The 71912-nt window shown below is 43.1% G+C and overlaps 2 protein-coding genes and 1 pseudogene across 2 annotated transcripts; all 3 read right to left on the bottom strand.

Moving 5' to 3' along the window:
• Nucleotides 1–12615: 12615 nt before the first annotated feature.
• On the bottom strand, nt 12616–21304 carry LOC133072818 (pregnancy-associated glycoprotein 1-like). Its single transcript, XM_061166357.1, has 9 exons — nt 21252–21304; nt 20040–20190; nt 18949–19066; nt 18731–18849; nt 17343–17536; nt 16313–16426; nt 14650–14791; nt 14464–14562; nt 12616–12765 (listed from the first exon to the last, which is right to left on the bottom strand). Exons 1-9 carry the CDS (start codon nt 21302–21304, stop codon nt 12616–12618), a joined length of 1140 nt encoding a protein of 379 aa, XP_061022340.1.
• Nucleotides 21305–40348: 19044 nt separating this feature from the next.
• LOC133067924 (low molecular weight phosphotyrosine protein phosphatase-like) lies at nt 40349–40672 on the bottom strand. The gene has a single exon (XM_061158986.1). It carries the CDS (start codon nt 40670–40672, stop codon nt 40349–40351), a length of 324 nt encoding a protein of 107 aa, XP_061014969.1.
• Nucleotides 40673–66293: 25621 nt separating this feature from the next.
• The window catches only part of LOC133066346 (pregnancy-associated glycoprotein 1-like), an 8716-nt pseudogene continuing 3097 nt past the window's right edge, over nt 66294–71912 (bottom strand).

The raw sequence follows: 71912 nt of genomic DNA, 5'->3' as shown, positions 1-71912 counted from the left end.
AACTGGGAACAATTGTGGTCAGGTGTTTCATTTTCCTTCTCAGGAAGGAAAGTGGAAGGATTTAAATTTCCTCAGACTTTAAGCTTAGTTACTGGTCCTTCTAACAAGGACTGATATTTAAGAAGTCTACTGTCTGTTATCCAAATATTAACCTTAGAATTTAAGATTCCACTCACATCATGAGAAGTCAATACAGTAAGTTTTCATCCATTAATTATTGTTAAAGCTTAAGGTGCTAAAAAAGCCGCTGCCCCAATTACTCTTAGGCAGTGGGGCCACTCATATGAAATTATATCTAATTCTCTGCTTAGATAAGCAATAGGTTGCTGGTGAGGCCCTTGGTGTTATGTCAAAACTCACAAGACCACACCTTTTCTTTCAGTGACAAACAAATTAAATTCTGACCCTGTGGGCAAGCTCAGAGCAGGAGCTTGCATGGGGGCAATCTGAAGAACCTTAAAACCTTTTTGAGTATCTGGAGACCAAACCAATTTGTCAGTTTGGGCCTGCTGAGTTTCAGCTATAAGGTTATATAAAGGCTGGGCAAGTTTTCCATAAACCAGAATCCAAATGTGACAGTAGCCAATGATTCCCAAAAATCCTCTCAATTGTCTTAAAGTCATAGGTAGGGGATGATTTAGTATACGTTTAATTCTCTTGGGGCCTATGGCCCTAGTCCCTTCTGATATGATTAGGCCCAGATATCTAACAGATTGTTGACAAAGCTGAGCCTTTTCTCTTGATGCTTTGTAACCGCAGCCTGCCAGAAAGTTTAAGAAGTCTTCTGAAGCTCGTGAAAAAGCTTCCTCTGTCTCAGCACAGAGCAAAATATCATCTACATATTGTAACACCACCGCTTCGGAGCTATTAAAGTCTTGTAGATCCTATGAGAAACTTTGTCCAAATAAGTGAGGACTGTCACGAAATCCCTGGGGAAAAACTGTCCAGGTTAACTGAGAAGCTGGCTGTGTAGGGTCCTCAAAAGCAAATAGAAATTGACTTTCCTCTTCCAAAGGTGCTGAATAGAAGGCACCTTTCAAATCAATTACTGAGAAGTATTTGGCTTATTCAGGAATTTCAGACAATAGCATGTAAGGATTAGACACCACAGGGTGTAAAGGAACTGCAGCCTCTTTTATTATTTGTAATTCTTGAACTAGTCTCCATTTACCATTTGATTTCTTTATACCCAAAATAAGAGTGTTGCATGGACTGTTACAGGGAATTAATAGTCCCTGCTCATTTAAATTCTCAATGATGGGTTTTAACCCTTCCTAAACCTCAGATTTCAGTGGATACTGCTTCTTATGTGGAAATAAGTGTGGGTCTTTGAGCTTGACAACTACAGGAATAGCATTTTGTGCTCACAGATTTTCCATCAGCCCGTACTTTAGGATTTACATTTTGTTCAATTCAAGGGAGAGAAAGGGAAGGCTCCATATTCATGAAAACAAAGGCATGGGCCTTGCTCAGTATATCCCTCCTTAAAAGGGGCGAGGGAAACTCTGGCACAATCAGAAACTCGTGTGAAAATAGCACAGAGTCTCAGTTATAGCTTAAAGAAACACTGAAGTAATACCTTTTGGCTCATCCAGATAGTCCTATTATGGAAGCGGATCGGGAAAAAGTGGGCCAGGGGCTTCAGTAAGCATGGAGTAAGTTCCCCCAGTATCTAAAAGGAAATCAACAGATTGGCCCCTCACAGTTATTAATGCCTGGGGTTCCTCAGGTGTAATTAGGAAGGGAGCTTGTGTGGGGACTTGCAGGCACATTCAGTCCTGATTGTTTTGAGAGCTTGACCCCTGAAACCTACACCTCTGGGGGCAGTTTATCTTCCAGTGTGGTCCCTTGTGGACTGGACCTGAGGCCGGGGGTGGCTTGGATGCCTGAGTGTAATCCCGCTTGAGATGCCACGTCTTTCCACATTAATAGCAAATCCATCTCTTTTCACCTGGGTCCTTCTGTGTAATTTTCTCAGGCTGTTTAAGAACGGTTTTCATAGCCATTGCAAGGGCTTCTGCCTGTTCCTTTGTCTTTTTCTGCATTTCTTTCATTTCCTCATTTTCCCTACCATAATAGACTGTCTGAGCCAGTTGTAACAGAGTATGTAAAGACTGATTTGGTCCAAATGCCCATTTTAATAGCTTACGGTGGATATCTGGAGCTGAGTGAGTGAGAAATCTATCCTTTAAGATCACTTGTCCCTCTTCATTTTCAGGATCAATCTCAGTGAATCTGCAAAGGGCTTCTCTCAGTCTATCTAGGAATTTACCAGGAGCTTCCTTCTCCTCCTGTTCTATGTCTGCCAATTTGCCATAGTTTAAAGGCTTTGCATGTGCCTGCCTGAGTCCTTCAAGAACACATCTGACAAAATGCCTCTGATCCCATCCTCCTTTAGCTGTGTTGTAGTCCCAGTCTGGTTCTGTAGTTGGGACCACCTGATTTCCAGTGGGGAGGGCAGTTATCTCATCCTCCCTCTTCTCTACTGATTTATTACCAAACCATTCATCTCCATAAGCAATGGCTTTCCCCAAAACTCAAATCTTTGAGTCGGGAGTCAGCGTTTGTCCCAAGACATACATCACATCCTTCCAAGTAAGGTCATAAAGCAGAGTAACACCTTTAAAAGCTCTAATATATTTTTCTGGGTCCTCTAAATAGTCTCCCAGATCCTCCTAGATTTTTTGTATTTCTTGAAAAGAAAAAGGCTTATTAACTCTCATAGGCTGATTATTTCTCCTGGTGAGTGCTTCACGAAAAGGCAACAGCTTGTGTGGCTGTTCCTCAGTCTCTCTGGCTGCTCTGTGCATATGATCCCAGGGATAGATTGGAGAAACCTCCTTTTCTTTATCTCTTCATCTCCTGTCCGCCATCTCATCTAGCAAAGTAGGAGGACAGGAGGGAGCTGAAGGTTTCACACCCAAATCTATACCCTAAGGACCTAAGTCTGGCTTATTTTGCAGAGAGAAAAAGGGCAACACATATGCAACTTCTACCCATTTTCCTCGTTTCCTACAGAACTGGTCTAATTGTAAAACAGTATTATACTTAAGAGACCCTCCAACCGGTCACCATTCGCTGTCCTCCAATGGATACTATGACCATGCAGTATCACATAGGAAGACCAGGTATGTCTTCTTTAAGCCCTGGGGATCAAATATATCCCAGTTTTTCAGGATACAGTTCAAAGTAGTGAGGCTGTAATTCTTAGCTCCCATCTGTAAGACAGGAGAAAAAAGTGACCAGCACCCTCTTTCTACCAGAGGCATCCTTGCCTGCTCTAGATGGGGGGATAGACAGATTTTACACCAGAGCTTTTCTTTCCTGGTCCGACTTAATCTGTCCCTTACCGACGCAGGTGACATACTTGTCCTTTCCGGTTCTACCACCTAGACGGGATGGAGATGCACCAGGGGTAGACCTGATGGCACCCCTGACTGATGGCCAGGTCTTCACTATTAAAACCTTGCTCGCCTCTGATGCCACCTGGGGTGCAATCAGAGTAACCTTCCAGAATGCCTCCCAGGCTAAACTGCTGGGGGAAACATTTTTGTCACCTAAGTGCCTGTGCATGACACTGATAAGACTGATATGAACATAAAACAGATATTCCTTCCAAGCCTCACCACATCAATATAAGAGCCTCTTAAGCATCACCACACCAGCATAAGAGTCTACTCTGGTCCACTAGGAACCAGCATTACCAAAGGAAAAAACCCCATTGCAGTTCCAGTCTGAGTAACATTTAACTTCAGAGATGCTCTTGAAGCCAGAGCTCCATCTAGCTTCCAAACTTTCCATGCCTAGCAAGGCTAGGTGCTTCCTGACTTCCAATTCAAGTTTGGGACTGAAGTCATCGTACACAGTAATAGCATAGATCACAAGTCCCTTGACAGTCTATGATCTGACAAATTAAGTTAGTACTTCTAATTCCAAGGAGTTCTGAAATGGTCAAAGAGACTGAAAAGTTTGACCAAAAAGGATAGTTCAGTCCACATGCTTTGCCCATTTCTGGTGGGTCCCCCAAAGGAGCCACGGGTGCCTCTTTGCATTGGCAGGTCGGTATAAACCCCCAACAGGTATCTGCCATAAGCTGTGTGAAGTCGCCATGGAACCGCAGAGCAGGGCTCCACACGTACTTTGTGCAGGGTGTGTCATTCATTCACACAAGCACACCATAGAGTTAGTAAAGGAGAGCAGAAAATGTGTTCACTAGGAGAACAAGGAACTAGAGCTCCAAGCATCCTTACCTTGTCCTGAAGAATCCCCCCAAGATGAAAGGTTGTTGCTGAACCACGAAAAGACGCTGGAATTCTTGGCCTACAGAGGAGAAGAATTCAATCCGGGGCCTGAGATGAGGCTTGGTCACTCAGAGATTTTGTGTAATAAAGTTTTATTAAAGTATAAAGGAGACAGAGAAAACTACTGACATAGGCATCAGAAGGGGGCAGAAAGAGTACCCCCTTGCTAGTGTTAGCCATGGAGTTATATACTCGCTAATTATTTATTACAGTGAATGAAAATAATGTCTGGATGTTGTAAAGACCTCAATAGATCTACTGCCATAATTTACACCTTAATATATATAACAGGATTAGCTGGAAGGTTTTTTTTTTTTCCAGAGACTGTCCTCAAGCAGGATACATTATTGTTATATAATCCTAAGGAATGTACAGGGACAAAAAAAGTTTGTCATTTCTTCCTCCTTGAGAATTCCAGACACCTCTCTCCTTGGGGACCCCTGGACTTCTTATCAATCTGCCTAGGAATTGACTCTCTCAACAATATACAGCCTTTACGTACTCCTTTCTCGATTGGAACCAGTCTGTTGTTCCATGATCAGTTCTAACTGTTGCTTCTTGACCTGCATACAGATTTCTCAGAAGGCATGTAAAATGGGCTGGTATTCCAATCTCAGTAAGTTTTCCACAGTTTGTTGTGATCCACAGTAAAAGACTTTTGCATGGTCAATAAACCAGAAGTAGGTGTTTTTCTAGAATTCTCTTGCTTTTTTTATGATCCAGTGGATGTTGGTAATTTGATCCCTGGTTCCACTGCCTTTTCTAAATCCAGCTTGAACATATAGAATTTCACAGTTTATGTACTGTTGAAGACTTTCTTGGAGAAATTACTTTGGTAGCATTTGAGATGAGTGCAACTGTGTGGTAGTTGAACATTCTTTGAAATCGCCTTTCTTTGGGATTGCAATGAAAATGACCTTTCCAGTCCTGTAGCCACTGCTGAGTTTTCCAAATTTGCTGGCATATGGAGTGCAGCACTTTCACAGCATCATCTTTTAGGATTTCAAATAGCTCAACTGCAATTCCATCACCTCCACTAGCTGTGCTCGTAGTTATGCTTCTGAAGGCCCCCTTGACTTCACATTTCAGGATGTCTAGCCCTAGGTGAGTGATCACACCATCGTGGTTATCTGGGTCATTAATATCTTTTTTGTATAGTTCTTCTATATATTATTTCAACCTCTTCTTAATATATTCTGCTTCTGTTAAATCCATGCCATTTCTGGCTTTCATTGGGCCCATCTTTTCATGAAATGTTCCTTCCCTACCTCTAATTTTCTTGAGCAGATCTCTAGTTTTTCCCATTCTATTGTTTTCTTCTATTTCTTTGCACTGATCACTTAGGAAGGCTTTTTCTTAATATCTTATTGCTATTCTTTGGAACTCTACATTCACATGGGTATGTCTTTCTTTTCTCTTTTGACTTTTGCTTTTCTTCTTTCCTGAGTTATTTGTAAGGTCTGATCAGACAACAATTTTGCCTTTTTGCATTTCATTTTTTTGCTGATGGCCTTGATGTGGTATGTACAGATCAAAAAAATAAAGATAATTACATCCAGTTCCATTACTTCATGGCAAATACATGGAGAATCAATGAAAACAGTAACAGCCTTTCTTTTGCTGGGATCCAAAATCACTGCAGATAATGACTGCAGCTGTGGATAAAAAAGACACATGAACCTTGAAAAATAGCTATGAAAAACCTTGACAGCATACTAAAAAGCAGAGACATTCCTGTACAACTAAACGTCTGTATGGTCAAAGCTGTGGCTTTTTCCAGAAGTCTGGAGTGGATGTGGACCATAAATGAAGCTGAGTACCATAGAACTGATGCTTTTGAACTGTGGTGTTGGACAAGACTCTTGAGAGTCGCATGAACTGCAAGGAGATCCAACCAGTCCATCCTAAAGGAAATCAGTCCTGAATATTCTTTGTAAGGACCAATGTGAAGCTGGACCTCCAATATTTTGGCCACCTGATGGGAAGAACTGACTCATTAGAAAAGATCCTGATGCTGGGAAAGATTAAAGGCATGAGGCAAAGGGGAAGACAGGAAATGACATTGTTGGGTGGCATCATGATTGATGAACATGAGTTTGAGCAAGATGTGGGAGTCGGTGATGGACAGGGAACTCTAGCGTGCTGCATCCCATGATATAGAAAAGAGTTGGACATGACTGAGAGACTGAACTGAACTGATGTACAGAGGGCAATCAGGGAGCAGCAGAAGTCTTTGGGGAAGGAGGAAGAAACGATTCCTGGATAGCTGACAATGATGGGTCGGCAGGCTGTTTCAAGCTGGAGAAGCTGTAGGGAAGCAATTCTATGCCAGGTGGAGAGAATGGTAAGAGAAAGGCAGGGCAGCAATGCTGGGATTTCCCAGAGGACAAGATCCCTTTTCTATTAAACTTTATCACTGTTCAATTTTGTTAGATGATTGGAAATATGAGTTTTGTTTTGGAAGTGGCAGAGCAATATTCAGTGGAAGGACTGATGCTGAAGATGAAGCTCCAACACTTGGGGCATCTGATGTGAAGAGCGAGCTCTTTGGAAGAGACCTTGATGCTGGGAAAGATTGTAGGCAGAAGGAGAGGGATCAAAAAGATGAGATGGTGAGATGACATCACCGACTCAATGGACATGAGTTTGAGGAAACTCCACAAAATAATGAAAGACAGGGAAGCCTGCTCTGTTGCCATACATGTAATCACAAAGAGTGAGACATGACTTAGTAACTGAACAATCCCAATGGGAACAGAGGGTCCAGTGAAGCCTCTGGCCCTGGTAGGAGTGGAGAAAGATTTAGGTGGAAGGGGAGGCTTTCCATACTCTGGTGCATGTCCTTGAATCCAAGGCAAGGAGCACAAGATATTGAATGTGTTACCAAACATTGATTTATAAAAAAACAAGAAACTCTTTTTTGCAGGAGTGAGAGCTTTGACTGAGTGTGTGCTCTAGATTTTACTGAGAGATGTGGAAGGAAACTGGAGTGGGCTGAGTCTGCAAATTGCAGGTGACCAGCTTCTGGAGGTCGAGGCATGTGGTGTGCACTAGGTGGAAAACGAATCCAGAAAAAGTGTCCCTTCTGGAGTGTACATACTTACATATCTGTTTGTTGCAGCAGATTTCTTCAGTGGTGTTTTGGGGCAAGCAAGAAATGCACGATTAGTGGATTGCTTTTGCCAATTCCTGTGGGTGGTTAGATGAGTCAGTGTCTGGTTACTTCACTGCATGGTTGGAATCATGCTTGGGAAAGAAAACTAGATGAGGTCCACACATATTTCTTCATTAAACTGCAAGCATAGGAAGGTTTCTAAGGCAGCTGTAGGTATTTTCAACATCAGGGGCCAAATGGGGACAGTTTCATTTAACAGGCTGAGATTGGACTGTACAGGTTGCCATAGTTGTTGCTATGACAAGTAGCCATAACAGCTACTTGTTGCTATGCTGGAGATGTGGGAAACTGACAAGACACCAAAAGCCTTACAACTCTCTGTGCACTGCAATTTCAGGCTAGAAGTAGTTGACAAGGAAAGGCTGACAGGTAAGGCTATAAGGGAGTAATCTGAGCCAGTAATCATTAGCTCTTGTTGGAGCCCAGAAAACAGAAGCATCGACTCAGTCAGAGTTCTGTGCCATGGTTCAGAAATAGAGGTCATTTAGTTTGAATCAATATTTAGCCTTGGGGATGTCAGCCATAACCTCAAAAGAGAAGATTCCCTTCTCCCCGGGTGGGATGATAATTCATATTTGTTCCAGACTCAGGAACCCAGAAAGCGCTCTCAGTGCCACTTTTTCTCAGCAGGCACACATGCAATGTAGAAGGTCCAATTATCATCATGGTGCCCATCTTCCAGATGAGAAAACTGAGGTTAAGGGACTTGATCAAGTTCACACACCTATACACGTGAATCGCCAAGCAAAACCCCAGGGCAACAGTCCTCAATATGTGTGTTTTTGCTCCACACCCACTAGGAGTGGTGGGTGGTGATCTGGCAGAATGCTTAGGCAGAAGCAAGCAATATTCAGGCTTAAATTGAAGAAAGTAAGGAAAACCACTAGAACATTCAGCTATGACTCGAATCAAATCCTTATGATTATACAGTGGAGCTGAAAAATAGATTCAAGGGGGTTAGATCTGGTATCCTGAAGAACAATGGATGAAGTTTTATAACATTGTACAGGAGGTGGTCATCAAAACCATCCCCAAGAAAAAAAAAATATGAGAAGGAAAAGTGGTTGCCTGAGGAGGTCTTAAAAACAGCTGAGAAAATAAGAGAAGTTAAAGGGAAAAGATAAAGGCAAAGATATACCCAATGGAATGCAGACCTCCAGAGAAAAGCAAGGAGAGATAAGAAAGTCTTTGTAAGTGAACAGTGCAAGAATTAGAGGAAAATAATAGAATTGTAAAGAGTATAGAACTCTTCAGGAAAATTGGCGCTACCAGAGGAAAACTTCATGCAAAGATGGGCAGAATAAAGGACAGCAAAGTCAAAGACCTACTAGAAGCAGATGAGAGTAAGTGGAGGTGGCAATAATCCCAAGAGGATCTGTGCAAAAATGGTCATAAATTCGGGATAGGGATGATGGTTGGGTCACTCTTGTAAAGCCAGATATACTGGAGCATGAAGTCAAGTGGGCCTTAGGAAGCATCACTACAAACAAAGCTAGTGGAGGTGATGGAATTCCAGCTGAGCTGTTTATAACATCCTAAGTAATGAAGCTTTAAAACTGCTGCATTCAATATGCCATCAATTTGGAAAACTCAGCAGTGGCCACAGTGCAGGAAAAGGTCAGTTTTCAACCAATCCAAAAGAAAGACAATTTCAAAGAATGTTCAACCTATCATGCAATTGCGCTTATCTCACTTGCTAGCAAGGCAATGCTCGGAATCCTTCAAGCTAAGCTTCAACAGTACTTGAACCGAGAACTTCCAGATGTACAAACTGGTTTGAGGAACCAGAGATCAGATTGCCAACATCCATTGGATCATAGAGAAAGCAATGGAATCCCAGAGAATCATTTCCGTCTGCTTCACTGACTATGCTAAAGCCTTTCATTGTGTGTGTGGACCACAACAAACTGTGGAAAATTCTTAAGGAAATGTGAGTACTGCCAGGGTCCAGCCTCAGCAGGATCCAGGGGTACCCTCAGGATGAACGGTGTCAGCGAGACAGAAAGAGAGAGAGAGACACCAGACTGGGGTGTGTGCAGCAGGGTCTGGCGTTGCCTTTTTTTTTTTTTTTTTTTTTTACCATAGCTTTTATACCCTCAGTATAGTACATTTCTAAGGGGAGGTGAAAGATAAGCATACAAAGTTTAGGTTAACATTACGTCAGTTTGTCCTTTACGAAACCAGGGTGTTTTCTGCATATATATATATATATATATATATATATATATATATTTTATGAACATCTTCTTTCATAGTGGATCTTTGTACATTATCTTCTGGCCTTGGGGCCTATTAACATTTTATGACCTAGGTGAAGGCAAAGCTGTTTTCTGTACCCTATTCTTGATTGTTCTATTTTGCCTTGAGTGTAGCAGAAAACAGCAAAGTTGCAGTCCCATGGTATAGCAGGTTGCAACATAGTAGCAATACAATCCTGTTAACACAAAGGTCAGTCTTTTTGCAGAAGTTTTCAGCTAAATTTATCTTAAAAAGTTTGCCACACAAAGACTCTGCCATTCTGGTGAGGCAGCCTCTGTTTTAGCACTCTTGGTTAAAATTAAAAATTATCTTATTGTTTCTACACTAGGGCTAGACACATATTTTTCTAAATCCTTAACTATATTAACAAGGGTTTCTACTGCACAACCTCAGCACAATAACAGCAATAAAACATGATCCAATAACCACTTTAGAATTATATTTTTTGTGTTTTCTAATAGGGCTTTTTCACCCCCTGAAGGGCTCTGTGCCTATCAGGGCCTTTTGTGTGGTCAGGTTCTTTACGCAGTTCATGATTAAGGTGTTGTGAGCAGTCATGTGCATTAGTACGCATTTGCCGAACAAGCCAGAGCGCCAGCAAAAGCGTTTTAATTGAAACGTTTCCTTCATTCCTGGCCCCTTCATAGGGAACCAGCATCCAGGAGATTTATTAATTAGGGTTCTATGTTGGTCTTTATTGAGTGAAAGAGGAACAGGAGAGCTCTCGTCAGGCAACACAAAGATCCACAACAGGTCGAACAAGGACAATAGCAAGATGGGGAGGATACAGGGTTGGGTAGAGGCCGGGGTCAACCTGGAGGGTCCCTTGTAGCCTGAACAGCCTTGCATTTCAGGTCTTCTCCTCATGACCTGGTCATGGGTGGGATCGCCCATAATGGCTCCTGGCAGAGTACCAGATCACCTTACCTGTCTCCTGAACAGTCTGTATGTAGACCAAAAGTGGCAGTTAGAATCAGACACGAAACAACTGAAAGATTTAAAATTGGGAATGGAGCGTGACAAGGTGTACATTGTCACTCCCTTTATTTAACTTCTATGTAGGACACATCATTCGATATGCTGGACTACATAAATCCCAAGCTGGAATCAAGATTGCTGGGTATCAGCATCCACAGATATGAAGATGACACCACCCTAATGGCAGAAAGCAAAGAACTAAAGAGCCTCTTGATGAGGAGAGGAGATGCAAAAATTGGCTTAAATCTCAACATTCAAAAAACTATTCACAAAAAAATTCTCAACATTCATGGCATCCAGTCCCACCACTTCAAGGCATATAGATGAGGGAAATCTGTAAACAGTGGCAGATTTTATTTTCTTGGGCTCCAAAATCAGTATGGACCTTGACTGCAACCACAAAATTAAAACACACTTGCTCCTTGGAAGGAAGAAAGGGTATGAAAAACCTGGATGGAGTATTAAAAAGCAGAGATTCACTTTGCTACAGAGGTCTGTAGTGTCAAAACTATGATTTTTCCAGTAATCATGTATAGATGTGCTATCTGGACCATAAGAAAGGGTGAATGGCAATAAAATGAGCTTTTGACTGTGGTGCTTCAGAAGATTTTTGAGAGACCCTTATACAAGGAGATAAAACCAGTCAATCTGAAAGGAAATCAATTTCTGACCCCTGCTGTCTCAGCTGAGGCATCTACTGACGGCCTCCAGGTGGAAAGAACAGGTGCTTCCACTGCAAAAGTGCCTAACCATGGCAGCTCCAAGCAAAGAGTTTGTACCTCCACCCCTGGAGGAAGCTCAGAGGGCTGAAGGCTCTGTGTACCCTGGGTCCCCCGATACATGCGTTGCATTCTCCCCAGCAGCATTGGAGGCCAAGGAAGGGGCATTCTGGTCCCTGGGGGATGGGGATGCCTCAGGGATCCACTGGGGCCATCACTTACCAAATAGGACTGGCAAGGACAGAGTAGGCATATGTGGCAGACAGCTGGTGAGTGGGGTGTGGGAACAAGAGGGAACCAGCTCTGCAGGAACTACCTCACCCAAACTCCCCTGGAGGAGAAACCCAGTGATAAGATCATCTGAGATGGGACGAAGAGAGTCTATTTCATTACCCCTTAGAATTCCTCTGAATGAGGAAGTGGTGGAGTTGGTGGGTCATCACGAACACTTTCATGGCCTAGATCATCCCCCAGTCGCTATCCTTGGGGCTGCCTCTCCCCAGGTTCAGTCATGTAGTTCTGGAGGAAACAGAATCATGTGCGCTGCTGGGTCAGGGTCAATGATCATGTAAAGCCAGTCATAGGACCCCATGGTCCTGCCAGGATGGCTGATCTGGTGCTGTAGAGGTGATCTGAGGTGGGTCATTCAGAGAACACACTTGAACTCCGATATCTCCAAGCTTCTTTCCTTACTAGGTGGTGCCTTGGAGATATAAAACCCTAGGACAGGTAGCTTGGGCTCCCTCATTAGGTGTAGAAGCCTTAAGGAATAAAGTTGTCAGGCTAAGATCATCAAAAAAGAGGGAAGGGAAAGAGCGAGGTTGAGAAAGAGAGAACTGATGACTTCTGATTTCTTGGGTCCAGTCACTGAAATCTTTGTATTTGCTCTGATTCTTGTGTCCTGGATTCCCAGAATCATTTCAATGAGTCTCCCTTTTCCTTGAAGCCAGTTGGAATTGGGCTCCTCTCAATTTTGATTCAGATTTGGTTCTAGATCCTTAACTCCCAAACAGAGGCACCCATTTGTTTCAGCACCATTACGAGTGAAACCCTTCATTCTTTACTGAGAATAGGGTGTGCAGACCACCAAATACAGTTCATCAGCATCCTGGGCAGGAGTGCCCTAAGTGTGAGTGAGTGTGTGTTAGGAGTGGCCTTACTGATTGCTGAATCACTCCCAGCATTACACTGCCTGTGCCAGGCCAATCCTGTCATTTCCTCGATCAAAGACCGAGAAATACAGCCTCAGGAAGACGTCACCCAGGATCCAGGTCTCTACAGATGTACTCTCTGGATCTGCTTCAAGGTTGATATAGCAGACACCGCTAGAATCCTGGGGGAGTCAGAGACACACGTCAGTCAGCCTGAGTCCTTATCAGCGACTCCCCCCAATATCCAGACCGAGCACCGTTCTTGGTTTTATTTCCCTCTTTTGTTAAGTATCAAGTGATTTTGTGAGCTTCAGGGCATGTGAGAGTTCATCCAAAACCAAAAAGGGCCCATCCGTGTGGCTGCCATGAGGAAGGGTGTGGTGAGTGGAGGGCTGGGAATTGGGGAAACAGTGGAATGATAAACAACAAAGTCCTACTGTAGAGAGTAAGGAGCTATATTCAATATCTAGTGATAAACCACATGAAAGAGAATATGAAAAAGAATATGTATTTTTATGTGTATAACTGAGTCACACTGCTGTGAAGCAGAACTTAAGGTGACACTGAAGATCAGCCATCCTTCAATACAAATTTGAGAAAAGAACAAGAGTGGCCCCTGGTTCTCCTCACTCCCTGTTTCTTTCCTCCTGACTCCTGCTCCTTGTTTTATCTACAGAGAATGCAGGTTCTCTTCTGGCATCCCCAAAATCCAAACTTTATTAAAAAACTTTATTTTGTATTGAAATATACTTGATTAACAATATTCTGAGTTTCAGATGGACAGTAAACGGACTCAATTGTATGTATCTATGTATCCTGCTCCCAAAAATACCTCTCCCATTCAGGCTGTCATATAACTGAGTGGAATTCCCCGTGCTACACAGTAACTCATTATTGGTTATCCATCTTAAATATAGCAGTGCCCACAACACGTTTTTGAAAACTTAACTCAGGAACTCTGGGAAGCCTCCTTCTGCCCACACTCACCCTCTTTGGCCACTCCAGGCTTCATTGGGTAACTTACTCTGGTTCCCGATTCCCACTGGTCAGTCAGTAGCCCTCATCACCCCTAGTAAGTCCCCAGTGCCCCAGTGCAGAGCACCTTGGGATGCCATTTGCATGGAATCCAGTGCAGTGTTGCCTAGAACCAAGCAACCCTCCATATGGTTCCATGAGTTTGTGGTTTTAGAACTCCTGAGATTCCCTCTGTTCTTCAAAGCCTTCCTTGAGCCCATCAGCCTGCTCTGTACTCCCACAGGGGGCTGACATGAAGCCTCCACCCTGTGCCGGGGCTGAGCAGCCACTGTGCGCCCTTTATTCACCTTAGTATCCAACATCCCCACAGAGGGGTCAGGTATCCCAATTCACAAAGAGGGCACCTGGCCAGAGCAAGGGGAAGAAGCAGCCGAGATCTAGGCTGACCATGTAATTTATCATCCAAAGCAGGAAAACTTTGAGAAGGGAAGGGAGACTGTTAATTTATGATGGGACATCACACTGGGATTGTCCCCAGCCATTCACCTTGTAACCTGGCCTATTTCAGGGACTGCTAGCTCTGACTTTCATGTTCATGCACCTAAGGGTTCAGATTGAACTGAAGCTCTCTGAGGACTGAGGGCCTCAGTGTTCCCCTCTCCTTGTGACTCCCACCATGCCAGCATGGTGTGGCGTGTCCACATTTATTTCAGGATGATCAGTGTCCCAGACGGCCCTTTACTCTCAAGTGATTGGTTCTGTGGGAGACACTGGCCCAGCCACAAGGCTCAGCAGCATCTGCAATGGTGTGACATGGCCTGCAGAAGGCGCCCTCCTCCCAGCAGCAGCCCAGGGATTCCTGCAAGCTCCAGTTTGAGAACCAACCCTCAGTATTGTCCCCTCACCTTGATGGTGTAGGCTTGAGCTGGCACTGGGTAATTGATGCCGTTGATGGTGAAGTCAATAGAGGGCAGTGTATTGACTGCAGAACATGAAACATAGTGCTATTAGAGAGAGAGGGAGAGAGGTTGGCCCTGGAGATCTTTGTTGTGTGTGGATACTGGGAGTGACCCTGGGGCATGACCTTTCACCTCAGAACCCCGTGGCTTGGCACCGAGGAACCTCAGGATCTTATTGACCAGTCTTCTTGGGCCAATGATCGATGACTCCCCAGTGTCCACAAGGGCCTCACAGCCGCTATAACAAGCAACAATCTGTCCTTCCATGGAGATGCTGAGAGACAGTGGAACAATGTAGGCATTGAGGTCACTCTGAGTCTCCCCAGAGCTGCTCCCTTCCTGACTGTCTCCTAAACAGCCCTTTGTCTCTTGCCCTGACTCTTTTTATCTGCTCTCCACAAGGTACCTCCCTTGATATCCTTGAATGCAGTACTTCAATACTCCAGGATCTTTTGTACCTTGAAACAAGCTGGCCTTCCTTCCTGGAAGACTCCCCTCCCCTTTGACTAGCAAATGACTTCTCATCTTCCAGATTCCAGCTTAATTGTCATGGATTCAGGGACGTCTTTCCTGCGGTGTTTATCAGTCTCCTGTCTTTGTCACTCTCTGTAGACCCTTCCCCACGACTAGCATGTACCAAAGTCACAATTCACTAAGTGTGTGTGTCATTTCTGTGCATCTGCCTTCTTAAATGTGAGGGCAAGTTTTATTCTCACTGCCTCCCTGAAGTGCCTGGCACACAGTGGATGCCCAATGTGTGTCTGTTCCATGAGTGAATGAAGACTGTGAAAATAATGAGGAACATCCAGAGAGCTGTATCTGGTAGGAAACAAATAATGGGTGGAACACAGAATGAAGATGGAGATTCACAGGGGCAGCAGATTCTCATAGTGGAGGGAGAGAGGGGCTCCTCTGGGAGAGGGAGTCTCCCATCATTGCTCCTACAACCAGCTCAGACCCTGAGATCCTGGCCAGGAAATACATGATTAGCCCAGGCAAACTCCAAAAGAGAGGTCAGCTTTTGTCTGAGGGTATCACACAGAATCCTATCAGTTATTGCCTCTTGTCCTCAGGTCACTCCTGGATCCCACCTTCCTGACTCTTTCACTTATAGCCCCTGCCCCATTCTGTGCCCAGGGATGTGGGGTGTCTTTTTATTAGTTGCTTTCACATCTTATGACTGCAGCCAACCTCTCTCCACTGCTGGGTAACTTCTCCATAAGGAGACCAGTTTTCCCCATTTGCTGAGAACTTTCCCTGTTTGTAAACTGAGACTTATCTGTACTGAGAACTTCCTTGGTCCAAGGTAGCCATGGATAGTTGGTCATCTTATCATACTGCTGTCCAGGCTGGTGAAATCCTCCCTGACCCTGTTCACCACACTGCAGAGTCATCTGACCATGCTCCCTGCCTCACAGGTCAGTGGGTGCAAGGCTCTCCCAGCTGCACAGACCTCTATGGACCCTGTGAGGATCCTGGTCAGAGCCCTGGTCAGAAGTCCTGGGGATTATGAACTCATGGGCTGTTTGTGTATCTATGTGCTTGTGTGTTTGTTTGTATGTGTCTCTGTGTGTGCTTCTGTGTCTCTGACTTGCTATGCATGTTTATATGTGTCTCTGTGTATGTGTATATGTGTCTGCTTATGTGTTTCCATGTGTCTGTGTGTCTGTGTCATTGTGAGTGGTGAATATGTTTGTGTGACTATGTGTCTGAGAATCCATTTGTGAGTGTCTGCCTGTGTCCATGTACAGATGTGGAGCATCCCTTGTGCTGCCGCTCAGAGGGAGAGGCTTACCGGTCCATGTGGACACGCCAGTCGCCCACTTTGATCAACGGTACCCAGTTGACCGCTCCCTGGTAGTAGGACTTATCTACCCCACCAAACATCACCACACTGCCCTCCGGCTTGCTCCTGTAGAGAGACGACAGCAGGGGAATCCTTGGAGGATGATAACAACAGCACTGTCTGAGAGCTTTGCTTCTCCACCCATCAAGGCCCTAATAAGGTCCTCATTGACAGATGTAGAAATTGAGGCTAGGAGTGATTGAGAACCAGACTGAGGTCGGTTACTCGCTAATGAGTGGCACAGAGGAGGTTGGAAGCTGAGTCACCTGGCTGGGCTTTACTCACTATATCTTCTGAAGATGCCTCCTGTGACATGAATGCTCAGACACCCTCAGAGGACAGGGTGCTGAAGCATTTTGGCTTTCCCCTTGTCCACTTTGTCATTTTTCTGGAAAATCAAGGCCTGGGAGTGTTAAGGGTGTGGGATCAGGTCAGCCAGAGTTGGCTCCACTAGCCTGTGACCTCTACTGTCCAAGAGGCCCCACACTCAGAAGCGACCCTGCCTCTGCTCTCGTGTCTTGAATGCTTAATATTTCATGAGCAATGGGTTCCACACTTTTGTTTTGTGTCCCACACTTTTATTTTTCACTGACTCTTGCAAATTGGGTACTGGTCCTGGGCTCGCAGTCAAATGCTAATAGGGAAGGAAAGCTACCCAGCACCCTTCTCCTTCCTTATCAAATTCGTAAGGAAATCCTAATGCCTTTTCCTTCAACTTATTTCCTGTTGCCTCTCATAGTCTTCCTCCTCACTCATCCACCTAGACCAAGTTACTGATCTTGAGCCCAGGAGCAGGGTTATGTTCCAATAAAACGTTATTTCTAAAAGCAGGTGGTGAAGCCAGGTATGGGCCTGGGGCCACAGTTACCTTGTGTTAGATTATCTCTCAGGATACTTTATCAAGTGTTCTATAAATTTCCTACAACTCAAAGCAAATTACAGCTCATTTGCAGAAACTGATTGTCCATCCCAGACTTACTTGCTCAAGTAAAAGGCAAAAACAGGTTCAGAAATGGCACCGTGATTCTTCAGGTTGTCAAAGATGGGGATGCCTCCAGTGAAAGATAAGTTGGGGTAGTTCAAGCCCAAGACTCCATCAAAAGGCATTCCCTCAAACCCGGATTGCTCCATGCTTAAACCAAGCGGCTGGTCAGTACTTACAAGGTCCCCAATCTGTGGGAGAGAAGAGTGATCCCACTTACAGATACATGAAGTGGGGCTAGGACTGGGCTGGGGTGCATTGCCATTACATCCTCAGAGAAGAATTGAGGCTGGGCTGTGTCTTCTGTGGACCTCACACAGTTAGACCAAACTGGGAGGGGAATTTGGGTTCCATTTGAGAGAGGCTATGAATTTTAAAACATCTGCCTCTCTGAAAGACACCACCTGAGTGAGTCAACTTTGCCTCATGGCTTCTGTACAGGTGGGACAACCAAGAGTCAGACCAGGACCCATTGGTGTCCCGTTGTGGACAAAATGAGCCAAGAGCAAGTTGGTCTTCTCTTTGGCATCACTGTGACCTAATGACAGGAATGGACTGCTTTCTTTGTAAGGTACTGTGGATTCTGCATCTGTCCAGGAAGACAGAAGCTGAAAACACAATCTTGTTTGCAGGGATCTATGAAATGACTGCCTGGGGATTCACTTTTGGGGATATGTGTGTCTTTGTGTGAGTGTGTGAGAGAGAAAGAGAGAGGGGGGAACTACTCAAGTACTTTGGGGGAGGCAGGCCTTTAGTTTTGTTGGACTCTGAAAGGCCCCCTAGAGTGAGAACTCATTTATGAGGCCCCCTAACTTCTCAGGCCTCCAGCTTCCCAGTCTGGATACCTGAAGCCCTTGACTGCCCCGAGGGTCCCCAGATCAGTTTTATCCTTTCCCCAAACACCCCACAGCAACTTCAGTCCTGAAAAGCCAGCCGAGCTCCACTGTTTACCACATGCTTGTGCTCAGCAAGGCCCTTGCTGTCTGCACCTCAGTTTCCTCATGTCACATGAGCTAATCAGAGAAACTGCTGTGTGGGGTTGTCAGGACTAAACCAGTTACCACCTGAAAGTGCCTGGAACAGTCAGAGAATATAAAAGTGGGTGCCTTTTCCCCCTCTTCTCACTCCCAGCAAAATGAACATTGAACTGCTCATGGGCAGAGAAGCTGCAAGTCCCAATCTCAAGCCACTCTGTGGGTTAGCTAAACTGTGTGCTCGTGTGTCACCATGGGTACTGCCTCCCCAGGGACAGGATCCTGTGGGTAAGATGGCGATTATCTATGGGAGTTAGGTTAGGAAGTGTCCTGCCAGAAGGTCCTGCATCTGTTTTGCAAGCAGTAGTCACTCCATAGCCAGTCCTGACTCAGCATTTGTTACACTGTTACCCGAACGGTGTCACGACCAACAACTCCCTTCATCCTCCCACGACCGTATTCAATGCTGAAGATCTGTCTGATAGGCTGGTAGGTGGAAGACTCATTATGTCTGAACATAACGTGTGAGGCTGCAGACACAAGAGATAAGTGTCATCAGGTGCCAAGGGTGCAAAACAGGGTGGCAGGACAAGGGAAAGATGGTCCGGGTAAGGGGTGTCTGTACTCACAACAGTTTGGGCTCGTGCAAAAGACGGAGGGCACCCACAAGTCAGATGAGCCTGTATCAAAGACAACCTGGAATTCCTGAGGGGGTGTTCCAATGGTGATATTACCCACATAGACCATCTACAGGGACAAGGAGTGAGTGGGTTAGTGTAGAACTGGCTCTCCTATATTCCCACACTCATGTCTCCCTCTGAATGTCACATATCTCTTGAGATCACTTTCTAACCACTGTGCAGCTCACTGACGTTTGTCCCAGAGGTGCCTGCATTTGATATATTTTTCCTGTGCTGCATGGTAAGCAGGATATTGACTCTATGACCAGGTGTTGAAGTGGGACCTCCTACATTGGAAGCACAGAGTCATAACCACTGGACCTCCCGGACCACTGGACACCCAGGGAAGTCCTGGTGCCTTCATTTGAGAAGCTCTGTAGTCTCCTCCAACCCAGCCTTAACACCCCCTTCTCCATGACATCATTCTTGATCAACCTCAGCCACTCCCTCTAAACTCACCACATCCAATCAACACCACAGAGGTGACTTTCATTTGACATGTCTTACTAATATGCCTATCTCTCAGGCTGGCATGAGTATCCTTAAAGACAAGTTAAGCCATTTTTCTACTCTAAAAACAGTAACCACAGTGTTAGATACTTAAGGCTTTACACGGAATACAGGTTCAGTATCTAATTACAGCTGTGGTTCTTGCTTTTGTGGAAACTGATTTCCTCGGCCTGGAGATTCACAATTGCTTTGCCGTTGGTTCTACCAAATGATCAGTGATGGTTCACTCTTCATCTGTAACTGACTGACTCACTTATTTCAGAAGGAACAATCTCCCTCAAACTAATGATACATCTTTGACACAGAAATGGATATATACCTGCCACCTGGTAATTGCCAGGCCCAGTCACAAAGACCAACAGTTCAGGATGAGAGTGTGTTCTCCTCTGGGTGGGGTCCCTATTTTCCAGTGTTTCTGCCTCCTGCAGGAACCCCAACCCCACATCCCACCTGGCACCTCCAGATGAGTCCTGGTGCTAGGCTAGAGCACGAGTGGGTGCTGTGGAGCACCATCCTCCCAAAATACTCACATCCTGGAAGTTTCTCAGGGGGTGAGTAGCTATATTTGAGCCAGGAGAAGAAGTCTGGTACAGTCTGTAAGCATGTTCCTTCAGGAATTTGTTCAGCATATTTTTTTCACTGCGGGTTTTTCTCATGATCTTCACTCTCCTTAGAGGTATACTTTACCGAGCATTTGATAAAGAAAACAAAGAAGAAGCTACAATTAGTTGTCAGTGTTCAGGTATAACTGTCATTGTAATGGCCCTGTGTATTTTCTAATCATTTTTATGAGGCACATTATTATCAGAATTTTATGCATATACCATGGCAAAGAGAGGTTTGATTACAGGTTCTGTCCTGCACTCTGGGATAATCCATAGGACCATGTGGAGTCTCAGTCTCCACCTCGGTAAAACGGCGGAATGTAGCAATACAAACCCTCCAAATAGAATATCTTGGGGATAAGTGAAGTGATGGATATATGGTACCTGATAAATAGGAAGTCTCAACAATGACAGGCATTAGAATTGCTGTTGCCATCCATGGTATCCTTCTCATAGAACCTCAAGGAAGAGGTAGAAGGGGGACTCTTATGCTCTTTTACAAGGGAGCAATTTGAAATGCAAGAGGTTACTGAGTTGGCTGTGGTCACACTGCTTGTCAGATAAAATTGTATATAAATCAGTGTATCATTCTCCAAGTTCAAAGAGAAGAGGGGGGTGAAAAAGAATCCAGGAGATGGGGAATAAATAATGGAAATTCAGAGGCTCAAGAAGGAAGGATGAGTCAAATGAAAAATTAAAAGAAAACAACACAGAGAGAAATACAATCACAGAGACTTCCAAAGAGATGGAGAGGTAAATGATAGTGATACAGAGATGCAGACATAGACATATACACACTGAAGTAGACAGGGAACAAACAGGACATGTTGAATAAAATGTAGAAAAGTGCTATTCCACAGGACATCTGCATAGACTGTGCACTGAACAGTTGTAAGGAGTTGGATTTTCAATAGGTCATGACTGGACCCCAAGAGTTGTGCAACCATGCAAATCTACACCAAGACCCTTGGGATCCACAGTTCCTAAAGCAAGGCACTTATTAATAAGTATGGGTTGAACTTTAAGACTTTCAGGGAAATATTCATTCCCATCTAAACCGGATGGGTGGAAGAATAATCAGATGAAAAGAAAAATCCGAGAAAGGAAGATGATGCATCTTACAGTCCCCATACTTACTTGACTATGCAGTCTGAGAAGGCCACCAGCCCGAGGAGCACAAGCCACTTCATGCTTCTTTCCTGGCTCCAAGTACTCAGGGAAGTTCGGGTTCATGGCATGTAGTGGTGACCGGGAGAGCCTAGTCATATATGCTCTGACATGCCGTAGATTTCCCTTTTATGCCACTAATCGATCTGATAAAAACAGAAAGCTTTCGATAAAATCTTAACCTTCCTCAGTGTCCTTGGTGAGTGGACTTTGAAGCTTCTCAGAATACAGACAATTCAACTGTAATCTCTTCCTTGAATCTTGGCTGGAAAATCTAACTGATCTGCATGGACATCTAAGGAGACAGAGAACATTGCTTACTTGGAGATAAAACTGCTAAGAACATCATGAAAATGGTAACTAGGGGCATACTCGACATTCATGGTTTCATGTCATCTTCTTAGTCACTTCATGAGATATGCATTGCTGTCTTTGGTGGAGAGGAGATTGCTAGGAGGATATGTTGTCAAATGGCAGTGAAGACTTCAGGGGCAGCCCAGGGACCCACAACTGGCCTTAGGTAGTGGGTCTAATGGCAAGGATCAGGGGCACCTGTGATGTCAGTTTGCATCAAAGTCTAGGGTAGAGTAGTAGCTCAATTGCATGGGTTTCAGTATTGGAAAAAATTTCATATTCATCCACAAGATATTTTATATCATCCAACAAATGTACAAGGAAAAATTGTGTGCTGGGTTCTGGGTTAAAGTCAAAGATGATCAAGACAGAAGTAGTCTTTATCTTAAGAAAACCAGCAGTCTAGTTCTCACAAACTCATGGCCCCAGGAGGCAAGAGAAATAATAGTACGACTAGGTGGCCATGCTGGACCCTGAACCCTGGGATCAGCCTTTCATCCACTTCAACCGTGCTGGAAAGCAGGCCGGTTGGCCAGGTTTTCAAGAGAATCAGAAGTTTGGATATTTACGGACAATCTACTGATTTTAATATTAGCAACTAATTTTTTTCCCCCAAAAAACAGTGGGAACAAAATCTCCACAACGATGTGCTGGAATCAACCTTTAGTTTCTGTAGGGTTTTATTTCTAGCCTAGACTTGGGAGTGCAGTGGGGACAGAGAGGAATTTAGTTCAAGTTGGTTGATTTACAAAGAGACTGAATGCATACTGAACATGTTTGTTCCCTTTCTATTTATAAAGAACGATCACTGGGGAAATAGAAACCAACAAATTTAGCTGCTGAAGATACATTGATACATTTCTGATATAATTTCTCCCATAGGGTCTATACCATGAAACATTTTGTCTGCCAAAGCAAACATACAAAAAAATAATTTTGAAAGGTCTTCCCAATCAAAGAAGACAAATCAGCTGTGGTAGCCAAAGTAAAGACAATCGTGTTTAATGACTCATCCAGGACTCCCAGGGCCTATTCCTGCATGAGATCTATCCAGGCCTGTCCCTTGAATACAACAGGAACCTCTCCTGTCTCCAGGTGTATGTAGGTGGGTCACTGGGTCTTAATCCTCATTTTTGCATATTGTTTAAATTCAGGTTTCCTGGTCAAATTCCAACAGGAGGAATAGGACGTCACTGACAAATGACACATGTGTATGCCCTTTGAACTATGGTCTTGGAGAAGACTTTTTATTTTCATTTATATTTATCAGTTGGAGGCTAATTACTTTACAATATTGTAGTGGTTTTTGCCATACATTTACATGAATCTGCCATAGATTTACATGTATTTCACATCCTGATCCCCCCTCTCACCTCTCTCCCAACCCATTCGCTCTGGGTCTTCCCAGTGCACCAGCCCCGAGCACTTGCCTCATGCATCCCACCTGGGCTGGTGATCTGTTTCACCCTTGATAATATACATGTTTCAATACTGTTCTCTCAAAACATCACACCCTCGCCTTCTCCCACAGAGTCCAAAAGTCCGTTCTGTACATCTGCTTCTCTTTTTCTATTTTGCATATAGGGTTATCATTATCATGTTTCTAAATTCCATATATATGTGTTAGTATATTGTATTGGTGTTTATCTTTCTGGCTTATTTCACTCTGTATAATGGGCTCCAGTTTCATCCATCTCATTAGAACTGATTCAAATGAATTCTTTTTAATGGCTGAGTAATATTCCATTGTGTATATGTACCACAGCTTCCTTTTTTTTTTTTTAAATTTATTTATTATTATTATTATTATTTTTTTCCAGTGGGTTTTGTCATACATTGATATGACTCAGCCATGGATTTACATATATTCCCAATCCCGATCCCCCTTCCCACCTCCCTCTCCACCCGATTCCTCTGGGTCTTCCCAGTGCACCAGGCCGGAGCACTTGTCTCATGCATCCCACCTGGGCTGGTGATCTGTTTCACCATAGATAGTATACATGCTGTTCTTTTGAAATATCCCACCCTCACATTCTCCCACAAAGTTCAAAAGTCTGTTCTGTATTTCTGTGTCTCTTTTTCTGTTTTGCATATAGCGTTATCGTTATCACCTTTCTAAATTCCATATATATGTGTTAGTATGCTGTAATGTTCTTTATCTTTCTGGCTTACTTCACTCTGTATAATGGGCTCCAGCTTCATCCATCTCATTAGGACTGGTTCAAATGAGTTCTTTTTAATGGCTGAGTAATATTCCATGGTGTATATGTACCACAGCTTCCTTATCCATTCATCTGCTGATGGGCATCTAGGTTGCTTCCATGTCCTGGCTATTATAAACAGTGCTGCGATGAACATTGGGGTGCACGTGTCTCTTTCAGATCTGGTTTCCTCAGTGTGTATGCCCAGAAGTGGGATTGCTGGGTCATATGGCAGTTCTATTTCCAGTTTTTAAAGAAATCTCCACACTGTTTTCCATAGCGGCTGTACTAGTTTGCATTCCCACCAACAGTGTAAGAGGGTTCCCTTTTCTCCACACCCTCTCCAGCATTTATTGCTTGTAGACTTTTGGATAGCAGCCATCCTGACTGGCGTGTAATTACCACAGCTTCCTTATCCATTCATCTGCTGATGGGCATCTAGGTTGCTTCCATGTCCTGGCTATTATAAACAGTGCTGCAATGAACATTGGGGTACATGTGTCTCTTTCAGATCTGGTTTCCTGAGTATGCCCAGATTTGGTATTGTTGGGTCATATGGCAGTTCTATTTCCAGATTTTTAAGAAATCTCCACACTGTTTTCCATAGTGGCTGTACTAGTTTGCACTCCCATGCAACAGTGCAAGAAGGTTCCCTTTTCTCCACACCCTCTCCAGCATTTATTGCTTGTAGACTTTTGGATAGCAGCCATCCTGACTGGTATGTAATGGTACCTCATTGTGGTTTTGATTTGCATTTCTCTGGTAATGAGTGATGTTGAACATCTTTTCATGTGTTTGTTAGCCATCTGTATGTCTTCTTTGGAGAAATGTCTGTTTAGTTCTTTGGCCCATTTTTTGATTGGGTCATTTATTTTTCTGGAATTGTGCTGCAGGCATGGCTCATATATTTTTGGGATTAATCCTTTGTCTGTTTCTTCGTTTGCTATTATTTTCTCCCATTCTGAAGGCTGTCTTTTCACCTTGCATATAATTTCCTTTGTTGTGCCAAAGCTTTTAAGTTTCATTAGGTCCCATTTGTTTAGTTTTGCTTTTATTTCCAATATTCTTGGAGCTGGGTCATAGAGGATCCTGCTGTGATTTATGCCAGATAGTGTTTTGCCTATGTTCTCCTCTAGGAGTTTTATAGTTTCTGGTCTTATATTTACATCTTTAATCCATTTTGTGTTTAGTTTTGTGTATGGTGTTAGAAGGTGTTCTAGTTTCATTCTTTACAGGTGGTTGACCACTTTTCCCAGTATCACTTGTTAAAGAGGTAGTCTTTTCTCCATTGTATATCCTTGCCTCCTTTGTCGTAGATAAGGTGTCCATAGGTACGTGGATTTACCTCTGGGCTTTCTATTTTGTTCCATTGATCTATATTTCTGTCTTTGTGCCAGTACCATACTGTCTTGATGACTGTGGCTTTGTAGTAGAGCCTGAAGTCAGGCAGGTTGATTCCTCCAGTTCCATTCTTCTTTCTCAGGATTGCTTTGACTATTCGAGGTTTTTTCTATTTCCATACAAATTATGAAATCATTTGTTCTAGTTCTGTGAAAAATACCGTTGGTAGCTTGATAGGTATTGCATTGAATCTATAGATTGCTTTGGGTAGTATAGTCACTTTGACAATATTGATTCTTCCAATCCATGAACAAGGTACATTTCTCCATCTATTTGTGTCCTCTTTGATTTCTTTCATCAGTGTTTTATAGTTTTCTATATATAGGTCTTTCATTTCTTTAGGTAGATATACTCCTAAATATTTTATTCTTTTTGTTGCAATGGTGAATGGTATTGCTTCCTTAATTTCCCTTTCTGTTTTCTCATTGTTAGTGTATAGGTATGCAAGGGATTTCTGTGTGTTAATTTTATATCCTGCAACATTACTATATTCATTGATTAGCTCTAGTAATTTTCTGGTAGAGTCTTTAGGGTTTTCTATGTAGAGGGTCCTATTGTCTGCAGTGAGAGTTTTACTTCTTCTTTTCCTATCTGGATTCCTTTTACTTCTTTTTCTGCTCTGATTGCTGTGGCCAACAGTTCCAAAACTATGTTAAATATTACTGGTGAGAGTGGGCACCCTTGTCTTGTTTCTGACTTTAAGGGAAATGCTTTCAATTTTTCACCATTGAGGATAATGTTTCCTGTGGGTTTGTCATATATAGCTTTTATTATGTTGAGGTATGTTCCTTCTTTTCCTGCTTTCTGGACAGTTTTTATCAAAAATGGATGTTGAATTTTGTCAAAGGCTTTTTCTGCATCTATTGAGATAATCACATTATTTTTATCTTTCAGACTGTTAATGTGGTGTATTACATTGATTGATTCATGGATATTAATGAATCCTTGCATCCCTGGGATAAAGCCCACTTGGTCATGATGTATGATCTTTTTAATATGTTGTTGGATTCTGTTTGCTAGAATTTTGTTAAGAAGTTTTGCATCTGTGATCATCAGTGATATTGGCCTGTAGTTTTCTTTTTTTATGACATCTTTGTCTGGTTTTGGTATTAGGGTGATGGCGGCCTCATAGAATGAGTTTGGAAGTTTGCCTTCTGCAATTTTCTGGAAGAGTTTGCGTAAGATATGTGTTAGCTCCTCTCTAAATTTTTGGTAGAATTCAGCTGTGAAGCTCTCTGGTTCTAGGGTTCTGTTTGCTGGAAGATTTCTGATTACAGTTTTGATTTCTGTGCTTATGAAGGGTCTGTTAAGATCTATTTCTTCCTGGTTCCTTTTTAGAGAGTTATACTTTTCTAAGAATTTGTCCATTTCTTCCAAGTTGTTCGTTTTATTGGCATATAGCTGCTGGTAGTAGTCTCTTATGATCCTTTGTATTTCAGTGTTGTCTGTTTTGATTTCTCCATTTTCATTTCTAGTTTTGTTAATTTTGTTCTTCTCACTTTGTTTCTTGATGAGTCTGGCTAACGGTTTGTCCATTTTATTTACCTTTTCAAAAAACCAGCTGTTAGCTTTGTTGATTTTTGCTATAGTTTCTTTTGTTTATTTTGCATTTATTTCTGCCCTAATTTTTAAGATTTCTTTCCTTCTACTAACCCTGGGGTTCTTCATTTCTTCCTTCTCTAGTTGCTTTAGGTGTAGAGTTAGTTTATTTATTTGACTTTTTTCTTGTTTCTTGAGGTAAGCTTGTATTGCTTTGAACCTTCCCCTTAGCACTGCTTTTACAGTGTCCCATAGGTTTTGGGTTGTTGTGTTTTCATTTTCATTCATTTCTATGCATATTTTGATTTCTTCTATGATTTGTTGGTTATTCAGAAGCATGTTATTTAGCCTCCTTATGGTGTCTATTTTAAATTTTTTTTCCTGTAATTGAGATCTCATCTTACTGCATTCTGGTCAGAAAAGATGACTAGAATGATTTCAATTGTTTTGAATTTACCAAGGCTAGATTTATGACCTAGGATGTGATCTATCCTGGAGAAGGTTCTGTGTGCACTTGAGAAAAAGGTGAAATTGATTGTTTTGGGGTGAAATGTCCTATAGATATCAATTAGGTCTACCTGGTCCATTGTGTCTTTTAAAGTTTTTGTTTCCTTGGGTTTATCCTGTTTGGGACTCTCTGGGTTTCTTGGACTTGTGTCACTATTTCCTTCCCCATTTTGGGGAAGTTTTCACCTATTATCCCCTTGAGTATTTTCTCATAGCCTTTCTTTTTGTCTTCTTCTTCTGGGACTTCTATAATTCGAATGTTGGGGCATTTCTCATTGCCCCAGATGTCCATGAGGATGCCCTTATTATTTTTTTTTAATTCTTTTTCCCTCTCTGCTTCATTTATTTCCACCATTTTATCTTCTACCTCACTTATCCTGTCTTCCACCTCCTTTATTCTACTGTTGGTTCCCTCCAGAGTGTTTTTGATCTCATTCATTGCATTATTCAGGAGAAGCCAATGGCACCCCACTCCAGTACTCTTGCCTGGAAAATCCCATGGATGGAGGAGCCTGGTAGGGTGCAGTCCCTGGAGTCGCTACGAGTTGGACACGAGTGAACGACTTCACTTTTACTTTTCACTTTCACACATTGGATAAGAAAATAGCAACCCACTCCAGTGTTCTTGCCTTGAGAATCCCAGGGACGGGGGAGTGTGGTGGGCTGAAATCTATGGGGTCGCACAGGGTTGGACACGATTGATGTGACATAGAAGCAGCAGCAGCATTGCATTATTCATTTTTAATTGACTCTTTTTTTTTTTATTTTTTCTAGGTCCTTGTTAAACATTTCTTGAGTCTTCTCAATCCTTGTCTCCATGCTATTTATCTGTAACTCTATTTTGTTTTCAAGATTTTGGATCATTTTTATTATCATTATTCTAAATGCTTTTCCAGGTAGGTTCCCCTTCTCCTCCTGTTTTGTTTGGCTTGGTGGGCATTTTTCATGTTCCTTTACCTGCTGGGTAGTTCTCTGCCTTTTCATCTTATTTAGAAAGCTGTGTTTGGGTTGCTTTTCTGTATTCTGGTAGTCTGTGATTCCTTTTTATTGTGGAGGTTTCTCCCAGTGGGTGGGGCTTGATGTTTGGCTTGTCGAGGTTTGCCAGTTAGGAAAGCTTGTGTTGGTGTTCTGGTGAGTGGACCTGGGTTTCTTCTCTCTGGAGTGCAATGGAGTGTTGAGTGGTGAGTTTTGAGATGGGTCTATGGGTTTGCTGTGACTTTGGGCACCTTGTATATTGATGCTCAGGGCGATGTTCCTGCATTGCTGGAGAATTTGAGTGGTATGTCTTGCTCTGGAACTTATTGGCGCTTGGGTGGTGGTGGTTTCAGTGTAGGTATGGAGGCTTTTGGATGATCTCTTATTAATTAATGTTCCCTGTAGTCAGGAGTTCTCTGGTGTTCTAGGTTTTGGGCTTAAGCCTCTTGCCTCTGGATTTCAGTCTTATTCTTCCAGTAGCCTCAAGACTTCTTCATCCATACAGCACTGATAAAGAACTTCTAGGTTAACGGTGAAAGGGTTCTCCACAGTGAGGGTCACTCAGAGATGTTCAACAGAGTTACATGAAGAAAAGGAGAGGGAGGAAGGAGATAGAAGTGAGCAGGAGGAGAAAAGGGGGGATTCAAGAGAAGAGAGACAGATCTAGGCAGTACTCTGTTCCCTAAGTGTTCTTCACAGCCCAGAACACCCACAGAGATTCACAGAGTTAGATTGAGAAGAGAAGCGGGGAGGGAAGAAATAGAGGTGATCTGGGGGAGAAAAAGGAGAGTTAAAATGGGGAGAGAGTGATCAAACCAGTAATCTCATTCCTGAGTATAAATGGTTATTGAAGGTTGGGTTTTTAAATGTCTAAAATTGATAACAAATACTGAAAAATAAAGATTAAAATTCTAGTGTAGAGGTTAGACTATTAAAATACAGTATTAAAAAATAAAAACAAAAAATTTAATAAATATATGAAGTTTGCTTTAAAAATAGTGTCCTTTTAATTAATTAATTAATTTTTTTTGGCCAGGTTATAGTGGGTTATAAAAAGGAAAATTGAGGAGCAATAGAGGACTTTAAAAAAAAGAAAGAATACAAAATTTTTTAATTAAAAGTAATTATAATATTTAAAGTATATCTAGGAATTTCTCTGGAGTTGTTACAGCAGTGTGTGTTAAGGTCAGTTTCAGATAGCTCCTTGTTCCAGCTTCCACTTCTGAATATCTATAGGCCCCTTCCAGTGTAGTCAGTGTTGACTACAGGGAGTTTAATCCATTGCACCTGTCACTTCTGAGGCAGTTCCCTTTGTTCATTTGGCTTCTGTTTGCAGGTCTCTTCAGTGTCTAATTTCCACCCTGACACAAGTGGGCGGAGGTGGTCTCTTGTTTAGGTTCGCTTGTTCAGTTGTGCTGTGGGGAGGGAGGGGCACTGCAGACAAGTATCACTGGCGTGTGTGGGGAGTACTCACAGTGTTCCAGCCACACTGGGTTTGCCCCTGCTCACAGCGTGTGTGCTTTCCCCGTCTACACTGCCCAGGTTCCAGTCTGCTCTTCAGGGAGCGGGCCCTGAGTTGCGTGCAATTCTCATGCCTAAGCCACTCAGGTTCAGGTTCTTGGGTAATCCACAAAGTCCCAGACTCCATTGTGCCTGCGTTTTGCGCCTTCCCTGTTGGAGCAGCTCAGACGACCAGGAGCTTGACGAGCTCACTCTACCTGGGTGCAGCGTGCCTTATTCCCTCTGCGGTCCCAGCCTCACTTTTTGGGCATGCTGGTAAGGTGCGCCTTTTGTCTCTTCTGGGAGCTGATTTCTGACTGCGACCCTCCCAGCAGATGTCAACCATCCAGAATCTCAGGAAGTCTTTGGTTAGAGACTGGAATCTGTTTGCGATTTGGTAGGGGATGCTGTCTCTGGGGCCAAGTTTGCCCCTTTCCCCTCCCTCCTGCCTCCTGCCTCTGGTGGGGTATGGGCCGGCCTGCAGTCGGCTAGCTCTTCTCTGGTATTCGCTCAGTCTTTTGTTGTGGGATCGGGTGAGTAGTGCCCAAGTTTAGGGCTTTTCCCAGGTTAATTCTCTCTCTCTTGCTATCCCACAGATTAAGTTGTTATCTCTTGTTAGCTCCCTCAGGTTGCCCTCAGGGCTTTCAGGCCTGGTCCTTACCCTAAGCAATGCCGCCACCCGCTACTCTCCATTCAGCACCCACATGCTGGTGGCAGATGTGAGCGTCTGGGGTAATTTTCTGCTGGGTGTTGTTTTTAGGCATGCAATCAGTGGGTTTTATTTATTTTTCTTCCCAGTTAGGTTGCTTCCCGAGATTCAAAAACTTACTCCAGACCCACCAGTGAGAGGGTTTCCTGGTGTTTGGAAACTTCCTTTATTAAGTCTCCCTTCCCAGGAGGGCTCTCCATTCCCTACTCTATTGTTTCTCTTTTTATATTTTATATTTTGTCCTACCTCCTTTCAAAGACAACGGGCTGCTTTTCTGGCTGTCTGATGTCCTCTGCTAGTGATCAGAAGTTGTTTTGTGGAGTATGCTCAGCATTCAAATGATCTTTCGATGAATTTGTGGGGGAGAAAGTGGTCTCCCCGTCCTATTCTTGTGCCATCTTAGCTCCTCCCCCCTGGAGAAGACTCTTGAGATTCCCTTGGACTGCAAGGAGATCAAAGCAGTCTATCCTAAAGGAAATCAGTCCAGCATGTTCACTGGAAGGACTGATGCTGAAGTTGAACCTCCAATATTTTGCCCACCTGTTGGGAAGCACTGACTCATTGGAAAAGACCCTGATGTAAGGAAAGATTGAAGGCAGGAGGAGAAGGGGAAGAAAGAGAATGAGATGGTTGGATGGCATCACCAACTCGATGGACATGAGTTTGAGCAAGCTCCGGGAGTTGGTGATGGATAGGAAAGCCTGGCATGCTGCAGTCCATGGCGTTGCAAACAGACGGACACGACTGAAGGACTGAACTGAACTGAACAAATTGAGAACAAACACTAATAAATCTAATTGCAACAAGTTGGTGACTAGATGCCTATAAAAACACGTTACTTAAGTGGCTTTAAAATTCAGGCTTCTGACTACATTTAGAGTGGAATGTCTTCTAAGGAAAAACAAATATACTGCCCATCAAAAACAAAGACAAAGAAAACCAAAAGAAAAAAGAGGAAAGAAATCTGAAACTGTATTCAAGAACTTCAGTTCAGTTCAGTCCCTCAGTCGTGTCCAAATCTTTGTGAGCCCATGAACCCCAGCTCCCCAGGACTCCCTGTCCATCACCAACTAGTGGAGTCCACACACTCACATCCATTGAGTCAGTGATGCCATCCAACCATCTCATCCTCTATCATCAGCTTCTCCTCCTGCCCTCAATCTTTCCCAACATCAGGGTCTTTTCAAATGAGTCAGCTCGTTGCATGAGGTGGCCAAAGTTTTGGAGTTTCAGCTTCAGCATCAGTCCTTCCAGTGAACATTCAGGACTGATTTCCTTTAGGATGGACTCGTTGGATCCCCTTGCAGTCCAAGAGACGCTCAAGAGTCTTCTCAAATACCACAGTTCAAAAGCATCAATTCTTCGGGTCTCAGCTTTCTTTATAGTCCAACTCTACATCCATACATGACCACTGGAAAAACCATAGGCTTGCCTAGATGGACCTTTGGTCCATCTGCTTTTCAATATGCTGCTTTTCAATATGTAATTGAAATTTCTCTGCTTTTCAATATGCTGACTAGGTTGTGCACAACTTTCCTTCCAAGGTGTAAGTGTATTTTAATTTCATGGCTAAATCACCATCTGCAGTCATATTGGAGCCCATAAAAATAAAGTCAACCACTGTCTCCACTGTTTCCCCATCTATTTGCCATGAAGTGATGGGACCAGATGCCATAATCTTAGTTTTCTAAATTTTGAGCTTTAAGACAACGTTTTCACCCTCCTCTTTCACCTTCATCAAGAGGTTCTTTAGCTCTTCTTCACTTTCTTCCATAAGGGTTGTGTCCTCTGCACATCTGAGGTTATTGATATTTCTCTTGGCAATCTTGAATCCAGCCTATGCTTCATCCAGCCCAGCATTTTCATGATGTACTCTGCATATAAGTTAAATAAGCAGGGTGACAATATACAGCCTTGATGTACTCCTTTCTTATTTGGAACCAGTCTGTTGTACCATGTCCAGTTCTAACTGTTGCTTCCTGACCTGCACACAGGTTTCTCAAGAGGCAAATCAGGTGGTCTGGTATTCCCATCTCTTTCAGAATTTTTCCACATTATATTGTGATCCACACAGCCAAGGCTTTGGCATAGTCAGTAAAGCAGAAGTATGTGTTTTTTTGGAATTCTTTTGCTTTTTTGATGATCCATTGGATGTTGGTGATATGATCTCTGGTTCGTTTGCCTTTTCTAAAACCAGCTTGAACATCTGGAAGTTCACGGTTCATGTATTGCTGAAGACTGGCTTTTTGAGCATTACTTTACTAGTGTGTGATATGAGTGCAATTGTGTGGTAGTTTGAGCATTCTGTGAGATTGCCTTTCTTTGTGATTGAAATGAAAACTATCTTTTCCAGTCCTGTGGCCACTGCTGAGTTTTCTAAAATTGCTGTCATATTGAGTGCAGCACTATAACAGCATAATCCTTCAGGATTTGAAATAGCTCAACTGGAGTTCCATCACCTCCACTAGCTTTGTTCATAGTGATGCTTCCTAAGGCCCATTTGACTTCACACTTCAGGATGTCTTGTTCTAGGTGAGTGATCACACCATCATGATTACCTGGGTTGCAAAGATCTTTTTGTACAGTTCTTCTGTGTATTCTTGCCACCTCTTCTTAATATCTTCTGCTTCTGTTAGGGCCATATCACTTCTGTCCTTTATTGAGCTCATTTTTGCATGAAATATTCCCTTGGTATCTCTAGTTTCCTTGAAGAGATCTCTAGTCTTTCCCATTCTATTTCTTTCCTCTATTTCTTTGCATTGATCGCTAAGGAAGGCTTTCTTATCTCTCCTTGCTATTCTTTCTTACTCTGCATTCAAATGGGTATATCTTTCCTTTTCTGTTTTGCTTATTGCTTCCCTTATTTTCATAGCTATCTGTAAGGCCTCCTCAGACAGCCATTTTTCTTTTTTGCATTTCTTTTTCTTGGGGATGATCTTGATTCCTGTCTCATGTATAATGTCAAGAACTTCTGTCCATAGTTCATCAGGCAGTCTGTCTATTATATCTAGTCCCTTAAATCTATCCCTCACTTCCACTGTTTAGTCATAAGGGATTGGATTTGGGTCATACCTGAATGGTCTATTGGTTTTTACCACTTTGTTCAATTTTAGTCTGAATTTGGCAATAAGGAGTTCATGAGCTGAGCCACAGTCAGCTCCTGGTCTTGTCTTTGCTGACTCTATAGAGCTTCTCCATCTTTGGCTGCAAAGAATATAATCAATCTGATTTCGGTGTTGACCATCTGGTGATGTCCAGGTGTAGAGTCTTCTCTTGTGTTTCTGGAAGAGGGTGTTTGCTATGACCAGTGCATTCTCTTGGCAGAACTCTATTAGCCTTTGCCTGCTTCATTCTGTAATCCAAGGCCAAATTTGTGTGTTACTCCAGGTGTTTCTTGATGTCCTACTTTTGCATTCCAGTCCCCTATAAGGAAAAGGACATCTTTTTGGGGTGTTAGTACTAGAAGGTCTTGTAGGTCTTCATAAAAGTGTTCAACTTTAGCATCTTCAGCATTACTGGTTGGAGCATAGACTTGGATTACTGTGACATTGAGTGGTTTGCCTTGGAAACAAACAGAGATCATTTTATCATTGTTGAGATTGCATCCAAGTACTGCATCTTGGACGCTTTTTGTTGACTATGATGGCTACTCCATTTCTTCTAAGAGATTCCTGACTGAAGTAGTAGATATAGTGGTAACCTGAGTGAAATTCACCCATTCCAGTCCATCTTAGTTCACTGATTCCTAGAATGTTGATGTTCACTCTTGTCATCTCCTGTTTGAACAGTTCCAATTTGCCTTTATTCATGGACCTAACAATCCAGGTTCCTATGCAATATTGCTCTCTACAGCATCAAATCTTCCTTCTATCACCAGTCCCATCCACAAATGGGTGTTGTCTTTGCTTTGGCTCCATCCCTTCATTCTTTCTGGAGTTATGTCTCCACTGATCTCCAGTAGCATACTGGGAACCTACCAACATGGGGAGTTCACCTTTCACTGTCTTTTCTTTTTCCCTTATCATACTGCTCTTGGGGTTCTCAAGGCAAGAATACTGAAGAGGTTTGCCATTCCCTTCTCCAGCGGACCACATTCTGTCAGACCTCTCCACCATGACCCGCCTGTCTTGGGTCACCCCACCCAACATGGCTTAGTTTCATTGAGTTAGACAAGGCTGTGGTCCATGTGACAGATTGGCTAGTTGTCTGTGATTGTGGTTTCAGTCTGTCAGCCCTCTGATGGCCTCTCTCAGTGCCTACCATTTTATTTGGGTTTCTCTTACCTTGGACGTGGGGTCCGTCCTCACGTCTGCTCCAGCAAAATGCAGCCACTGCTCCTTACCTTGGGAGTAGGGTAGCTCTTCTCTGCTGCCGCCCCTGAGCTTGGATGTGGGCTAGTTCCTCTCCAATGCGCTTCTGTACTGCCCTTGCATCTGCCACACTTCTGCACCTCCATCACAGCTGTGGCTCACAATAATTCAACAACTTATTCTTCCTGATATTGTTTCTGTTATTGTGACAGATTCATATGTGTGTTAATCGCTAATATCAAGACAATAATTGAAACGAATGTTCTGATTTAAGCCTTTCAGTGGCTAGAAAAAGAGGTTCATACATAACATAGAGAAGTTTAATTAAAACCCTGCTGTCTTAAATCTTGAACTGAAAGCATAAGTTTGTACCAACTGAATATATTCCGTTTTATTTTATTTTCTGTGGAAAATATATACTTCCTCCTGTGAACACTGTAAATCTAGAGGCAAGACAACTTGATAACAGTGAGTGTTCTGAGATCTGACCCGTAGCTTCTAAAGCCATTTCCCATCAGATGATCTTCGAGTGATGGCTGATTTCAGGACTGGTCAAGAAATGCACAAAATAATCTTGGGAATCTTGAATGACAGGAACCTGAGGAACTTCAAAGACCAGTGGAGACTGGAAAGAAGTTTTAGGAATTGAAATGAAAAGGCCAACCATCTACAAGTTTATTGGGCAGAATGATGTTCCTGCTTCTCAATCAGCTGTTTATGTTTGTCATAGCTTTCCTGCCAGAAGCAAACTTCTTCTGATTTCATGGCTGCAGTCACCATCCACAGTGGTTTTATAGGATAAGATGAAGAAAACTGTCACTGCATCCACCTTTTCTCCTTCTATTTAACTTGAAGGATGGGGCTGGATCCCATGATCAGAGTGTTCTAATATTAATTTTAAGCTGGTTGAATGTGTCCAAATGTAAAAAGGCAACATCTAATTTGTCACTGTGATAAACTGCTAGGGCACCAACTCAGCATTCTGAACACTGAGAAAGGAAATAATCATAAATATGTATGCTATTTTTGTTTCTATTAAGCATATGTTATGTAACTAAAAACAGTTCCAGGAAAACAAGCTAGACTGTCCCTTCTGGGGGTGATGTGAGAGTGATGGGGATCAGCTATAATACAGATGAATCCTCACTCACTGACCTTCAGCTCATGTCCTACTGTGGAGGTCTTGTTCCTAGTAGAACAAGGACTGGTACTGGTCCTGGCCCACTGTGCTTGTATTGTGGACTCCTGCTCTAAACTCAATTGTTGGACATTCTATAAGACAAACCACCCTGCTTCCTCCCAGTTTCTGAACAAGGAAATGGCATTAAAATTGGAAGAGGAGCAGTTATTTTGTCTTAAAGGAGAACAACCAAATGTAACAAATGAGTACATTCTTTCAATAAACTTTGAAAAGACCACTGCTTTGTGAGAATCAGGGAAATTTGCATATGGACTGGATATAAGATGTTCACTTCATTGGGATGAAAAGAGCAATTTTTTCACATCCTATGATTTTACCCCAAATACTCATTATGCATATTTTGTGAAATGTTCATCTGGTCCCTAAAATACTTCAGAAAAAATGAATACGGAGTAAAAGAGAGAAGCAAATCAGGGTCTGTCTTGATTTAAAAACAGATCTACATAGCTGCTATGGATTGAATTCTGTCCATCCTTGACTCCCAATGTGATGGACTTAGGAAATAGGGTCTTTGGGAGGTGCGCAGGTTGACATGGGGATTTGATGGTGGTCCTTCATGAGGGGATTAGCCTCTCCCTCTTTTTCTTTCTTATTCTCGCTCTTCCTCCTTCCCTTCCCCCACCACATGTGTGAACATAGCAAGAAGAGAAAGGCCTGATGCAAGTCAAGAATGTCTTTACTGGGATAGTCTCCAGTCTATGACAAGCTGTGGGACTAAGAGGTTAGTTTTGTAGTTATAGATGTCAAATGATGAAATATATTGTTCATGACACTCTTCTTTCTTATATTTGTTATGTGTGAAATCGTTTAGTAGTAAGAAGTTTATAGAAGGTCCATTTTGAAATTTCTGTCTTAATGATACATGGAGGAGCCGAAGAAAGCAAATTGAGGCAGGTTCCCAATGATTGAGTGATTGGAGGACCACATGCTCCTTACTCCAACTCATCACTTGTCATCTGAAAACTGTCTCCCACTTGTGAGACTTTACCGGCCCTCTCCCTGCCCCTCCCCACTGCCCCTTCCCACAATCTGCATCACCATTTTTCTGCTAAGCTGAGTCATCTAGCTGGAGATGTTGTTTCAGGACAGGATCTGGAAGCAGAAGGAACACAGACATTTTAAGAAAGAATGAACTGGGCAGACACCTCCTTGGTTTTCCCTTCTTTAGTGCCATCCTCAGGAGAGGGATTGGGCCTGTGTAAGGAGTAAGCCACAAGTGGGACTCTATATATATCTGCAAGTGAAGGGAGGAGGAAATCAGAAGCCAGTAACCAGGAGGTGGTCAGCTTGCACAGGACCTAGGAAGAAAGGAAAAAGCACTTGGAAAAGAATAGCGCCTAACAGAGGGCCAGACCTACCTGAGTCTTCTGGTAAAACTTGGAGGTCACGTCCTTCCTGCTAGAATTCTTACTTCAGATGTGGAGGGGATAGAGCTGTACTAACTGAAATGGAGTCACGGGGAGATGAACAGCCTCCCCCAGAGGCCTGTTGATTCCACTCTAAAGGTGAGTTTCCTTACAAGACAGAGAGTAAATGGCAGTTCATTCAAAAGATGACCTACTTGAAACAGTATTCAAAATACTACAAAATTTGTCTAAGAGTCCTTGCATATCTTGATCCCAGTGTTTTTTTAGGAGAGAGGATTCGTCAGACTAATTTGGGTTTCTGCTGAAGAATCTACAAGCTTCCCCATTGGTAACGTCTGACTTATAATGACCTGATCTCATCTCTCAGAACCCAAGGGATGGTAAGTTCCAGTGGGCAAGGCCTCTAAGGTCCTCGGTGTCACAGCAGCTGTGTGCCAAGTGGTCTACCACCCCCAGTCCTGAGCCCAGGATCCAGGAATATCACCAGACAGTTACAGCCCCCGGTCCACCAGAGGTGGCCTCAGCATCCTCAGCAACACACACCTCTGAGCCATTTGTCCACTGATTGGCATTGAGCTTCAGTCTGGAACAAGTGTTCTGGAGGAAGTCCAGTCTCCATCATCCAAGAGATGGGAAATGGAACCCTGGGGTGGATGACTGAGCTTAAGGCTGCAGGTAAGTTAGTGAAGACTTGGGACCAAGGAACTCTGTTTCCCAGGCTAGGAGGCTTCCAGGAAGGGCAAGATGAGAGATAGCTCAATTGCCTCCACTGCTGGGGAGCTCTCAGATGTTTGCAAGCACCAGAGTGGAAGTTTCTCTCCCATTGCCCTTCAAGCCTGGCTCCGATTTTATCAGCAGACCTACCTCCATGTGGCAGCAGGAAAGCAATATTCAGGGCTGTTTCTTCTGTGTTCAAGGCACAGTGAGGAAACTCCAGATGTTGTGACCCCAGGAGGCAGTCATGAATGTGGTGACTGACTCACTCCCAATGCAGAATCCAAAGAGCTCCTGCTCCTTGATCACCCGAGACAGACCCTTGGCTGCCTGACTAAAATGGAGCTGCATTCACAGCGAGAAACATTCTCTTCTCAGCCTCCTGGCAACTTAGAGAAGTGTCTTATGTTTCCACAGGGAACTGCTGGCTGAGCGAAGTTGGGGTTTGAGACTAGCCATGGTGAAGGGGATGTGTTCCCTCTCTGATGCTTGAGGAGACCTTGGAGCATCAAAGGCCTTCAGTTGGTTAGGATTACATGTATGTTTTTCACGGACTTTGCTTTATGAATCTGGTTGGAGACAAAGGACAGGAACACAGGAAAAGGCTGGACATTTCTGGGTCCCAGCTGATTGTGAGTTGTTTCAGCCACCAGGCTTCAGAGTCAGGGGCTGATGTTATACACAAGCCACCCTTGAAGAAGAAATAGAGGAAAAGGTTTTTGGGCAGAGAGCAGTGTGGTCAAAGGGCCTTGGGAATCACGCAGGGCAAGATGAAACAAGAGTGATTACTTGTTTCTTTGCTCTGTCAGTTCCTTGGAGTTTCTACACCTGAGAACTAGTACATGGAGATAGTCAAGGCATTGGTGGTACCCCTGGCACCTGGTGCTAATGGAGATAACCAGTGTGTGTACATGTCTCTGACTCCAGGGGTGATTCAGCCTTGTGATAGCCCCAGGTTCTTCCTTTTTGGGAAGGTTGATATGGCTCAGTGCTGCTAACTCACAACTGAAGTACAGGATGAGGCCATGGTGTTTGAGGTGCAGGCCAAGTTCCAAGTATGGAAGGATGGTTGGCAGTGGAAGGGTAGCCATTTATTAAGCTTGGTTACCTTGGTTCCTAGCAGTGGCTACTTCCCACATCTAGAATGCTTTTCTACCAGCTTTTTGCATGGCTAGGCCCTTCTCAACATTTAGCATCATCTCAAATGAGTGTCTCTCAGGTTTGCTTTCTCTGGCCACTGCACTTTCACAAGCACAGACTCTGATCCAAAAAGTGCCTAGACACTTACCTCAGCCAAAACAATAATTACTTTTACCACAGTGGCAAGGTGGAAGAGGGATCAATTGAAAGTTTGAGATTAATATACGTATACTATTATATTTCTTTTTTTAAATTTTTTTAATTTTTCTAATTTCCCCAGTTTATTTGAGAACAATTTTGTCTGACATACATTCATATGAATTTTAGATCAGTTATTTCAAAGTGCACACAAATTATGTATATTCCCCTACAACCAGGCACTGACAAAAGAATACTTAATATACCAATATTTAAGTATTCCAACATAAAAGAACTTTTTTCCACCTTAATACTTTTTCCCACACAAGGTGATCTATAACTGGCATTCAGGCAATTATATGCATGTAGAAGCAGACACAGTCCCCAAACTGACCATAAGATAAACCAGCAGACACTTCTCCTGGTTATAATTACATTTCCAGAGGCAAAGGGGTTCAAATGGGAACAAATAAGTTGACTTCCTTATGAAATAAGCTACACAGGCACAAACTAAGAAGGAGTGAAGGTGCTAAAGGTGAATCCCACAAATATCCCTCCTTCCTGTCCTGAAAATACACGCGTGGGCACTGTGAGCGCGGGACACTCGACCAGCGTCACTGGATGCCAGGCCCTGGCATCGAGAGGTAGTGCAGGCAGGGGCCCGTCGGGAGGGAGAGGTAGTGCGGGTTCCTGGAGGGAAGTCTTATTCACTTCATCATGTTCTACTGTGCTGCTCCACTATTTCCACTGTTCCACTGTTTTTGTAACTGGGGCAAAGTGGGAGGTTTAGCTAGTCTAAGGAACTCTTACTCCATGAACTATCTGAATCAAAGATTTTTTCTTTACTCTTTTGCTAAACACAAAGACTGATTTCCATCTACAATTATTTTCTCAGGTGAGAAACAGCAAGTAAGCTGAAGGGAGGGCTGCAGCCTTGGCTCAGAAGGGACACTGTTGACAGTTGACACATGGCCTGGGGGGACGAGCCTAGGCCACAGCGGGATGGCCTGTTCAGCGGACCTTCTCCAGGAAGGCCCTGCAGCACCGCACACACTGCTGGTAGACGGTCTCAAAGTCCACGTCGTTGCCATAATAGGGATCTTCAATGATAAATTGTTTTTGTGGTTCATAGCTCCCGAGTAGTTCGATTTTCACTCTGCAGTTTTTAACTTGATTACTTTTTCTATTCAGATTTCTCAGATTGCTCTCATCCATACATAGTATATAATCAAAAGTGGCAAAGTCTTCTTTGGTAACCTGTCTTGCTTTATGGGCTGTGTTAATGCCATCATTTCTTAGGCAGCTCACAGCTCTTGGATCTGGTGACCGGCCCATGTTCCAGTCAGAAACAGCCCCACTGTCAATGACCCAATTATCTGAAATCTTTTGATCAGTTACAAGTTTCCTGAAAACCGCTTCTGCGATGGGTGATCGACGGATGTTACCTGCTCAGCCATCTTCCTGTGCGCGCAGAGGTGCCCAGTAATAACGTCCAATATATGTATACTATTATATTTCATAGATAATGAACAAAGACCTAACATATAGCACAGGAATTCTGCTCAGTAGTCTGTAATATCCTGTAGGGGAAACGAATCTAAGCAAGAATGGATACATGTGTATGTTTCAGGGTATTAATGTCCCATACAACTAATATTAATACAATACCTTAAATCCACTTATCTCCTCAATAAATTAGATGCTGAATTTAGAAATAAAAGGTTACCTGTAGAGACCCATAGGTTTCTTTAGAGACGCAGGATTCCAGATATGATGCTGGAGATGGCAGAGTGGGTGCAGAAATCTAGACACGATCTGAGGTTACAGTTTCCTGAGCTTTGGTGTCTGTTGCTTCTAGTGTCACCTTTAATTTGTATTCAGAGTATCTAATACAAGGGCTTGGAGACCCCAGCTGGGTGTAGTTGCAGGATGAGAGGGAGGTGCTAGTAGGAGAGTGAAATCCCAGCACCCTAGGCTTGGGTTGGGACACATTTGAGGCACAACTTATGCCCCAAGTTCCATGTGAAAACAGACTGTATCTTCCCTCGGCACGACTTGAATGACATCAGACCTAGACTTGTTTCTGAGTAATCGAGTTGGAGATATTGATTCAGTACAGTGTCTGGGAGCAGAAGGGATGGAGACATTTTCAGAAACAATGAAATGGGCAGCCCCCTCCTTGGTTTTTCCTACTTTAGTGCCAGCTTCAGGTGAGGGATAGGGCCTGAGTAGGTCGTGAGCCACAAGTGGGTCTGCATAGATATCTGCAAGAGAAGGGAGGAGGAATTCAGAAGCCAGTAATCATGAGGTAGGCAGCTTGCACCGGACCCAGGAGGAAAGTAAGATGCCCTTGGAGAATAATATTGCCTACCAGAGGGCCAGACCTACATGTGTCTTCTGGTGAGACTTGGAGGTCACGTCCTTCCTGCTGGAATTTTACTCCAGATATGCAGGGGATAGAGGCGTCCTCATTCCCAATGAGTCACAGGGAGAGAGACAGCCTCCCCCAGAGGCCCTTTGATTCCACTCTAACTGTGGGTATCCTCCCAGGCCAAAGAGCAAATGGCAGGTCAACCAAAAATTGACCTACTTGAAATAGTATTTAAAATATTACAAAATTTGTCTAAGAGTTCTTGCATATCTTGTTCCCAGTGTTTTTTAGGAGAGAGGATTCATCAGACTAATTTGGGTTTCTGCTGAAGAATCTACAAGCTTCCCCATTGGTAACTTCTGACTTATAATGACCTGATCTCATCTCTCAGAACCCAAGTGGTGGTAAGTTCCAGTGGGCAAGGCCTCTAAAGTCCTCAGTGTCGCAGCAGCTGTGTGCCAAGTGGTCGACAATTTCCAGGCCTGAGCCCAAGATCCAGGAACATCACCAGAGAGTTACAACCCCTGGCCCATCACAGGGAGCCTCAGCATCCTCAGGAACATGCAACTCTGAGCCACTTGTCCACTGATTGGCACTGAGCTTCAGTCTGGAACAACTGTTCTAGAGGAAGTCCAGTCTCCCTCATCCAGGAAAGGAAAAAACTGAAATCTGGGGTGTGTGACTCAGCGTAGGCAGCAGGTAAGTTAGTGAGGACTTGGGAACTCTGGTTCCCAGGCTAGGAGACTTCCAGGAAGGGCATGATGAGAGATAGCTCAATTGTACCACTGCTGGGGAGGTCTCAGATGTTTGCAAGCACCAGAGTGGAAGTTTCTTGCCCATCAACCCTCAAGCCTGGCTCCGATTTTATCAGCAGACCTATCTCCATGTGGCAGCAGGAAAGCAATATTCAGGGCTGTTTCGTCTGTGTCAAGGCACAGAGGGGAAACCCCAATTGTTGTGACCGCAGTAGGCAGTCATGCAGGCGGTGACTGACTCACTCCCAACTCAGAATCCAAAGAGCTTCCACTCCTCGTTCACCAAAGACAGACCCTTGGCTGCCTGGCTAACATGGACCTGCATTCACAGCGAGAAACATTCTCTTCTCAGCCTCCTGGCAACTTAGAGAATTGTCTTATGTTTCCACAGGGAACCGCTGGCTGAGCGAAGTTGGGGTTTGAGACTAGCCATGATGAAGGGGATGTGTTCCCTCTCTGAGGCTCCAAGAGACCTTGGAGCATCAAAGGCCTTCAGTTGGATAGAATCACATGTGTGTTTCTCAGGGACTTTGCTTTATGAATCTGGTTGGAGACAAAGGACAGAAACATGGGACAAGGCTGGACATTTCTGGGTCGCAGCTGATTGTGAGATGTTTCAGCCACCAGGCTTCAGAGTCAGGGGCTGATATTATTCTCAAGACTCCTTTGAAGAAGGAATAGAGGAAAAGGTTTTTGGGCAGAGAGCAGTGTGGTCAAAGGGCCATGGGAATCACACAGGGCAAGATGAAACAAGAGTGATTACTTGTTTCTTTGCTCTATCAGTTCCTTGGAGTTTCTACGCCTGAGAACAAGTACATGGAGATAGTCAAGGCATTGGTGGTGCCCCTGGCACCTGATGCTCCCTGTGATAACCAGTGTGTGTACATGTCCCTGAGTCCAGAGCTGATTCAGCCTTGTGATAGCCCCAGGTTCTTTCTTCTTGGGAAGGTTGATATGGCTCATTGCTGCTAACTCACAACTGAAGTACGGGATGAGGCCATATTGATTGAGCTGCAGGCCACGTTCCAAGCATGGAAGGATGGTTGGCAGTGGAGGGGTAGCCATTTATTAAGCTTAGTTACCTTGGTTCCTAGCAGTGGCTACTTCCCACATCTAGAATTCTTTTCTCCCAGCTTTTTGCATGGCCGGGCCCTTCTCAACATTTAGCATCATCTCAAATGAGTGTCTCTCAGGTTTGCTTTCTCTGGCCACTGCACTTTCACAAGCACAGACTCTGATCCAAAAAGTGTCTAGACACTTTCCTCGGTCAAAACAATAATTACAGTTACCACAGTGGCAAGGTGGGAGAGGGATCAATTGAAAGTTTGAGATTAATATATGTATACTATTATATTTCATAAATAATGAACCAGTACCTGACATATAGCACAGGAATTCTGCTCAGCAGTCTGTAACATCCTGTATGGGAAACAAATCTAAGAAAGAATGGATACATATGTATATATAAGGGAATTAATTTTCCATACATCTAATATATAATACAATACTGTAAATACACTATAATCGTATATAAATTAAAAGCTCATTAAAAAAAAAAGATTACTGTATACACCCATCTTTTTCTTTAGAGATACAGGATTCCAGATATGATCCTAGAGATGACAGATTGGGTGCAAAAATCTAGTTATGACCTGAGGTTTCATTTTTGTGAGCTTTGATGTCTTTTGGTTCTAGTGTCACCTTTTGTTTATCTTTGGAGTATCTAACCCAAGGGCTTGGAGACACCAGCTGGGTGCAGTTGGAGGATGAGTGGGAGATGTTAGTAGTAGAGTGAAATCCCAACTCTCTAGCATTGTGTTGGGGCACGTTTGAGGCACATCTTATGTCCCAAGTTCCATGTGAAGACAAACTGTTGCTTCCCTCTCCACGACTTGAATGACATCAGACCCAGACGGCTTTTGTCCTTTGTCATATCCTGCTTCCCCTGAGACCACACTGGTTTCTCTGGGAGAATTGTTTTCTTTTTAATTTTGGCTGAACTATGTCTTCATTTCTACTGAGGTCTTCTCTATTTGCAGAAAGCAGGAGTTACTATGTAATTGCAGCACACTGGTTTTCAGTCCTGTCCTTCTCTTGAGGAGATCACAGGCTCTCGGGCACTCAGGCTCAGAAGTTGTGGCCCAGCAGCTTAGTTGCCTTGGGGCATTTGCAATCTTCCCCAACCAGGTCTCAAAGGCATATCTTAAGTACTGGATCAAAAGGAAAAACACCCTGGAAGGAATTTGAAATGCATCACTTTTACATGAAACTTGCCACCATGGCCTATTAGTGAGGAGACTGATAGAGGATTGTCTCCTGCTTCAAGCAACCTCCTGAGACCAGGACTGATTTAGGTTCCCCTCCCAAGTGTTCCTACAGCATCTTGACTGTCCTGCCATGAGGCTTTGTTCTTGCTTGAGTTTCTGAAACAGGCCCTAGACTATAGCTTCCAGAAGGCAGGGCTGTCACTTGACTCACTTGTAAGTATACGTCAGTAGATCTTGTCTCATTCAGACTCTCATGCCAAGACAGGGATAACACCAAAATCAGTTATTCTATTATGAGTGTTACATTATAGGTTCATCTACTGTAAACAAACCCTAAATAACATTGTCTTAAATAGAATACAATTTAAATTCTCTTTCATATAATATTTGTGCAGGTCTCTCCACAGAGATGGGGACCTACTTCTTTCTTGTCACATCTTCCACCTGGGTTACTAACCTCTGGTCTAAAATGGCTATTCCAGTTCCTGTCATTACATCTACATCCCAGCTAGTGGGACAGAAAATAATTCTTCCATATGGAAGTGACTTATCAACTGTACTCAAATTCCACTGGCTGAAATATCTTCCATGGTCATGGCAAACCTGGAGCTGGTGGGTCCAGCAAAGGCAGGAGAATGTGATCCTACTACAGAACATTCATGATGAGTATCAAGGACCACCATCCTTCAGTCATATCACTGTAATTCATTCTTCTTTGGTTCTCCACACACAGTTCTCAGTCTATCTTGGCCTGCAGATAAGGATATGGATGAGGCTATAAGAGAGGAAATGGCCCAGGCTGTACAAATATGGAGAAAATAAGAAAAGAAAGAAGCTAAGAAACTATAAAAATGCAAAATCTATAGGAAAGCATGCTTGTAATAATAATTTTGCATTTATGCAATTTAGGTATACATGGGGTATATGAATCAATTTATAAAATAAAAAATACAAGAAATGTAAAATATAAGTATATTCACTAAACACAACAACATAAGGCTATATCATATTAAACACATAGTAGTATCAGGATTAAGTTTGGATACACATTGCAAAGAACAAAACAACCAAAACTTTAGCAAGATAAATTTGATTTTTCTCTCCCACTGAAACAAAGCTGGAGGTGGGCCAGCCAGAGCTTGGGTGGTATCCATCTCCAAGGTTACATGATTGTCCAATATAACTACAGGAGATCCAGCCATCAAAACTAAAATGCAGACAACAGTTAGGAAATAGGTGGGGAAGGGAAGAGTCTCATCTCTCAGCTAAGTCAGCTCCTTGAAAACAGTCTTCCAAGAAATCTCTCTTCTAGCTCTGCTTGCATCTCAAACCCACCAGTCATGACTAAGAGCACGGGTGGGCAGGAAATGCAGTCCTGTAGCTACTGGGCTCATGGCTATATAACAAACGATTTTCAGTTCTGAAAGAGAAGCATAGAATAGATCATTTTGTAGGTAGCCACAAGCATCTGCCTTAAAGAACAAACCTTTTCAGAATGGATGAGGTTAAATGGATGGGCACAGTGTGGGAGCCAGGAGGAAGGAGAAACAATGAGAAACAGCTAGATGGATCTGAACTGTGCTCCAGAAAAAAGAGACAGATTGGTCAGTAGAGATCTTCTAAGGACTGAAGTGAGGATTATACATGCCATGTGACCCAGATTGTTTTGAAAACTGCTTTTCCAACTCAGGTCCCAAATCTCTCTCAATTCTTCTGCTCCTAAATACCTTGTCTTTGTTACCTCACATTCTGACCTACCTGTCTCACCTCCCTTATTTCTATTCACACCACTTCTGCATCTTGTCCACCAGCATTGCAAGATCCAGTACTAAGAAGCTAGCAATAGTTTCTAGAAGTGGGTAGAAACACAATGACTATTTCTACTTGGTATTTGTTTGTCCTGATCAAGGTCTTTTGAAGGACTGTGATGGCTTGAATTATGGAGATCTCATGTTTCCTCTAAAATCCCAAGCAAGAATGTGACTTCCTTGGCCCTGGAGTGGATGTGTTCACTTTCACATCCACAGGTCTTAGCAGAACAGTAATTCCCCAGTATATGAACAAGCTACATTTCAAAAGGTTGTTCAAAAATCCCAATTTCATCATAAGTCCAACAAAGTTACTTAGGTAGCCAACTAAGGCAATTGCCTATATACTATTGTAGTTTAATAGCTTTATGATACTTTTCACACAAATAATACATAAAGAACAAACACAGACAATAAAACAAACAGTACCTGGATAGGGTATGGAAACCCACTTCAGTATTCTTTTATGGAGAATCCCCATGGGAAGAGGAGCCTGGTGGACTACAGTCCATAGGTTGCAAAAGTCAAATACAGCTGAGAAACTAAGCTTACCTTTAAAAATAGAGTAGTCGTACCATCTACATCACCACTGCATTTATGCTTCCATTCAGACAGCGTAGGCTTGAAATAAAAACACTGCAGTATTGTCCTCCATGCACTTCTGTACAATAAAGTACACAAAGCACACCCACTTGTCTGGGATGTGCCCACGGCAATGTGTGTCAGATCTGTAAACTAACTGATGTGATTGCACATGCAAATGCACTTTTACATGTTTGAAAGTTTTCAACTTGAAGGTTTGTTTGTAACAGACTTGCTACACAGGTTTTCAGTGAATGTATGTAGTGAGGGAACAAGAGAGGAGAGTAAGGACCTGCCTCTTCTTTCCCTTTTTCCATGCATTATGGTCACTCTGAGCAGAAATTCCATTGGGTATCATTGAGGCCCTGTGTATGGGTATATCACTGCAAGTAAGAGAAGAAAATGATCCCAGGATATGGTACAAGAGACATGGTTGTTTGAAAAGATCCAGAGGTACAAAATAGGAGGAAATGAGTTTTCACTGGTGTATGTGAAAAACTTAGCAAATATCATCCGGATTTGTTTGTAGTGATTCAGCTGTGGTTTAGGGGATCAGTCCCTGTTGCCTAGGATGAGAAAGAGAAGAGAAGAGAGAGGAGACTGAACCATGAAAATCAAACATGTATCCCAGGTCAAGTATGTCTAGTATCGAAGAGACATAAGTCCTGTCAATTTATCTGCTCCCCCCTGAGAAGAATTAAATTAGTAAAAGAGGGAAGGTCCACACGATGCTATCACCTAATTCTTCTTCTGTCCAGTGAACATTGATTTCTAATGCAATTTCTTTATAAACAGAGCATATACTTTGTATGATGGAAGACTTCTAATTTATTGTCCCATACAAACCTTTGGGGCTGTTTTGTGCCCAGGCACATGGAGCTCTGGAGACTGGCAGGCTCTCTTTCGACTTCAGAGAGCAGTGTATGGGGATCTGCTGTCATCTGGGCCCTGGGTTATATCTTCAGTCTGGGTTCACATCTGAGTGGTTAACTCTAGTTGGGTTTAATTATGTCATCTTGCTCTTTATCTTCCATTTGTCCCAAGTTCTTTCTTTCCATTTCTCTTTTTACTTCTTTGTGACTGAGTAGTTTTTGTGATTTCCTTATAGATTCTTTGTCATTTATTAACAATAACTGTTTTTTTAAAATAGTTTTAAGATCCATGGTATGCATCTTTAACTTGCCCATCTATCATTATTAATATGATAATTATCAATAATTATTAAATCATATATTTATTTGTCATTTCTTTAGCTGTGTTGGATGTTAGTCTGGCATGCAGGTCTTCCTCGTCGAAGGGACTGTCTATTGAAGGAGGGCAAGCTCAGTACTTGCAGCATGTAAACTCTGTTTGAGCCATGCAGGCTTAGTTACTCAGTGGCATGTGGGATCTCAGTTCTCTGGCAAAGGAACAAACCAGCATCCCCTGCATTGCAAAGCAGTTCCTTAACCACTGGACCACCAAGGAAGTCCCTATATTTACCTTTTAATATATATTACATGTTTGTCATTTTGGGTACTGTTCATTCCCCTGCAGATCCAGATTTCCACTTCCTTTTAAATTCCTTCTGACTTGAGACCTTTTTAAAAACATTTTTTATATTGGCCTGTTGGTGGTGATGCAGTACCTATGGACACTTTATCTTTTAAAAAGGAGGCAAAGATATACAATGGAAAAAAGACAACCTCTTTAACAAGTGGTGCTGGGAAAACTGGTCAACCACTTGTAAAAGAATGAAACTAGAACACTCTCTAACACCATACACAAAAATAAACTCAAAATGGATTAAAGATCTAAATGTAAGATCAGAGACTATGTAACTCCTAGAGGAGAACATAGGCAAAACACTCTCCGACATAAGCCACAGCAGGATCCTCTATGACTCACCTCCCAGAATAGTAGATATAAAAGCAAAAATAAACAAATGGGACCTAATGAAACTTAAAAGCTTTTGCACAACAAAGGAAACTATACACAAGGTGAAAAGACAGCCTTCAGAATGGGAGAAAATAATAGCAAATGAAGAAACAGACAAAAGATTAATCTCAAAAATATACAAGCAACTCCTGCAGCTCAGTTCCAGAAAAATAAATGACCCAATCAAAAAAAATGGGTCAAAGAACTAAACAGACATTTCTCCAAAGAAGACATACAGATGGCTAACAAACACATGAAAAGATGCTCAACATCACTCGTTATCAGAGAAATGCAAATCAAGCCACAATGAGATACCATTACACACAAGTCAGGATTGCTTACTATCCAAAAGTCTACAAGCAACAAATGCTGGAGAGGGTATGGAGAAAAGGGAACCCTCTTATACTGTTGGTGGGAATGCAAACTAGTACAGCCGCTATGGAGAACAGTGTGGAGATCGCTTCAAAAACTGGAAATAGAACTGCCATATGACCCAGGAATCCCACTTCTGGGCACAAACACGGAGGAATACAGATCTGAAAGAGACACGTGTACCCCAATGTTCATCGCAGCACTGTTTATAATAGCCAGGACATGGAAGCAACCTAGATGCCCATCAGCAGAGGAATGGATAAGGAAGCTGTGGTATATATACACCATGGAATATTACTCAGCCATTAAAAAGAATTCATTTGAATCAGTTCTAATGAGATGGATGAAACTGGAGCCCATTATACAGAGTGAAGTAAGCCAGAAAGATAAACACCAATACTGTATACTAACACATATATAAGGAATTTAGAAAGATGGTGATGGTAACCCTATATGAAAAACAGAAAAAGAGACACAGATGTACAGAACGGACTTTTGGACTCTGTGGGAGAAGGCAAGGGTGGGATGTTTTGAGAGAACAGTATTGAAACATGTATATTATCAAGGGTGAAACAGATCACCAGCCCAGGTGGGATGCATGAGGGAAGTGCTCGGGCCTGGTGCACTGGGAAGACCCAGAGAGAAGGGGTGGGGAGGGAGGCAGGAAGGGAGATCAGGATGTGAAATACATGTAAATTATTGGCTGATTCATGTGAATGCATGGCCAAAACCACTAAAATATTATAAATTAACTAGCCTCCAACTAATAAAAATAAATGGAAAAAAAATAAAGATTTCATCATATCTGCAAAATTTTCAGCCAGTTGTTATGAAGTTCTTTTCTCTATTCTCCTTTCACTTCCTGTGGGATTCCATTTACATATATTTTAGTATTCTTTACATATATTTTACATATATTTAGTTTCAAGTCTCTGTGATGGACAATTAGTTTTTTCCCGAAGTCTTTCCATTCCTGTTTTCCATGCCTCTATTTAACATACTCTATATTCTTCAGCTTCATGAATATACAGATTATTGTTCTAGTAAGCATTTTAATGTCCTTCCCTGCTAATTATGTAATGTATATTTTAACTGTGTTTTTACTAATTGATTTTTCCATCATGATGGATATTTTCTTGCTTCTTTGCACATCGGAAAATTTTTTTAATGTCTTTATTTATCTTAATTAGAGGATAATTATTTTAAAATATTGTGACTGACCTAGGACAAATACTTTGACAATTCATAATGAAATTTTAATTGAATATTGGATATGGTCACTTCTACCCTTTGGATCCTGGATATTTTTTAATTTTTATAATTACTCTTGGCACTGTTTGCAAACACTGTTAATTTCTTGGAAACAATTGTACTTTTTGAAGGCTTGCTGTCCACTTTTTTTTTAGCTGAGATGAGAGCAACCTTTAGACCAGGTTTACTATTCCCCACTAGCAAGGCAATGTTGTCTTCAGGGCCATACTGGTGTCGTGGGAATTATGAGTAATTTGCACACTGGTGGGTGGAGACACAGGCAGACCTCGCTCAATGTTAGACTCAAGGATTGCTCCCTATAATACTGACCAGTACTATCAACTCTCTGCTGAAGCCTGGAGGGGTATCCCCTGTACACTGCCACAGATCTAACTATCTAGAGTCTCAAATCTCTCTTCTTGGGGAGACCATTTGTCTCTGCCTGGTTACCACTTCCATGGATGTGTTGGAAATTATTTCTAGAGTTGGGGCAATTGTAGAACTCACCTTGCTTGCTCCCCCACTCAGGAATCCATTCTCTGCTGCCTGATGTTTGATGTAACAAAGTGCTCTTTAATTTATCTTGTCTACTTTGGAGTTGTTTGAGACAGGAGGATAAATGTCTCCTTTATTTCTTTATGTCGACTAAAATGGAGGTGCCCCTGTAATCAGAACTCACTGAATGCCTTGTGAATGCCAGGCACTGACTTCTGTGCTTGGGTGCAGACTTGATTGGGAATATGTTTTGAGGCCTTGGGGAGACCCAGTCTTGCTGGAGAAACATGTCAATTACAGGTAGCATTTGCTATGGGGTATGTTCAGTTCAGTTCAGTCACTCAGTCATGTCAGACTCTTTGCAACCCCATGGACTGCAGCATGCCAGGTCTCCCTGTCCTTCACCAACTCCTGGAGCTTGTTCAAACTCATGTGCATCGAGTCGGTGATGCCATCCAACCATCTCATTCTCTGTCGTATTCTTCTCCTCCTGCCTTCAATCTTTCCCAGCAATAGGGTCTTTTCTAATGAGTACGTTCTTCACATCACTTGGTCAAAGTATTGGAGTTTCAACTTCAGCATCGGTCCTTCCAATAAATATTCATGATTGTTTTCCTTTAGCATTGACTGGTTGAAACTCCTTGTAGTCCAATGTATTCTCAAGAGTCTTGTCCAACTCCACAGTTCAAAACCATCAATTCTTCATCACTCAAATTTTTTTATGATCCAGTTGTCACATCCATACACAATAACTGGAAAAATCATAGCTTTGATCATACTGAACATTTTCAGCAAAGTAATGTCTCTTCTTTTAAAAATTTTGTCTAGGTTTGTCATAGCTTTTCTTCAAACGAGCAAGCATCTTTTAATTTCATGGCTGCAGTCATTGTCTGCAGTGATTTTGGAGCCCCCCAAAATAAAGTCTCTCACTGTTTCCATTGTTTCCCCATCTATTTTCCATGAAGTGATGGGACCAAATGCCATGATCTTCATTTTCTGAATGTGGAGTTTAAGCCTGATGTTTCACTCTCCTCTTTCACTTTCATCAAGTGACTTTTTAGTTCCTCTTCACTTTCTGCCATGAGGGTGGTGTCTTCTGCATATTTGAGGTTATTGATATTTCTTCCAGCAATCATGGTTTCAGCTTGTGCTTCATCCAGTTGGGCCTTTGGCATGATATACTCAGCATATAATTTAAATAAGCAAGGTGAAAATGAAACGTTGCTGGTCAACCACACAAAGATGCCTGGATTCTTGGTCTCCGGAGGAGAAGAATTCAACCCGGGGCCAGAGATGAGGCTTGCTCACCTAGAGGTTTTGTGTAAGAAAGTTTTGTTAAAGTATAAAGGAGATAGAGAAAGCTTCTGACATAGGCATCAGCAGGGGGCAGAAAGAGTACCCCCTTTCTAGTGTTAGCCATGGAGTTATATACTCTCTAATTAGTTATTACAGTGAATCAAAAGAATGTCTGAAGGTTTTAAAGACCTCACTAGGCCTATGCCCATAACTTACACCATAAGATACCAGGATTAGGCAGAAGGTTTTTTCCAGAGACTGTCCTCAAGCAGGATACATGATTCTTATATAATCCTGAGGAATGTAGAGGGGAAAAAAAGATTATCCTTTCTTCCTTCTTGAGAATTCCAGACTGCTCTCTCCTTGGGGACCCCTGGACTTCTTATCAATCTGCCTAGGAATTGACTCTCTCATACCCCCTTTTCTTTTAGAAGAATTATGTTGCCAAGGGAAAGGACCTTCGTCTTCATTTCATAACTACTTCCTGCTGTCTAGGGGCATGGTCCCTAAATTGTTAAGGCAACATATTCTCCTACCCTCATATTGAGCGTCTCTGATCCAGGGACCCCAAGTGATAGTTGGAGGAGGCTGTGGCACTCATAGGAGCTCAGACTACCATTTGTAACTTAAAAGCCTTCATTCGACTAGAAACAAGTCCAATTACGTAGTTACAGATGCAGGGAACAAACAGCAAAAATAGAACAATCAGAATTATTGTCATTAAGATAGTTTTCCTCCATGGGGAACTAGTTACCCTCTCACAAAGTGAGGCAATTGAGGCTTCAGGAGTCTCCATAGCCCCAATCATCATGGTCATGCATTTAGTAAAATGAGTAACATTAGTGCTCATATCAGGTATATAAGTACAACATTGGGTGTGAATAATGGCACAAGTTCCTCCTTGCACAGATGGCAGAATATCTAAAGCTAATCTGTTTTGTAAAACCACCTTTCTAATTTGTGCTTGTTCAGCATTAAGAGCTGAAATAGCTTTTTGAGAATCTTGTAATGCCCATTGAGTAAAATTCGTCAAAGCATCCTCTCATAGCATAACATCTGTAGTTCCCAAAGAGGGAACAAACACTGCAGCCAAATAATCATACCAGTAAAATACAGACCTTGTCCACTGAGTTTTAAGGTGGGGTAAAGTAGCAGGCTTTTCTGGAAGCTCTGAAAATATAAAGCCGTGAGTAAAGGCTAGGCCTAGGGTGCATCTCCCTATCCAACCAGGGGAAAGCCATGCCCATAGGTAAGAGCCACATAGCCAATAAGTCCCGATTGGAGCAAGCCAGCATGACTGAGATATCCAGTCCAAATCAGTGCCTGCTCAGACAAAGGGAGGACCTGAATTGTAGCTGGGACACACGGGAATGATTATATTGCATATTTCCGGAGGCAAAAATCATAAGTGTTTCCAATCACTATAATTAAGTTGCCGACTAACTTCAGGGATGGCTCTCTTTGTTCCCAGCATATTGGGGCAGTAGATATTAGACGTTCTTTCTCAGGAATTAATCATATAACCTCATTCCATATTTGATAAACGTCAGGTAAAAAACCATTATATCTAGACCTATTTGCCTTATATGTAGCAAAATCGTCATTGAACAGAGAAAATGTATAAGCAAAATTAAAAGTCACATTATATCCATAGTTAAAGTACAACATGGTGCACCAGTCCATTTTAGGACTTTTATATGTCTTCAGATAAAGAAGAGGTATCACATATGATTGTTGTCGAAGGTATTCGCAGACTTGGAGAAAGTATTTCCTTTATGTGGAGATGTCCACCATCGGAAGCCTTCCATTGATGAGGAGGGAGTGCTCCACAGACCCAGAAGTTAGACTGATTGTGAAATGCTGCCTAGGAGTGAGCCCAGGACAGGAAGGCATTGTCTTGAGGATCAAACGGCAGACTCAGAAATTTTGGAGTCAGCATAAGTAGACTCACATAGATTATCAGGATCATTTGAAAAGTACAAAGTCAGAGCATAGAAAGTAAAGACATAAAATGAAGTCACTTAGTTCTGGTAAGGGTGCCGTATCTTAACTCTAGTGTGATGTACCCACGGATCAATCCCTGGCACGTTGACAGCTGTGGGAGAAGAAAGACTAACCTGGTAAAAGTCTTCCCAGCAGGGCTCGAGGGATGAGCCCCTAGGTCCCAATATTTTAATGGGGACCTCGGTTTCTGGCTCAAATAGAGGCTTGCTTGACTCAGAGGCTGGGTCAGGAGTCGTCCCCCAGAGTTCTGTTAATGCCTGTTAAAAAACTGAGAGCTGAGTTACATAACTAGTTAAATCCAAGGCTTCAGGGTCTATAACAGTGTCTGTGTATAAGAAAGGCCTTCCATGAATACATTCAAAGGGGGACAGTCCGTCCTTTTGGGGGGCAGTTTGAGTCCTCATTAAAGCTATGGGTAGGACTTTAATCCAATTGTCCTGCATCTCTTGAGTTAATTTTCACAGATGTCTTTTGATAATGTCATTAGATTTTTCAACCTTTCCTGAGGATTGGGGTCTCCAGGAACAATGTAAGTGATATTCTACTCCCAGAGCTTTAGACAACCCCTGAGTTACAGCAGCTTTAAAGGTGGAGCCATTGTCAGTCTGAAGACTCCAAACCTGGGGATAATTTCATGGATTAAAACCTTTATATCCTTCTTAGCTTGTTCACTACGACATGCAAAAGACACAATCCATCCAGTAAAAGAATCCACCCAAGCTTATAAGCAAGAATATCCGTTAGCTTTTGGCATATGAGTAAAATCAATTTCCCAGTCCTCTCCAGGATTCTTTCCACTTCGCTGTAAACCAGATTTTGCTAGCTTTTTAGACTTTGGGTTATTTTATTGACATACCTCATACCTTTTGATAATGTTCTTTAAAGATTTCATTACATTTTTACCTTCAAACAAATGAAAATTCATCTGGTAAGTACTCTCTGCACCCAAATGAAAACTCTGGTGTGAACCCTTAAGAATTCTCCATTGAGCACTTTCAGGAATTTTAATCGTCCATCCTCAGACTGTAACCATCCTTTATCAGTAATGTTTGCTCCTCTTTTCTCATATCTTTCTAATTCTCCCTCATTATATGTGGTTTTTCCTGTTCCACAGGACCTGTCCAGATCAAAGGCATCTGTAGTGAGGAGGTTTCATAAAGTGCCACTTTTCTGGCTTGACAGTCAGTCAGCTGATTACCTTCAGCTACTTTATTCCCATCCCTGTTGTGTCCTTTCCAATGCATAAGAGCTACTTCTTTAGGACAATATAGAGCAGGTAAATGTCTCTCAGTCTCTCTGAAATGTTTAATAAGTTCTCCTATACTGTTTTAAAGTGTCTTTCTTTTCATATTGCAGCATGAGCATGTAAAATAAAATAAGCATACTTAGAATCAGTGTAGATATTTACCCGCTGCCCTTTGCTTAACTCTAGAGCTCGGGTCAGAGCCACAAGCTCCACTAACTGAGCACTGGTTCTCTGGGGGAGACATTTTGCTTCTAAAATCTGTTCAGCAGTCACCATAGCATAACCTGCTTTACACTCTCCATCCTGAACAAGAGAACTGCCATCAGTAAATATTTCCATGTCACGATTGTCTAATGGAGTATCCATTAGATCCTCCTGAGCTGCAGAGTTTAAAGTTAGCAATTGGGAACAATCGTGATCAGGTGTTTCATTTTCCTTCTCAGGAAGGAAAGTGGCAGGATTTAAATTTCCACAAACTTAAGCTTAGTCACTGGTCCTTCTAACAACAATGACTGATATGTAAGAAGGCTACTGTCTGTCATCCAAATATTAACCTTAGAATTTAAGATTCCACTCACATCATGAGAAGTCAGTGCAGTAAGGTTTCACCAGTAACTATTTTTAAAGCTTCAGGCACTAATAAAGCCACTGCCCCAATTACTCTTTGGCAGTGGGGCCACCCACATGAAATTACATCTAATTCTCTGCTTAGATAAGCAATAGGTTGCTGTTGAGGCCCTTGGGGTTGTGTCAAAACTCCCAAGGCCACAACTTTTCTTTCAGTGACAAATTAAATTCAGCCTTGTGGGCAAGCTCAGAGCAGGAGCTTGCAGGAGGGCAACCTGAAGAATCTTAAAAGCCTTTTGTGTATCTTGAGACCAAACCAGTTTGTCAGTTTGGGCCTGTTGACTTTCAGCTATAAGTTAATTTAAAAGGCAGGCATGTACCCCATAAGCCAGAATCCAAATGTGACAGTAGCCAGTGATTCCCCAAAATCCTCTCAATTGTGTTAAAGTCGTAGGTAGGGAATGGTTTAGTATAGGTTTAATTCTCCCGGGGTCTATGGCCCTAGTCCCTTCTGACATGATTAAGCCCAGATATCTAAGAGATTGTTGAGAAAGCTGAGCCTTTTCTCTTGATGCCTTGTAACCGCAGCCTGCCAGAAAGTTTAAGAAGTCTTATGAGGCTCTTGAATTAGCTTTCTCTGTCTCAGCACCAAGCAAAGTATCATCCACAAATTGTAACACCACTCTTTGGAGCTATTAAAGTTTTGAAGATCCCGTGACAAACTTTCTCCAAATAAATGAGGACTGTCATGAGATCCCCGGGCAAAACTGTCCAGGTTAACTGAGAAGCTGGCTGTGTAGGCTCCTCAAAGGCAAATAGAAATTGAATTTCCTCTGCCAGAGGCCCTGAATAGAAGGCACCTTTTAAACTGAACTGTACTGAACTGAAAGGCTTAGCACATGCCTGCCTGAGTCCTTCAAGAACACATCTGACAAAATGACTCTGATCCCATCCTCCTTTAGCTGTGTTGTAGTCCCAGTCTGGTTCTGTAGTTGGGACCACCTGATTTCCAGTGGGGAGGGAGGTTATCTCATCCTCCCTCTTCCCTACTGAGTCATTACCAAACCATTCATTTCCATAAGCAACCACTTTCCCCAAAACTCTACTCTTTGAGTCGGGAGCCAGTGTTTGTCCCAAGATATATATCATATCCTTCCAAGTAAGGTCATAAAGCAGAGTAACAGCTTTAAAAGCTCTAATGTATTTTTCTGGGTCGTCTAAATAGTCTCCCAGATCCTCCTAGATTTTTTGTATTTCTTGATAAGAAAAAGGCTTATTAACTCTCATAGACTGATTATTTTTCCTGCTGGGTGCTTCATGAAGAGGCAACAGCTTGTGTGGCTGTTCCTCAGTCTCTCTGGCTGCTCTGTGCATATGATCCCAGGGATAGATTGGAGAAACCTGCTTTTCTTTATCTCTTTGTCTCCTGTCCTCCATCTCATCTAGCAAAGTAGGAGGACAGGAGGGAGCTGAAGGTTTCACACCCAAATCTATACCCTTAGGGCCTAAGTCTGGCATATTTCACAGAGAGAAAATGGGCAACACATATGCTACTTCTACCCAGTTTCCTTCTTTTCCACAGAACTGGTCTAATTGTAAAACAGTATTATACTTAAGAGACCCTCCAACTGGCCATGGTTCACTGTCCTCTAATCGATACTGTGGCCATGCGGTATCACATAGGAAGATCAGTTGTGTCTTCTTTAAGCCCTGGGGATCAAGTCTATCCCAGTTTTTCAGGATACAGCTCAAAGTAGTGAGGCTGGAATTCTTAGGTCCCGTGTGTAAGAGAGAGAGAGAAAAAAAAGCAACCAGCACCCTCTTTCTACCGGAGGCATCCCTGCCTGCTCTAGATGGTGATATAGACAGAATTTACACCAAAGTTTTTCTTTACTGGTTGAACTTTGTCTGTCACTTACCGACGCAGGTGACCCTACTCGTCCCTCCTGGATCTACCACTGAGATAGGGTGGAGATGCACCAGGGATAGACCTCATGGCATCTCTGATTGACGTCCAGATCCTCACCATTAAAACCTTGCTTGCCTCTGATGCCACCCAGGGTGCAATCAGAGTAACCTTCCAGAATGCTTCCCAGGCTTAACCACTGGGGCAAGTATTCTCATCACGTGAGTTCCTGGGCATGACCCTGAGTATATTCTTGACCACAATATGACTGATACTAACATAAAACTGAAATGTTCTTTCCAAGCCTCACCACATCAATATAAGAGCTTCCTAAGCATCACCACACCAGTATAAGAGTTTCCTCTGTTCGACTAAGAGCCAGCTTTACCAAAGGGGGGGGGGGGAAATCCCTTGTAGTTCCAATCTGAGTAACCTTCAGCCTCAGAGATGCTCTTGAAGGTAGACCTCCATCTAGCTTCCAAACTTTCCATGCCTAGCAAGGCTAGGTGCTTCCTGACTTCCAATGCAAGTTTGGGACCAAAGTCATCGTACACAGTAATAGCATAGATCACAAGTCCCTTGACAGTCTATGATCTAACAGATTAGGTTAGTACTTCTAATTCCAAGGAGTTCTGAAATGGTCAAAGAGACCAAAAATTTGACTGAAAAGGATAGTTCAGTCCACATGCTTTGCCCATTTCTGGTGGGTCCCCCAAAGGAGCCATGGCTGCCTCTTGGCATTGGAAGTTCAGTATAAACCCCCAAAAGGTATCTGCCATAAGCCATGTGAGGTCACCACAGAACCGCAGAGCAGGGCTCCACCAATGCTTTGTGCAGGACATGTCATTCATTCACACAAGCACACCATAGGGTTAGTAAAGTACAGCAGAAGAGAACAAAGAACTAGAGCTCCAACCATTCTTACCTTCTCCTGAAGAATCCCCCCCAAGATGAAAGTTTGTTGCTAAACCATGCAAAGGAGCCAGGATTCTTGGCCACCAGAGGAGAAGAATTCAATTCAGGGCCCGAGAAGAGGCTTGAATGCTCAGATATTTTGTGTAATAAAGTTTTATTAAAGTATAAAGGAGATAGAGAAAACTACTGACATAGGCATCAGAAGGGGGCAGAAAGAGTACCCCCTTGCTAGTGTTAGCCATGGAGTTATATACTCGCTAATTAGTTATTACAGTGAGTCAAAATAATGTCTGGACATTGTAAAGACCTCAATAGACCTACTCCCATAATTTACACCTTAATGTAACAGGATTAGCCAGAAGGTTTTTTTCCAGAGACTTTCCTCAAGCAGGATACATTATTGTTATATAATCCTAAGGAATGTAGAGGGACAAAAAATTTGTCCTTTCTTCCTCCTTGAGAATTCCAAACCCCTCTCTCCTTGGGGACCACTGTACTTCTTATCAATCTGTCTTGGAATTGACTCTCTCAACAATATACAGCCTTTACATACTCCTTTCCCAATTGAAACCAGTCTGTTTTTCCATGTTCAGTTCTAACTGTTGTTTCTTGACCTGCATACAGATTTCTCAGAAGGCAAGTAAGATGGTCTGGTATTCCAATCTCTGTAAGTTTTTCACAGTTTGTTGTGATTCACAGTCAAAGGCTTTTGCATGGTCAATAAAGCAGAAGTAGGTGTATTTCTGGAATTCTCTTGCTTTTTTTTATGACCCAGTGGATGTTGGCAATTTGATCCTTGTTTCCTCTGTCTTTTCTAAATCCAGCTTGAACACATAGAATTTCACACTTCATGTACTGTTGAAGACTTGCTTGAAGAAATTACTTTGGTAGCATTTGAGATGAGTGCAACTGTGTGGTAGTTGAACATTCTTTGAAATCGCCTTTCTTTGGGATTGCAATGAAAATGACCTTTCCAGTCCTGTGCCCTCTGTTGAGTTCTCCAAATTGGTGGCATATTGATTGCAGCACTTTAACAGCATCATCTTTTAGGATTTCAAATAGCTCAACTGCAATTCCATCACCTCCACTAGCTTTGTTCGTAGTTATACTTCTGAAGGCCCCCTTGACTTTGCATTTCAGGATGATAGCCCTAGGTGAGTGATCACATCATTGTGGTTATCTCGGTCATTAATATATTTTTTGTATTGTTCGTCTATATAATCTTTCAACCTCTTCTTAACATATTCTGCCTCTGCTAGATCCATGCCATTTCCGGCTTTCATTGGGCCCGCTTTGCATGAAATGTTCCTTCCCTACCTTTAATTTTCTTGAGCAGATCTCTGTTCTTTCCCATTCTATTGTTTTCCTCTATTTTTTTTTTTTTTTTTTTTTTTTTTTTTTGGCACTGATCACTTAGGAAGGCTTTTTCTTAATCTCTTCTTGCTTTTGTTTGGAACTGTATATACACATGGGTATGTCTTTCTTTTCTCCTTTGACTTTTGCTTCTCTTCTTTCTTAAGTTATTGGTAACATCTCCTCAGACAACCATTTTGCATTTTTGCATTTCATTTTCTTGCAGATGGCCTTGATGTGGTATTTACAGATCAAAAACAAAGTTAATTGCAGCCAGTTTCATTGCTTCATGGCAAATACGTGGAGAAGCAATGAAAAAAGTGAGAGACTTTATTTTCCTGGGATCCAAAATCACTGCAGATAATGACTGCAGCTGTGAAAAAAGGGACACTTGCTCCTTTAAAAAAAAAAAAAAAAAAACTATGAAAGACCTTGAAAGCATACTAAAAAGCAGAGGCATTCCTTTACAACTAAACGTCTGTAGGGGCAAAGCTATGGTTTTTCTGGAATTCGGGAGTGGATGTAAGTTGGACCATAAAGAAAGCTCAGCACCAAAGAACTGATGCTATCAAACTGTGGTGTTGGATAAGACTCTTGAGAGTCCCTTGAACTGGAAGGAGATCCAACTAGTCCATCCTAAAGGAAATCAGTCCTAAATATTCTTTTTAATGACAAATGGTGAAGCTGAACCTCCAATACTTTGGCCACCTGATGGGAAGAATTGACTCATTAGAAAAGAAAGACCCTGATGCTGGGAAAGTTTAAAGGCATGAGGCAAAGGGGAAGACAGGAAAGGAAATTGTTAGGTGGCATCACCAACTTGATGAACACGAGTTTAAGCAAGCTGTGGGAGTTGGTGATGGACAGGGAAACTTGGCATGCTGCATCTCATGATATAGCCAAGAGTTGGACATGACTGAGAGACTGAACTGACTGATGTACAGAGGGCAATCAGGGAGCAGCAGAAGCCTTTGGGGAAGGAGGAAGGAACGATTCCTGGATAGCTGACAATGATGGGTCGGCTGACCAGTTCAAGCTAGAGAAGCTGTAGGAAGCAATTATATGCCAGGTGGAGAGAATGGTAAGAGAAAGGCAGGGCAGCAATGCTGGGATTTCCCAGAGGACAATATCCCTTTTCTATTAAACTTTATCAATGTTCAATTTTGTTAGATGATTGGAAACATGAGTTTTGTTTTGGAAGTGGCAGAGCAATATACAGTGGAAGAACTGATGCTGAAGATGAAGCTCCAACATTTAGGCCATCCGATGTGAAGAGCCAGCTCATTGGAAGAGGCCCTGATGTTGGGAAAGACTGTAGGCAGAAGGAGAGGGATCAAAGGGATTAGATGTTGAGACAGCATCACCGACTCAATGGACATGAGTTTGAGGAAACTCCACAAAATAATGAAAGACAGGGAAGCCTGCTCTGTTGCCATACATGTAATCACAAAGAGTGAGACATGACTTAGCAACTGAACAATCCCAATGAGAACAGAGGATCCAGTGAAGCCTCTGGCCCTGGTAGGAGTGGAGAAAGATTTAGGTGTAAGGGGAGGCTTCCCATTCTCTGGTGCATGTCCTTGAATCCAAGGCAAGGAGCACAAGATATTGAATGTGTTACCAAATATTGTTTTCTAAAGAAACAAAAAAAAAAAAAAAAAAAAAAAAACAAACGTTATCTGTAGGAGTAAGAGCTTTGAGTGAGTTTGTGCTCTAGATTTTACTGAGGGATGTGGAAGGAAACTGGAGTGGGCTGAGTCTGCAAAAAGCAGGTGATCAGGTGTTGGAGGGCGAGGCATGTGGTAAACATTCTGCACTAGGTGGAAAACGAATCCAGAAAAAGTGTCTCTTCTGCAGTGTACATGCCAATATATCCCTTTGTTGAGGCAGATCACTTCAGTGGTGTTTTGGGGCAAGCGAGAAATGCACGGTGGTTGGTTTGTTTTTATCAATTTCTGTGGGTACTTAGATGAGTCAGTGTCTGGTTACTTCACTGCATGGTTGGAATCATGCTTGGGAATGAAAACTAGATGAGGTCCACAGATATTTCATCATTAAACAGCAAGAATAGGAAAGTTTCTAAGGCAACTGTAGGTAATTTCAACATGAGGGGCCAAATGGGGACAGTTTCATTCAACGGGCTGAGATTGGATTGCACACGTTGCCATAGTTATTGCTATGAGAAGTAGCCATAACAGCTACTTGTTGCTATGCTGGAGATGTGGGAAACTGACAAGACCTCAAAAGTCTTACAGCTCTCCTTGCAATGCAATTTCAGGCTAGAAGTCTTTGGCAAGGAAAGGCTGACAGGTTAGGCTGGGAAGGGAGTAATCTGAGCCAGTAGTCATTAGCTCTTATTGGAGCCCAGAAAACAGAAGCATCGGCTCAGTCAGAATTTTTTATCATGGTTCAAAAATAGAGGTCATTTGGCTTGAATCAATATTTAGCCTTGGGGATGGCAGCCATAACCTCTAAACATAAGATTCGCTTTTCCCCGGGTGGGAGGATAATTCATATTTGTTCCAGACTCAGGAACCCAGAAAGCCCTCTCAGCACCACTTGTTCTTAGCAGGCACACCTGCAGTCTAGAAGGTGGAATTATCATCATGGTGCCCATTTTCCAGATGAGAAAACTGAGGTTAAGGGACTTGATCAAGTTCACACACCTATACACGTGAACCGTCAAGCAAAACCCCAGGGCAATAGTCCTCAATTTGTGTGTTTTTGCTCCACACCCACTAGGAGTGGTGGGTGGTGATCTGGCAGAATGCTTAGGCAGAAGCATGCAATGTTCAGGCTTAAATTGAAGAATGTAAGGAAAACCACTAGAACATTCAGCTATGACCTGAATCAAATCCTTATGATTATATAGTGGAGATGAAAAATAGATTCAAGGGATTAGGTCTGGTATTCTGAAGAACTATGGATGGAGGTTTGTAACATTGTATGGAGGCAGTCACCAAAACCATCTCCAAGAAAAACAAATGTGAGAAGGAAAAGTGGTTGCCTGAGGAGGTCTTAAAAACAGCTGAGAAAATAAGAGAAGTGAAAGGCAAAGGAGAAAGGGAAAGGTATACCCAATGGAATGCAGACCTCCAGAGAAAAACAAGGAGAGATAAGAAAGTCTTTGTAAGTGAAAAGTGCAAGAATTAGAGGAAAATAACAGAATTGTAAAGAGTATAGAACTCTTCAGGAAAATTGGAGCTACCAGAGGAACACTTCATGCAAAGATGGGCAGAATAAAGGACAGCAAAGTCAAAGGCATACCAGAAGCAGATGAGATTAAGAGGAGGTGGCAAGAATGCCAAGATGAACTGTACAAAAATGGTCATAAATTCGGGATAGGGATGATGCTTGGGTCACTCTTGTAAAGCCCGATATACTGGAGTATGAAGTCAAGTGTGCCTTAGAAAGCATTACTACAAACAAAGCTAGTGGAGGTGATGGAATTCCAGATGAGCTGTTTAAAACATCCTAAGGAATGAGGCTATAAAACTGCTGCATTCAATATGCCAGCAGTTTGCAAAACTCAGCAGTGGCCACAGTACAGGAAAAGGTCAGTTTTCAACCAACCCAAAAGAAAGGCATTTTCAAAGAATGTTCAACCTATCATGCAATTGCGCTTATCTCACTTGCTAGCAAGGTAATGCTCAAAATCCTTCAAGCTAAGCTTCAGCAGTACATGAACTGAGAACTTTCAGATGTACAAACTGGATTGAGGAACCAGAGATCAAATTGCCAACATCCACGATCATCTCTATGATCGTGGGAAGGGAATCCCAGAACCTTTTCATCAGTTTCACTGACCATGATAAAGCCTTTCATTGTGTGGACCTCAACTAACTGTGGCAAATGCTTAAGGGAATGGGAGTAGAGGATCACCTTACCTGTCCCCTGAAAGTCTGTGTGTAGGTCAAAAAGTGGCCGTTAGAATCAGACATGGAGCAATTGAAAGATTTAAAATTGGGAAAGGAGCATGAAATGGTATACATTGTCACTCTGGTTATTGAACTTATATGTAGGATACATCATTCAATATGCCAAACTTGATGAATCTCAAGCTGGAATCAAGATTGCTGGGAGAATTATCAACAGCCACAGATATGAAGATGACACCTCCCTAATGGCATAAAGCAAAGAAGAAATAAAGAGCCTCTTGATGAGGAGAGGAGATGCAAAAAGTGGCTTAAAACTCAAGATTCAAAAAACTATTCTCAAAATAATACTAAACAGTCATGGCATTCAGTCCCACAATTCTTGGCATATAGATGAGGAAAAGTGGAAACAGTGGCAGATTTTATTTTCTTGGCTCCAAAATCACTATGGACCTTGACTGCAGCCACAAAATTAAAAGACATTTGCTCCTTTGAAGGAAGCACGGCTATGAAAAACCTGAACAGTGTAATAAAAGCAGAGACTCACTTTGCTACAGAAGTCTGTAGAGTCAAAGATATGATTTTTTCCTGGAATCATGCATAGGTGTACGATCTGGAAAAAAAGAGAGTGAATGCCAAAAAAATTAAGCTTTTGAACTGTGGTGCTTGAGAAGATTCTTGAGAGTCCCTTATACAACAAGGAGATTAAGCCAGTCATTCTATAAGGAAATCAACCTCTGACCCCTGCTGTCTCAGCTGAGGCATCTACTGAGGGCCTCCAGGTGGAAAGAATGGATGCTTCCACTGCAAAAGTGCCTAACCATGGCAGTTCCAAGCAACGAGCTTGCAGTCCAACCTCTGGAGGAAGCTCAGGAAACCTGAAGGCTCTGTGTACCCTGGGTACTGATAGATGCATTGCATTCGCCTCACCAGCATTGGAGGCCAAGGAAGGGGCATTCTGGGCCCTGGAGGAGAGGGGTGGCTCAGGGATCCACTGGGGCCATCACTTACCAGTAGGACTGGAAAGGACAGAGCAGGCATATGTGGCAGAGAGCTGGTGAGTGGGGTGTGGGAACAAGAGGGAACCAGCTCTGCAGGAACTACCTCACCCAAACTCTCCTGGAGGAGAAGCCCAGTGATAAGATCATCTGAGATGGGACAAAGAGAGTCTATCTCATTACCCCTTAGAATTCCTCTGAATGAGGAGGTGGTGGAGTTGGTGGGTCATCACGAACCCTTCCATGGCCTAGACCATCCCCCAGTCGCTCTCCTTGGGGCTGCTTCTCCCCAGATTCAGTCATGTAGTTCTGGAGGAAACTGAGAATCATGTGTGCTGCTGGATCAGGGCCAATGACCATGTAAACCCAGTCATAGGACCCCATGGCCCTGCCAGGATGGCTGATCTGGGGTTGTTCAGGTGATCTGAGGTGGGTCATTCAGAGAACACCATTGAACTCTGATATCCCCGAGCTTCTTTTCTTACTAGGTGATGCCTTGGGGATACAAAATACTAAGGCGGGTAGCTTGGACTCCCTCACTAGGTGTAGAAGCCTTAAGGAAGAAAGTTGTCAGGCTATGACCCCCAAAGGAGAAGGAAGGGAAAGAGCGAGGGTGAGAAAGAGGGAACTGATGACTTCTGATTTCTTGGGTCCAGTCACAGATCTTTGTATTTACTCTGATTCTTGTGTCCTGGATTCCAGAATCATTTTAATGAGTCTCCCTTTTCCTTGAAGCCATTTGGAGTGGGCTCCTCTCAATTTTGATTCAGACTTGGTACTAGATCCTTCACTCCCAGACACAAACAGAGGCACCCATTTGTTTCAGCACCATTACGAGTGGAACACTTCATTCTTTACTGAGAACAGGGTGTGCAGACCACCAAATGCAGTTCATCACCATCCTGGGCAGGAGTGCCCTAAGTGTGAGTGAGTGTGTGTTAGGAGTGGCCTTACTGATTCCTGAATCACTCCAAGCGTTTACACTGCCTGTGCCAGGCCAATCCTGTCATTTCCTCGATCAAAGACCGAGAAATACAGTCTCAGGAAGACGTCTCCCAGGACCCAGGTCTCTGCAGATGCACTCGCTGTGTTCTCTTTAAAGTTGATAAAGCAGTCGCCGCTAGAATCCTGGGGGAGTCAGAGACACACATCAGTCAGCCTGAGTCCTTGTCAGTGACTCCCCCGATATCCAGACCGAGCAGCGTTCTTGATTTTATTTTCCTCTTTTGGTAAGTATCAAGTGGTTTTATGAGCTTTAGGGCATGTGAGAGTTCATCCAAACCCAAAAAGGGCCCATACATGTGACTGCCATGAGGAAGGGTGTGGTGAGTGGAGGACTGGGAGTTGGGGAAACAGTGGAATGATAAACAACAAAGTCCTACTGTAGAGAATAAGGAACTATATTCAATATCCAGTGATAAACCACATGAAAAAGAATAAGAGGAAAAATATACATTTTTTATGTGTATAACTGAGTCACATTGCTGTGCAGCAGAACTTAAGGCGACGCTGAAGATCAGCCACACTTCAGTACAATTATTAGAAAAGAACAGGAGTGTCCCCTGGTTCTCCTCACTCCCTGTTTCTTTCCTTCTGACTCCTGCTATTTGTTTTCTCTATAGAGAATGCAGGTCTTCCTCTGGCATCCCCACAATCCAAACTTTATTTAATAATTTTATTTTGTATTGGAGTATAGCTGATTAACAATATTCTGAGTTTCAGGTGGACAGTAAATGGACTCAACTGTATGTACCTTTCTCTCCTGGACCCGGAGATACCCCTCCCATCCTGGCTGTCATAACTGAGCAGATTTCCCTGTGCTACACAGTAAATCACTGTTGGTTATCTATCTTAAATATAGCAGTGCCCACAACACGTTCTTGAAGACTTAAGTCAGTAACTGTGGGAAGCCTCCTTTGGCCCACACTCGCCCTCTTTGGCCACTCCAGGCTTTATTGGGTAACTTATTTTGGCTTCCCATTCCCACCGGTCAGTCAGTAGCCGTCATCACCCCTAGTAAGTCCCCAGTGCCCCAAAACAGAGCACCTTCAGATGCCATTTGCATGGAATCCAGTGCAGTGTTGCCTAGAACCAAGCAACTCTCCATATGGCTCCATGAGTTTGTGGTTTTAGAATTCCTGACATTCCTTCTGTTCCTCAAAGCCTTCTTTGAGCCCATCTGCCTGCTATGTACTCCCACAGGGAGCTGACATGAAGCCTCCACCCTGTGCCAGGGTGAGCAGTCACTCTTCACCCTTTATTCACCTTAGTATTCAACATCCCCAATCCGAGTAGGGGTCAGGTACCCTAACTCACAAAGGGAGCATCTGGAAAGAGCAAGAGGAAGAAGCAGCTGATAACTATGATGACCATGTAATTTATCATCCAAAGCAGAAAAACTTTGAGAAGGGAAGGGAGACTGTTAATTTATCCTGGGACATCACACTGGGATTGTCCCCAGACATTCTCCTTGTAATATGGCCTATTTCAGGGACTGCTAGCGCCGACTTTCATGTTCATGCACCTAAGGTTTCAGATTGAACTGAAGCTCTCTGAGGACTGACCGCCTTAGTGTTACCCTTGCCTTGTGACTCCCACCACGCCAGCATGGTGTGGTGTCTCCACATTTATTTCAGGATGATCAGTGTCCCAAACGGCCCTTTACTCTCAAGTGATTGGTTCTGTGGAAGGCACTGGCCCAGCCACAAGGCTCAGAAGCATCTGCAATGGTGTGTCATGGCCTGCAGATGTCGCCCTCCTTCCAGCAGCAGTCCAAGGGTTCCTGCAAGCTCCAGTTTGAGAACCAACCCTCAGTATTGTCCCCTCACCTTAAGGGTGTAGGTTTGAGCGGGCAGCGAGTAGTTGATGCCATTGATAGAAGATAATAGAGGACAGGTTATGGACCACAAAACATGAAGCATAGTGCTGCTAGAGTGAGAGGGAGAGAGGCTGGCCCTGGAGATCCTTTCCTTTGGAGACTGGGAGTGACGTTAGGGCATGACCTTTCACCTCGGAACCCCGTGGCATGGCGCCAATGAGCCTCAGGATATTATTGACCAGTCTTCTTGGGCCAAGGATCAGTGATGTCCCAGTGTCCATAAGGGCCTCACAGCCTCCAGAACAAGCAATAACCTGTCTTTTCATGGAGATGCTGAGAGACAGTGGAAGAAAATGGGCATCAGGGTCACTCTGAGTCTCCCCAGAGCTGCCCCCTTCCCCACTGTCTTCTAAACAGCCCTTTGTCTCTTGCCCTGACTCTTTGCATCTGCTCTCGACACGGCACCTCCTTTGACATCATTGAATGCAGTACTTAATACACCAGGATCTTTTGTACCTTGACACAAGCTGGTTTTCCTTCCTAGAAGACTTCTCTCCTCCTTCACTAGCAAATTTCTTCTCATCTTCCAGATTCCAGCTTAATTGTCATGGATTCATGGAAGTCTTTCCTGCGGTGTTTATCAGTTTCCTGTCTTGGTCACTCTCTGTAGACCCTTCCTCACCTCTAGCAGGTACCAAAGTCACAATTCACTAAGTGTGTGTGTCATTTCTCTGTATCTGCCTTCTTAGATGTGAGGGCAAGTTTTATTCTCATTGCCTCCCTAAAGTGCCGACACACAGTGGATGCCCAATGTTTTTCTGTTGAATAAGTGAATGAAAACTGTGAAAATAATGAGATACATCAGAGAGCTATATCTAGTGTGGAATAAATAATGGGTCAAACAGAGTGAAGATGGAGATTCACAGGGGCAGCAGATTCTTAATAGTGGATGGAGAGAGGGGCTGCTCTGGGAGAGGGTGTCTCCCAGCACTGCTCCTACAACCAGCTCAGACCCTGAGACCCTGGCCAGGAAATACATGACTAGCCCACAGAAACTCCAAAGAACAGGTCAGCTTTTGTCTGAGGGTATCACACAGAATCCTATCCAAGAGGACAGAAACCTCTTTTCCTCAGGTTACTCCTGGATCCCACCTTTCTGATTTTCTGTTATAGCCCCTGCCCCACTGTATGCCCAGGTACATGGCGTGTCCTTTTTATTAGTTGCTTTCACGCCTTAAGACTGCAGCCAACCTCTTTCCACTGCTGGGTAGCTTCTCCATAAGGAGACCAGTTTTCCCCATTTGCTGAGGGCTTTCCCTGTTTGTAAACTGAGACTTATCTGTACTGAGAACTTGGTCCCAAGTGGCCCTGCACAGTTGGTCATCTTATAATGCTGTCCAAGCTGGTGAAATCCTCCCTGTTCCTGTTCACCACACTGCAGAGTCCTCTGACCGTGCTCCCCGCCTCACAGGGCAGTGGGTGCAGCACTCTCCCAGCTGCACAGACCTCTCTGGACCCTGTGAGGACCCTGGTCAGAGCGCTGGTCAGGAGGCCTGGGGATTATGAATCCATGGGCTGTTTGTGTATCTATGTGCTTGTGTGTTTGTTTGTATGTGTGTTTGTATGTGTCACTGTGTGTGCTTCTGTGTCTCTGACTAGCTATGCATGTTTATATGTGTCTCTGTGTGTGTGTATATGGGTCTGCTTGTGTAGTTTCCATATGTCTGTGTGTCTGTCTGTGTCATTGAGGATAGTGTATATATTTGTGTGACTGTATGTTTGAGAATCCATTTGTGAGTATCTGCCTGTGTCCATGTACAGATGTGGAGCATCCCTTGGGCTGACGCTCAGAGAGAGAGGCTCACCGGTCCATGTGGACATGCCAGTAGCCCGCTTGGGTCAATGGTATCCAGTTGAGCGATCCCTGGTAGTAGCGGTGGTCCAACCCACCAAACATCACCACACTACCCTCCAGCTTGCTACTGTAGAGAGAAGACGGTGGGGGGGGGGTATCCTTGGAGGACGGTAACAGCAGCACTGTCTGAGAGCTTTGCTTCTCCACCCATCAAGGCCCTAATAATGTCCTCCTCGACAGATGCAGAAATCGAGGCTAGGAGCGACTGGGAACCAGACTGAGGTCGGTTACTGGCTATTGAGTGGCACAGAGGAGGTTAGAAGCTGAGTCACCTGGCTGGGCTCTACCCACTCTATCCGCTGAAGATGCCCTGGACCACCTGTGACATGAGTGCTCAGACACCCTCAGAGGACAGGGTACTGAAGCATTTTGGCTTTCCCCTTGTCCACTTTGTCATTTTTCCGGAAAATCAAGGCCTGGGAGTGCTAAGGCTGTTGGATCAGGTCACCCAGAGTTGGCTCCACTAGCCTGTGACCTCTACTGTCCAAAAGGCCCCACGCTCAGGAGCAACCCCACCTCTGCTCTCGTGTCTTGAAATGCCTAATATTTCATGAACAAGGGGTCCCACACTTTTGTTTTGTGTACCACACATTTATTTTTCACTGGCTCTTGCAAATTGGGTAACTGGTCTTTCATTACCAGTAAAATGCTAATAAGGAAGGAAAGCCACCATCATTCTCTTCCTTATCAAATTCATAATCAAATCCTAATGACTTTTCCTTCAACTTGTTTCCTGTTGCTTCTCATTAGTCTCCCTCCTCACTCATCCCCCTAGACCAAGTTATTGATCTTGAGCCCAGGAGCAGGTTTATGTTCTAATAAAACCTTATTTATAAAACCAGGTGGTGAAGCCAGGTAGGGCCCTGGGGCCATAGTTATCTTGGATTAGATTATCTCTCAGCATACTTCTTTCTGAAGTGTTCTATAAATTTCGTGCAACTGAAAGCAAATTACAGCTAATTTGGAGAAATGGATTGTCCATCTCAGACTTACTTGCTCAGGTAGAAGGCAAAAACAGGCTCAGAAATGGCACCTTGATTCTTCAGGTTGTCAAGGATGGGGATGCCTCCAGTGAAAGATAAGTTGGGGTAGTTCAAGCCCAAGACACCATCAAAAGGTATTCCCTCAAACCCGTATTCCGCCAGTCTTAGACCGAATTGCTGGTCAGTCCTTACAAGGTCCCCAATCTGTGTGAGAGAAGAGTGATCCCACTTACAGATACATGAAGTGAGGCTAGGACTGGGCTGGGAAGCATTGCCATTAGAACCTCAGAGAAAAACTGAGGCTGGGCTGTGTCTTCGGTGGAACTCAGCCAGTTAGACCATGCTAGGAGGGGGATTTGGGTTCCATTTGAGAGAGGCTATGAATTTTAAAACATCTGCCCCTCTGAAAAACACCAACTGAGTGAGTCAAATTGGCCTCGTGGCTTCTGTACAGGTGGGGCAACCAAGAGTCAGGCCAGGTCCCATCGGTTCCCCCTTGTGGACAAAATGAGCCGAGAGTAAGGTAGCCTTCTCTTTGGCATCACTGTGACCTACCGGCAGGAATGGACTGCATTCTCTGTAAGGTACTGTGGATTCTGCATCTGTCCAGGAAGACAGAAGCCGAAAACACATTCTTGCTTGCAGGGATCTATGAAATTACTGCCTGGGGATTCACTTTTCAGGATATGTGGGTCTTTGTGTGAGTGTATATGAGAGAAAAAGAGAGAGAGGGGAACTACTCAAGTACTTTGGGGGAGGCAGGCCATAGGTTTAATAGACTCTCAAAGGCCCTCTAGAGTGAGAACTCATTTATCAGCCCCCTAACTTCTCAGGCCTCCAGTTTCCCAGTCTGGATACCTGAAGCCCTTGACTGCCCCGAG

This window comes from Dama dama, chromosome 2, assembly GCF_033118175.1.
Source record: "Dama dama isolate Ldn47 chromosome 2, ASM3311817v1, whole genome shotgun sequence".
Classification (NCBI taxonomy): domain Eukaryota; kingdom Metazoa; phylum Chordata; class Mammalia; order Artiodactyla; family Cervidae; genus Dama; species Dama dama.
Note: the sequence above shows the minus strand (reverse complement) of the source record. Positions and strands in the feature narration are given on the sequence as shown.

Coding starts and splice junctions, on each gene's coding strand:
- LOC133072818 (XM_061166357.1), bottom strand. CDS start 21,304: ATGAAGTGGCTTGTGCTCCTCGGGCTGGTGGCCTTCTCAGACTGCATA. Junction 19,067..20,039: donor CCCTGAGAAACTTCCAGGAT/GTGAGTATTTTG, acceptor TTGTCCCTGTAG/ATGGTCTATGTGGGTAATAT. Junction 18,850..18,948: donor TTGCACGAGCCCAAACTGTT/GTGAGTACAGAC, acceptor TTGTGTCTGCAG/CCTCACACGTTATGTTCAGA.
- LOC133067924 (XM_061158986.1), bottom strand. CDS start 40,672: ATGGGCCGGTCACCAGATCCAAGAGCTGTGAGCTGCCTAAGAAATGAT.